Source organism: Muntiacus reevesi, chromosome 2 (genome assembly GCF_963930625.1).
Source record: "Muntiacus reevesi chromosome 2, mMunRee1.1, whole genome shotgun sequence".
NCBI lineage: Eukaryota > Metazoa > Chordata > Mammalia > Artiodactyla > Cervidae > Muntiacus > Muntiacus reevesi.
Genome location: NC_089250.1, coordinates 262,843,181 through 262,914,439, shown reverse-complemented (window position 1 = coordinate 262,914,439; position 71,259 = coordinate 262,843,181). Strand labels below are relative to the sequence as shown.

The following is a 71,259-nucleotide window of genomic DNA, read 5'->3' as shown; positions in this document are numbered from 1 at the left end:
CAAAAACCACTACAATATTGTAAAGTAATTAGCCTCCAACTAATAAAATAAATGGAAAAACAAAAACAAAATAAAGAGATAAAAAAAGCAGAAAAAAAAGACAGCTCACAGGGTATGGCTCAGAATATTATCTATAGCTCTTGAAAAGGAGCTATATTATTTAGACCTTTATTCTAAATGTCCTTGACTCTGCTTGATGAGTACATTGTTATTATTTGGTCTCCTTTGACTGTGTTTCTTTTTCTCTGCACTTTCTCATTTCTCTGATTAAACTTATTTATTGGCTAAAGTTTTTCCACAGACAAAAGGCAGGAAGAGGACATGGTGGGGGCAAGAATTGTAGAGTTTTGCTCTGTTTCAGTTCCACTCTTGCAAACTTACTTAAATTCCTTGTTTCTTAACCCTATCTTTGCTCTGTAGCCACCCCTGTTCCTTCCTGTTCCCTAAATATACAGTGTTCAGTCCTCTCTCAGTGGTAGTGGTATTGCTATGAGCTTGGAGTTAGATCTGCATGCGTGTGTGCTAAGCTGCTTCAGTCATGTCCGACTCTGTGCGACCCCATGGACTGCAGCCTGCCAAGCTCCTCTGTCCATGGGATTTCCCAGGCAAGAATACTGGAGTGGGTTGCTGTCCCCTCTCACAGGGGATCTTCCCGACCCAGGGATCAAACCCACATCTCTTATGTCTCCTGCATTGGCAGGCAGGCTCTTTACCGCTGGTACCACCTGAGAAGCCCTGGAGTTAGATGTACCTGCTTTCTAATTTCAGATTCACCAATGACCTTGGCAGATTACTTCACCTTTCTGAGTGTCAGCATCCTCCCCTGAAATAACCCCATACGGTGATTGAGTAAAGAAAAATAACACATGCAAACCCGCTCTCATTTTTGAAATCCTTTTTAAAACTTGTGTCCACAGTGGTGCCTGATGCTTGGTTCTCTGTGTTTATGTTCTCTTTGTCTCTATTTTCCTAAGACTTAACCTGTCAAAGGTGTGCCTCTTTTGTGAAACTTTCCCCAGCCATTTTTTACCTAGTTGATCCTGTGCTTCTATAAGTTATTTCTATTAACATTTTATTATTTGTCAGTTCTTTCAGTGAGACACCATGGAGAGGCTTCAGGGGTAACTGGCTATGCAACTGAGGGATAATGAAATTAATTCTTGTTTTGGTATTCCCTGAGTTTTAAAATACTTCCTGCCTCTTCTATTGTCACTTATTCCTTAGCATAGGTTCCTCCTACACCAGCAGCACCAGACCTAGTCGGTTTTTTTTTTTTTTTTTACTGCATATAATTTTACTTATTTAGTTTTGGGTGTGAGGAATCTTCGTTGCTGTGCTGGCTTTTCTCCTGTTGGGGAGAGTAGGGGCTGCTCTCTAATGGCGATACGTGGTCTTTTCATTGCTGTGACTTCCCTTGTGGAGCGTGGGATCTAGGGCGCATGGGCTACAGTAGTAGTGATTCTCAGGCTCTAGAGCACAGGCTCAGCAGTTGTGGCATGTGGGCTTGGTTGCCCTGGGGCATGCGGGATCTTCTCGGATCATGGATCTAACCCGTATCTCCCGCATTGGCAGGCAGATTCTTTACCACTGAGCCACCAAGGAAGCCCAGACCTGGTAATTTTCGAACTCATTAGGGGTAATTCTTGTCAGGCACCTTCTAGCCTCTGCATTTTGGGTAAACTGGTGTTCCCCTTTATGTGTTATGAAATGGCCCCTCCAAGGAAGCAGTTGATGAAATGTCTTTCTGGAAACACTGATAACAATAAAGAAGTTGAGCACAGAATCATTGCTTCAACAACCCAGTGGCAAGAGATGTGTACACTTTCCTATTTCATGAAATTTATAGCAAGGTCCTTACTCTCTTGTTTCAGAAGAAACTAAGGACAAAAGACCAGGTGGGGAGGGCCAAGGTCATTTAAGGGAGATCATGTACCTCTGACCTAGATTCTCTGAATTGTTCATTTGACTGTACGCAAAAGTGTTCATCTTTGCATGTATGGTCATGTATTGATATCCCATGATCCTTAATTCCCTCTCTCAGTGGCAGTTAGGAGCTTGCATCAGGCTCACAACTGTATAATTATATGGTGTGTTCTTTCACCATAGCAAAGGTTTCTTTGAAATCTGGAGAGAAAATAGACCGGGAAGACCAGACACTTTCCCTAGCATCCTGCCTTCTCTTTTATTGGACAGCAGTCTACTCACCCATCGCTTTCTCAATCAGGGGAATTTTTTTTGGCCTTTCTTTTCCCTTACCATGGGTTCGTGCCAAAGTTCAGATATGTTTATCTGTGCCTGGAACCAGCTGTTCTTTTAAAAAGAGGAGCCCAGGAAATCATTTCCTCGCTGATTTCCAGAATTCTAATTTTCTCATCTCAGCTGGTGATTTCTGACCCTGGATGCTAGTTCGAGTCACCCGCAGGACACCTAAAGCTAGCAGTGCCTGTATCTTATTCCCAGAGAGGCTTTTTTTGACTGATCTGTGGTGTGGCCCCAGCCTTGGTAGTTTAAAAAAGCTTCCAAGCAAAATAGTGGTCATTTCAGAGTGGAGGAACCTTAGCCAAGCGTTCAAAGTTAACATCACCAGTAATGAGACATTGATATCGTGGACCCAGCATGACAAGCTGAGAAGGCCTAGTGTTGCTTCTGTGGTATTCTTGCCAAAACTGAATAACCTAAGTAATCATGAAGAAATGTTAGATGATCTCAAACTGAGGGTCATTCTGCATAATAACTGGCTAATACTCTTAAAAATGTGCAAGCCAAACCTATTTGCAGGGCAGTAATAGAGACGCAGACAAAGAGAACAGACTTGTGGGCACACTGGGGGAAAGAGAGGGTGGGATGAATTGAGAGAGTAGCACTGAAACACGTACATATGTTAAACAGCTAGTGGGAAGTTACTGTATAATACTGGAAGCTCAGCCTGGTGCTCTGTGACAGCTTTGAGCGGGGGATGGAGTGGGATGTGGGAGGGAGGTTTAAGAGGGAGGAGACACAAGTATACTTATGGCTGATTCACTTTGTTGTGTGACAAAAATCAATACAACATTGTAAAACAATTATCCTGCAATTAAAAAAAAAAGGTGATGGTCAGGAAGGAATTCTCAGGAACTGGTCCAGATTAAAGGGGACAAAGGAGATAAGACAACTAAATATCATGTGGGATCCTAGATTGTATCCTAATTCAGAAAAAGGGCATTAGTGGCAAAGTCAGTGAAATTTGGATAAACTCTGTAGATTTGTTTATGGATTGTATCAACAATAATTTATTGATTTTGATCGTCTCTGTGGTTTTTGCCTATCACAGTGATATTTGGGGAAGTTGAGTGAAGGGTCTATGGGCATTCTGACTATTTTGAAATGTTTTTGAATGCCTAAAATTATGTTAAAATGGAAAGTTAAGAAAATAGAAGCACAATAAGAAAGCTTCCAGATAATTAATGAGTTACCAGAGTTGAGTATCACTTTCCTAAGTCATCTTGCCCAATACTGTCAGAGTAATCTTGCTGAAAATTCTTTTTGTCGTGTTTATGACTTTCACAAGTTTTCAGTGACTCCTATCGTCTGTAGCAGGAAGTTCAAATTTTTTTTAAACTTTTTACTTTATATTGGAGTGTAGCCAATTATCAGTGTGATAGTTTCAGGTGAACATCAAAGGGGCTCAGCCATCCATCTGCATGTATCCATTCTCCCCCAAACCCCACTCCCATCCAGGCTGCCATACAACATTGAGCAGAGGTTCCTTGCGCTATTACAGTAGGTAAGCTGTCATTCAAAATTCCCAAAGCATGACACTAGTCTGCTCCCTTGGTCTATGTAGTAAGATCTGAACCCATATTTTACATTCCTATGTCTGCATTTATTAAAATTCTTTTCCTTCTTCCTATAATACCCTTCCTTTCATGCTCAGGCTCCTGAATTATTTTTTCTATCCCTACCCATTCCAGATCCTGTCCTTTCACTGAAGTTTTTTATGAGTATTTCTATTAGAAGCAGTCATCTTTCCCGTCCTTGAATTCTGGTAAGTAGGATGGCATGGAGTGAAAATATGATCTTTAGATTCAGAAATATGTGATTCTGAATCCCGGTTTTACCTTTCACCAGTGCTTGAATAAGGGACAAATTAATTGATCTTGTTGGAGAGCTGGTTTCTCATCTGCCAAATAGGGATGGTAGTACCTACATCAAAGGGTCACTGTAGGCATTAGATGAGATGCAGACCTAAAGATCCCAGCACACAGGAGGTACCTTCCTCCTCTTGTCTGTAGCTCAGTTGTCCCCACAGGGATGGTGGGTGGTACAAAGGCTCTTGTCAAAATTTCCTTCAGAGTCTGTAAAAGATGTCTGTGTCTAGTCATTAAGATGACAGGCACACTTGAACTGAACTGAGTGCATGGGTCTTCAAGGATTTCAACAGATTTTTCCCCCCCCTGGAAGTTAACTCAGTGAATAAGTGACCTGTAGATAGAGGAATGTAACCCAGTTGGGTAGAGGTGGGTAGAGAATGGATTAGAGACATTGGGAGGAATCTATGATACCTTCCATGCCCATCTTTGCTCTCATCAGGACAGCACTAAGGACGTTGACTCTTTAGTAAGACTTCTTGAACCATGAGTCAAGCAAAGCAAACTTCAGTAATCCATTCCTTGCCCGAGTAATGGGTACACAGGTGTCAGGTTCTCTGTGAGTTGAGTGCTTTCTCCCTTTCTGCTCCCTCCACCCACACAGCTGTGTTGGGTACATTGGTTTGGCCCCAGGTGCCAAGCCCCTTGAGTTTGAGCAAATTCCAAGAGATGGTGAAGGACAGAGAAGCCTGATGCACTGCACCCCATGGAGTTGCAAAGAGTTGGACACAACTTAGCGACTAAACAACAGCAAGAACCCAAGCCCCTAGTATTGGTCTAAGATGTCAAAGCCAGGAGTACGGGAGACTGAGGAGGAAGTCAGAGGCCAACAGTCATGGAAAGAGTTGGGTGGGGCTGCCATTGCGGAAAGGCCACAAGCTGGGTGTGTTTTATGACCATTTCTGCATTTGGAATCTCCTCCAGATCCCCTGGAGAAGGAAATGGCAACCCACCCCAGTATTCTTACCTGGAGAATCCCCATGGACAGAGGAGCCTGGCGGGCTACAGTCCGTGGGGTCGCAGAGAGTCGGACACGACTGAGCAGCAACAACCGCCCTGTCGTGATCTTCCTGGGGACTCTCTATCTTCTTTTTCCTTCTCATTGCACTTTCTTTCCCTTGTGCACCCCTTCTATGGCTAGAGAATGGCTCTGCCAGTGTTGCAGGAAGGGGGGCCCCTTTCAGGGCTCGAGAGTGGGCTCTTGTCTAACACGCAGAAATGAACTGTCCGAGGAGACACTCATGCTGACACAGCAAGAGACTTTATTGGGAGGGGTGCCCAGGTGGAGAGCAGCAGGGTCAGGAAACTCAGGAGGACTTCTTTGCCCTGTGGCTCGAGTTTCATGGCAGTGGGTTTAGTTTCCAGGTTGTCTCTGGCTAATCATCTTGCTTGACCCATTGTCTGACTCGGGCCATCCTGGAAAGTTTACTGTGGGCTCATCACGGATCAGAATCTGTGGGTAACGCCTCAGATATCTCACCTGCTCTTTTCTGTCATTTCCTAATGCAGACAGAGTGTCCCTTGTGTTACACGTGAGGAGGACGAGGCTGAGGGAGGTGAAGGGATGGGTCCAGGGTCATCTAGCCCTAATGGCACGGCCTGTGTATTTCACCCGAAAGTTCATGCTCCTGCCTCTGCACCAGAAGCAAAGTGGAGGAGGAAGGCCAAACAAGGGGTGGGTGTGGGTAGCGTTCAGGCAGATCGTGGTCCTCCCCCACATCTACCTTCTAACCCCTGGAGCCTGTGGATGTCCCGTTACTTGGGATGAAGGACTTTGCAGGTGTGATGATGAAGTTCAGGGTCTTGAGATGGTAAGAGTCTTTGGGATCATCCAGGTGGGTCCGATGTCATCACTGGTGTCCTCATAAGTGACAGAGGGAGGCAGGAGAGTCAAGGTCAGTGTGAGAGACTCCACCATCCATCGCTGGGTTGGTGGATGCAGGGGGCTGAGCACCAAGGAGTGTGAACGTCTCTGGAGCCTGAATCAGGAGAGGGAGCGGATTCACTCCTTGGATCTCCAGAAAGAACACCATCTGCCAACACCTTGATGTGAGCCCAGTGACATTGTGTTGGACTTCTAACCTCCAGAACTCTACAAACAGGGGCAAAGTATATTGTCATTGGGAATTCCCTGGCGATCTGGTGGTTAAGGCTCTGTGTTCCCGTGCAGGGGACACGGGTTCAATCCCTGGCCTAGAAAGTAAGACCCCACGTGTCACGTGGTGTTGCTCACCACCCCTCCAAAAAACATGCCATCTTTGCATTCCAGGAGGTTACAGTTTGCCACCCAGAAAAGGAGCCTGAAAGAAATATACCAAATTGTTAAACAACAATTAAGTCTAGATTCCCAGGTGGCAGTAGTGGTAAAGAACCTGCCTGCCAATGCAGGAGACCTAAACGATGTGGGTTTGATCCCTGGGTCAGGAAGATCCTCTGGAGAAGGAAATGGCAGCCCAATCCAGTTTTCTTGACTGGAGAATCCCCTGGACAGAGGAGCCTGGTGGGCTACAGTTCATAGGGTCGCACAGAGTTGGACATGACTGAAGCAACTTAACACGCATGCATGCCTGGGCGGAAAACGGAATATGGGTGATACTTCATCTTTTCATACTGTATCTCAGCTTTCAAAAATAAGAATTTAAATATCATTACTTCATGATGTTATAAATAGGGGTATAATCAACAACCCGTGGGAGCATGTTTGGGGACCACTACTCGTCTGCATGTGGGCCCCTGAGAGAGCTCGCCACTCGAGTGTGCTGAGGGCAAGGGCCGGAGGAGGAAGGACTTCATGGTGGAGGAGCAGCTTGTGCCAGGGCAGGAAGCAGGGATGGTAGCCTTTGTCTGGGCTAAGCATGAGACTCTGTTCTTCAGTCTAAATGTTTAATCAGGGACTTCCCTAGTGGTCCAGTGGTTTGGACTCTGCATTTCCACTTCAGGGGGTATAGGTTCAACCCCTGGTCTGGGAACTAAGATCCTGTATGATGCACAGTGCGGTAGAAAAAAAAAGTCCAGTCACTTGAAGGATCAAACCCAGAGGAATGGGTCTGTAGGCATCAAGGAATATGATCAGAGATATTTTATGGGGGTGAGACAAGGCATTCCAACAACTTGAAATCATATCAAGTAGCTTCAGACTTGGTGACTGGGAGGATGTGCTTATTAAGTAGTTGTTTAAAACTTGGGCTTTTCTGCTTTTCCCTCCTGTTTCTTGCAGTACTGAGCGGGCAGAGCCCTGGCCCCCAATAGGGTCCTTTTATTTTGCAGGAGGATTTGTTTCCTTTGCTAGGGGTGGAGTGTTTTTTGTTTTGTTTTTTCTCTCACCAGCACTTGAGGAAATTACTGATAGAGTGACTTCTTTTTCTACTAACAGTACAGTCATAAAACAGAGCCATCGAATCTCATCCTGTGTCCTCCACCCTCCAGGGAGCCACTCCTTTTCCTGGTCCTCCTGGATCCTGGAGGACTTAGGCCTATGTGAGGAAAGAAAAACAAAACAAAAAAACCCCAATAAAAAACAAAAGCCAGGGGTGAGTAAGAACTGTTGTCATGCCTTTATTTCCTTCAAGTATGTGTTTCTTTCTCTTTTTCTCCCTTCTCCACTCTGATACTTTCTGGTCAAGTCCTGATCTCTGGGCATAGAACTGTTTTCCTTGATTCTGCTGTGGTTGGGTTCCACCCATAAGAACAATGGGTCTATTTTTCTTTTTTATTTTTTCTTCTCTAGTCAAAGGCCCTCGTGTTTGTCCTCAGGAGTTTCCACCTGAAACTGGTACCACGGTTTGAGCTTCCCTGTTCTGTTTCTTCCAGATCATATTAGAATCTGTAGGCTTGTGGGGTGGTATAGGGGGGTCCTGAGTTGTGTACAGGAGAAGGGGAGGGTTGTGGAAATCCCAGTCAGTTGCACTTGGGAGAGTTTTCTAGGCCTGTTGGCAGAAGCAGAATTGTGGGCCAGGAAACCTGGGCCCTGGGGCTGGTGACTAAGCTCTTATCTTGAATTAGTGGCTCAACTTTTCTAGGCTTTACCTTTGCCTGGGGCTTCCCAGGTGCATCAGTGGTAAAGAATCTGCCTGCCATTGAAGGAGACACAGGAGGCGGATTCAGTCTCTGGGTCGGGAAGATCCCCTGGAGGAGGAAATGGCAACCCACTCCAGTATTCTTGCCTGGAGAATCCCTCCAGGCTATAGTCCATGGGGTCTCAAAAGAGTTGACTAGGACTGAAGTGACTAGCATGCATGCATGCTGCAAAATGGAGAGACTGACTAGGTGAACTCAAAGCCTATAGCCTGAACACATTGCCAGGCCCTTTCTTTCCTGTTTCTTACTAATTATCTCTGGGTCCAAGGATCTACTATGAGACCAAATAAATCTGACTTAATAATATCTGTATGGGAGGGGCCCACTCCCAGCTATTATGCTGGATGCTGGATTTTTAGAGTAGAGTGAAGGGGGTGGATCACCTGGTCCTGGTCTTATCTGGCGCCTTCTTTGACGGCAGGAGGGGTGGGGTCCTTTGAACCTGTGGACGTCTTGACTAGCAGCCTAAGGAGTTTAGACTCTTGTGAGAGGGGAACTACCAGGGGCTTTAAGTGAGAAGTGACCTGGTCAGATCTGTGTTTCAGGATGTGCTCTCTGGCAGCTGTTAAGCTGGGAGAACTGTGGCCGTGGAGGGTCCCTGTGAGAGTCGGAACTGGGGGAGCAGAGGGCACAGAGTGCAGGGGCCAGGAGAGTGGCCGGCTGTGGCGAGGGGGAGGCCTGAAGGCAAGTGGGAGCCACGTCCCGTCCTGTGAGGGCTCTGGGGTGATCAGCTGTCCTGAGCCACGAGAGAAGGATGAGGGCTGGTTGCCTAGGGACCGAGCCGGTAACCGAGTTGGGTGTGTTTATTTTTTATTTTTAAACGCACCTTACTTATTTTTAGCTGTGCTGGGTCTTCGTTGCTGCTTAGGCTTTTCTCTAGTGAGCAGGGGTACTGTCTAGCTGTGGTGCGTGGGCCTCGAATTGCGGTGGCTTCTCTTGTTGTGGAGCACGGCTGTAGAGCACATGGCCTTCCGGAGTTGGTGCACACAGGCTCTAGGGCAGAGGCTCAATAGTTGTGGGGCGCGGGCTTAGTTGTTCTTCGGCGAGTGGGATCTTCCCAGACCAGGGATAAAACCGGTGTCCCCTGCACTGGCAGGTGGATTCTTTACCACTGAGCCCCAGGAGAGCCCAACTCAGGTATGTTTAGATGAGATGCCTGTGGATCGTGCAGGTGGAGAGACCCTATGGGCAGCGGGAAGAAGCTCCCCAGGGAGGCGGGGGCTGCAGAGGGTGGGCGAGTGGGCGAGGCCAGGTTGGAGAAGTGGTAGCCAGCCCAGAGGCTGGCCTGTGCAGTACAGCTCTCCTGGTCTCCTCATCACAAGTTCCAGGGCTGCGTTCTACTCTTCATCACCCTTTTTTCTCTGGTCAGGGTGACTTTTCAGAGTTTGGCTTAGATAGGTATTCTTTTTTTTCCCTAGGCCGACTCATACGGATGTATGGCAATTAGATAGGTATTCTTAACCTGGGGGTCACATACTAACCGCCTGAAAGTCTTTTGGATAATTCAAGCTGTTAATTGATGGTGGGGGAGGCGGGGAGGAGGGGGGAAAGGAAGGCCTTCTGGAGAAGATGGAGGAGAGGGCAGCACTCAGAACACACTATGAAGCACTTTAACGTTGGTGATGAAGCACAGAGCACACTGTGGACGCCAGGTTTTGTTAGAGCGCCACGTCCAGGGACAGAAGAGAGAGGGGTGAGACTAGGTGGGGTGGGCGGGGTGGGGGAAGAGGTGCCTCAGAAGGATGAAGCTGGTAACTGGGCCACAAGGTCTATAAACCTCCTCGGGAAGCTCCTTTTTGCTTAAAGATTCCTTGGCCTGTCAGTTCCTTGAGAGTAATGAGTTTTATATGCACGAATTGCATCATGAACTCCTATCAGTCCATAAACTCTGCGAGCTTGCTAATAATTACAGTACAATTGACAACTAGTACTGCTGGTCGTGTTTGAAGAGAACAGCTAATAGTCAACAAACACTGTGTGCTTAACGCAGGCCAGGCACGTGCTAAATACTTTAATAATCAGAGGATCTCCCTTGATCCTCACAAGGTGCATGCAGTGGGGACTTTATTAGCCCTTTTTTTAAAACAATGATTAAGCTGTGGTCTGTTGCGCAGGGTACTATAGGTACCTGTAGGGTACCTGATTTGAGCCAGAACTTGAAGACATGTCACCGGGCAGGGGCGGGGGGTGTGGGGAACTTTCTGTTGTAGTTCAATCACTAAGTTGTATCTGGCTCTTTGCAACCCCATGAACTGCAGCACACCAGGCTTCCCTGTCCTTCATTATCTCCCAGAGTTTGCTCAAACTCATGTCCATTGAGTCGGTGATGCCATCCAACCATCTCGTCCTCTGTCGCCCCCTTCTCCTCCTGCCCTCAGTCTTTCCCAGCATCAGGGTCTTTTCCAGTGAGTCGGTTCTTCACATCAGGTGGGGTTTTCTACTTGTGCTCTTCACCTCTCAGCCATCCTGTGGGGGAAGTGACGAGGTGGGACTTCTCCTAGGGTGGTCCTCAGACCGTCTGCGTCAGAGTTACCTGGGGTGTTTGTCAAAAACTGAGATGTTTAAGTCTCATCTTGGAGCAAACGGAAACAGAATCTCAAATGTGGATATTTGCAACTGAGCTGCGGTTGGATGTCTGACTCTGGAAAGTATGGGCTCCTGCCTTCCCTGGCTGCCTGCACCTGGGGTCTTGCCCCTCTTTGAGGTGGACAGGGCAGGCTCTGCTCTCTGTCCTTCTCTGGGCTGCAGGAGGGTGTGTTTCGTTTTGAGAGTGGAGGAAATTGTGCTAACATCTATGCTGGAGGAGGCGCTTCCAGACAGTGGCTTTTATTCTCGTTTCCTTTCACCTTTCATTCGCTTCTGTCCTCTCTGACAGCCCCTCCCCACCCACTCCCTCTCCGGGGTGGGTTTCGTTTCTCTGCCTGTCCCTGGGTGGCTCACCACCTGAGTGGGACAGGACAGGGGGCGGGTGCGGCAGTGTCCGTGTGGTTTGGGGCTCAGGGGGATGAGCACTGGGACAGGAGCAGTGGTCCTATCAGGCCTAGCCCCACTGGAGGTGGAGGTGGAGGTGGCATTTTCCATGAAGTGCAGCTGTTTCACTCCACGAAGAGCGGGGACATCTAAGAGCAGTGGCAGGCATGGTGGAGCTGCAGCCTGCATGTGAAGTGGAAATCCTGTCACCCACACACAAGGCTGCGTGCTCCCCATCTCTTCTGAAATGGAGGGTTAATCTCTCTTTGGGGTCCCAGCCAGCCAGTGCAGATGGACAGAAGGAGGTATGAACCTTCCACTACACGTTTAGAGGGCTGATCCAGTTCCACTCCCTCTCTTGAGTGAGGACTCTAGAGTTCGGTTGAGAGGATGCTCACACACTGGGTCCCTGGGGACATCCAGAGGTGGGGCAGGGCCCTGGGCTGGGAGAAAGGAGAGCTGGTTCTTTTGTTTTTGTAATTTTAAAATTTTAATTGGAGGATAATTGCTTTACTGGACTTCCCTGGTGGCTCAGCAGTAAAGAATCTGCCTGCAATGCAGGAGACGTGGGTTCATTCCCTGGGTCGGGAAGATCCCCTGGGAAAGGAAATGGCAACCCACTCCAGTATTCTTGCCTGGGAAATCCCATGGTCAGAGAAGCCTGGCGGGCTACAGTCCAAGGGGTCGCAGAGTCGGCCACAACTTAGCGACTGAACAACAACTACTCTACAAGGTTGTGCTGGTTTCTCCCATATGACAATGCAAATCAGTCATAATTATATATATCCCCTCCCCTCCCCCTCCCGTCTCACAGAGCGCCAAGCTGGGCTTCCTGTGCTACTCAGCAGCTTCCCACTCGTTCTTTTATACAGGGCAGTGTGCGCTGAAGTGCCTGTGGGTGCAAAGACTGGGACATGACTTAGCGACTGAACGACAAGTGTACATTTGTCAGTGCTGCTTTCTCGATTCATCCTACGGGAGAGCTAGTTCTGAGTCAGCTAAGGGGCCTGCTCCATTTGTTACCGTGAGAAAGTCACATGCTCACTCTGGACGTGAGTTTCTTGTGTGGAAATTGCTGGGTTTGAGTGAGATGATCTTTGATCTCAGGTCAGCGGCAGGGGAGTCAGGGCAGGGGCGGAAGGGACCTGCATTCTCCTTTCTTTGGGTCTCACATGCCTGCCTCCCCCCTTCGCCCCCCAAGTGAGCAGGTTGTGAGTTCTGTTTGTGCCTCTCCCTCCCCAGCCCTGTGTCTCGGTGGCCTGAAGGCGTCACCCACTGTGGGTGTGGTGAGGAGGGTCTGTGGCGCCTGGAGCCCCCGAGGCACCTGTGGAAGCAGGGTAGGTTCCCTGCCCTCTCGGAGAGTTATCCTGTTGAGGGGGGTGATACGACTTACTTTTCTGTTCTCCCACCTCCTCCCCAACCTACCCCCCTCCACTCTGCCTCCCCAGAGTCTCACATTCAGTTTCCAGAGTGGGCTATGATTGTTTGATAACCTTCCTGGCTGTTTCCTGCCTGCAGTTTCCTGTAACAAATAGCAGGAAGTTCGTTTCATGGTCCCCAGGTTCTCTGTTTCATGTTTTCCTCTTCCCTCATAGAGTGGGAAGGAACACTCAGGGGGTGCACAGGCACGTGGCCTGCTCCAGCTCTCTGTATTCCTGTATGTTGGAGGGTGGGGTTATGTTCTTAATGTTGTCTGGGGGCCTGTATAACACACATGTGCAGCCGTGTGGAGTCCTAATGTCTTCTATGTTGCTCCCACTTAAGAGCGGAGTGCGGATGCTGTATTTGAGCAGGAGTGTAGTCAAGGCCGTGGTTTTTCCAGTGGTCACGTATGGATGTGAGAGTTGGACTATGAAGAAAGCTGAGCACCGAAAAATTGATGCTTTTGAACTGTGGTATTGGAGAAGACTCTTGAGAGTCCCTTGGACTGCAAGGAGATCCAACCAGTCCATCCTAAAGGAGATCAGTCCTGGGTGTTCATTGGAAAGACTGATGCTGAAGCTGAAACTCCAATACTTTGGCCACCTCATGTGAAGAGTTAACTCATTGGAAAAGGCCCTGATGCTGGGAGGGATTGGGGGCAGGAGGAGAAGGGGATGACAGAGGATGAGATGGCTGGATGGCATCACTGTTTCGGTGGACATGAGTTTGAGTAAGCTCCGGGAGTTGGTGATGGACAGGGAGGCCTGGCGTGCTGTGATTCATGGGGTCGCAAAGAGTCAGACACAACTGAGCGACTGAACTGAACTGAACTGTATTACATTACCTATGCCTGGGGCTGCGCATGTGGGTCAGAGTCAGGGGATGGGGGGCGATGGCAGTTGACAGGGAGAGGAAGTGATTCAGGAGCTGGGTTTGCTCTGTTTATGTTTCTGCTTTTTATGCAAAGTACTGGTAACTCGTGTGTCAGAGGACCAATTAAAAAGGTGTACGAAATTTCCTTAATATGGTCTGAAATTCACTTTGTTTTATTTATTTATTTTTGGCCATGCCACATGGCATGTAAAATCTTAGTTCCCCAACCAGGGGTCAAACCCGCACCCCTCTGCATTGGTAGGTGAAATCTTAACTGCTGGACCACCCCACTTTGTTTTATTCTTGGATGTGTAAGATGTGAGGGTGTGGAGAGCAGAGGATGAAATGCCGGGCCATCTTGAACAGCCTGAGGTCAGCTCTCAGAAATTATATGTTGAGTATTTAGCCATCACCACCCATGTATTTGTGGGCTTCCCAGGTTGTGCTGGTGGTAAAGAACACTTGTCAGTGCTAGAGACATAAGAGACTTGAGTTCAATCCCTGGATCAGGAAGATCCCCTGGAGAAGGGCACAGAAGCCCACTTCAGTATTCTTGCCTGGAAAATCCCCCATGGACAGAGGAGCCTGGTGGGCCACAGTCCATAGGGCCTCAAAGAGTAGAACAGGACTGAAGTGACTTAGTATGCATGCATGCTGCATGATGTGGCCGAAATTTTTTTAAAAAAAGAAAAGACCACCATAATATTGTATAGTAATTAGCCTCTAATTAAAAGAAATTAATTAAAAAAAAAAAGAAATTGTAGTTCCCTAGAGACAATTCCAGGTGTATTAATACAAATTGGGTTTCGAAGAGGCTGAGGAACCAGAAATCAAATTGCCAACATTCATTGGATCATAGAGAAAGCAAGGGAGTTCCAGAAAAACATCTATTTCTGCTTCATTGACTATGCTAAAGCCTTGACTATGTGGATCACAACAAGCTGTGAAAAATACTTAAAGAGATGGGAATACCAGACGACCTTACCTGTCTTCTGAGAAACCTTCTGAGCAACAGTTAGAGCCAAACTTGGAACAACTGACTGGTTCAAAATTGGGAAGGGAGTGTGCCAAGGCTCTATACTGTCACCCTACTTATGTATCTTATATGCATAGTTGTTGTTGTTTTTTAGTGGCTAAGTCGTATATGATTCTTTGTAACTCCATGGACTGCAGCACTCCAGGCTCCACTGTCCTCCACTATCTCTCAGAGTTTGCTTAAATTCATGTCCATTGAGTCGGGGATGCTATCTAACCATCTCATCCTCTCCTGATCCCTTCTCCAAAACCACTAGACCACCACGAAAGTCCCATGAACTACAGTTTCTTTACCTGTTCTGAACAGGAGTTGGGTAGTAGTTAAGGGTAGAGTAGAGAGAAAGATGCACAAAAATGCTCAAAGCAACTGTGCCAGTTTTTTTCCCTGAGGCTCCCATACTAAGCTTGGATCCCCTTGACCATACCAAAATACTAAGTCACCTCAGTGGGACTCCATTCTGCTAAGGCTTCGTGGTGTCCCATGTGACTTCTCTTCCCCTTCAACACTGCCTTTGATGTTAGCCTGAAGCATTTGTGTAAGATCACTGGGGTTAGGGTGTGTGAAAATTTTCAAGACCCCACATTCCTAGGGTTGGCTCTGGGCCTTGCACATTTCTACTTCTCTAGGATGACTCTAGGAACTTAACCAAAACCTGGGTTCTACTGTATCTCTTTTACCACCCAGCTGCTCCCTTAGGACAGTTTACTAAGAGACAGAGACAGAGGCTTCAGGCACTAAGATGTGTCAGGTGTCCATGTGCTTCTGGAATCAGGTAGATCGGATCTGGATTTAAATCCATGCTTTGTCTTCCCAGGTGGCTCAGATGGTAAAGAATCTCCCTGCAATGCAGGAGACCCAGGTTTGATCCCTGGCTCAGGAAGATCCCATGGAGAAGGGAATGGCTACCCACTCCAGTATCCTTGCCTGGAGAATTCCATGGACAGAGAAACCTGGTGGGCTATAGTCCATGGGGTTGCAAAGAGTCAGGCACGACTATCAGATACAACTGTCGGACACAACTAAGCAGCTAACACACACTGTCCTTCATTAACTGTGTGACCTTGGCAAGTGACTTAAACACTCTGCAAGACTCAGTTGCTACATCCGTCAAACACAGATGATGCCCACTTAATAGTTATTATTGTAGGCAACATGTATTGAGCACTTTATACTTATTGAGTTAATCTTTATATGTTTCTAGGATCTAATTAGTAGGGTAGCCGTCGTTTGTCAGATGAGAAACTGAGGTACAAAAAATTTAAGTAGCAGGTCCAAGGTAATGTAACACATAAGTAATGGAGCTGGGGTTCTGAGTTTGGACTGTCTGACCCCAGGGCCTGTGTTTAACTATTGCAGTGGACTGTGTAGTTCACAAAATGTTAATAAGAATTAATTGAGAAGAACATTTAAAGCCCCAGGTAGGGACTTCCCTGGTTGGTCAAGTGGTTAAGAATCTGCTTTCCAATGCAGGGGACTCAGTTTTGATTCCTGGTCAGGGAACAAAGATCCCACATGCCACACGGCAACTAAACCCGTGGGCTGCAACTAGAGAGAAGCCGGCATTCTGCAACTAAGACCTGACACAGCCAAAAATAATAAATAAATACTTTTTAAAAGTTTAATTACCTCTAATTAAAAAAAAATAAAGCCCTGGGTATAGTGCTTGGCAGGGCTCCACTGGTTGCTCAAAGAATCCACCTGCCAATGCAGGAGACACAAGGGACTCTGGTTCAGTCCCTGGGTCAGGAAGATCCCCTGGAGGAGGAAATGGCAACCCACGCCAGGATTCTTGCCTGGAAAATCCCATGGACAGAGGAGCCTGGCAGGCCACAGTCCATGGGGGCCACGGAAGAGTCAGACAAGGACAACAGCCCAGCGGTTGGCACACAGCAGATACCGGGTGGATGGTAGTTGTTACCAGCAGAGCGGGGAAGTCTGCCTGCGCCTGGGCAGGCACGGCCCTGGGTCAGGCAGAGACACAGGTCCTCCTGCCAACTGGAGGTTTGCATAGTGCCAGGGCCTCTTCCAGCCTGCTCTCTTACGGCTTTTGGGCACAGTTTGTCCCTGTGCAAAGAAATCCCAAAGTTTTCTGACGGGCCCCGAAAGGAAAACACAGGAGCTGAAACTGGGTGGCCATAGGGAGGGGCTCCTGGTGTGGCTCCCTCCCAGGGAACCAGCTGCTGGAGAATCACCTTTCTGACTCTGCTTCAGAGGAACGTGGCTTTTCATTTCCGGCCATCTCACCCATTTGGTCAGAGCTCCTAGGTGAGCCACCTGTGAAACTGCTGCCTGGCTTGGCCCCAGGTGAGCAGTTAGTGCCAGGAAGCTCAGGGGACCCTGCAAGGACCCTGGGAAACCTGATTGTGGGCTCAGCGGAGGGGTGTGTCACACTCGCTGTTTCTTTTCATGTGTGTGTATCTTGGCTTCCTGCCTGACCCAGGACCGGCTCTGTTGGCAGCAAGCAGTTCCGGCCCACCCATCCTCTTAAGGCGCCAGCTGGGTTGGGGTCAATGTGGTTTATGACTGTGCATGCACATGTTTGGGGCTTCCTGGATAGCTCAGTGGTAAATAATCCACCTGCAATGCAGGAGACACAGGAGATGCAGGTTCAGTCCCTGGGTTGGGAAGATCCCCTGGAGGAGGAAATGGTAACCCACAAGTATTCTTGTCTGAAGAATCCCATGGACAGAGGAGCCTGTCAGACTGCAATCCATGGGGTTGCAAAGAGTCAGACAAGATTGAGCACACACACACACACACACACACACACACACACACACACCATGTTTATTACAGAAACATTGTAAAGTTTAAGATTTTCCTTTGGGGGAATGAATGTAAATTGATACAGCCACTATGGAGAACTGTATGACAATTCCTTAAAAAACTAGGAATAAAATTACCATGCTTGCATGCTCAGTCGCTCGGTCGTATCTAACTCTTTGTGACCCCATGGACTATAGCCTGCTAGGGTCCTCTGTTTATGGAATTTTCCAGGCAAGACTACTGAAGTGGATTGCCATTGCCTTCTGTAGGCGATCTTCCCCACCTGTGGATCAAACCCATGTCTCCTGCATTGGCAGGTGGATTCTTTACCATTTTGACACCTGGGAAGCCCAAAACTATCATATGACCCAGCAATCCCACTACTGGGCATATACCCTGAGAAAACCATAGTTCAAAAAGACACATGTACCCTCATGTTCTTTGTAGCACTATTTACAACATCCAAGACATGAAACCAACCTAGATGTCCATCAACAGATGAATGGATAAAGAAGTTGCAGTACATGTATACAATGGAATATTACTCAGCCATAAAAAAGATTGAATGTGAGTTAGTTGAACTGAGGTGGGTACACCTAGAGCCTGTTATACAGAGTGAAGTGAGTCAGAAAGAGAAAAACAAATATCATATATTAACGCGTATATGTGGAATCTAGAAAAATGGTACTGGTGAACCTATTTGCAGGGTGGGAATAGAGATGCAGACATAGAGAACGGACTTCTGGACACGGTGGGGGAAGGAGAGGGTGGGAGGAATTGAGAGAGTAGAATTGACATATATATACTACCGTGTGTAAAGTAGATAGCTAGTAGGAAGCTACTGTATGGCATAGGAAGCCCAGCCAGGCACACTGTGATGACCTAGAGGAGTGTGATGGTTGGGTGGGAGGGAGGTTCAAAAGGGAGGGTATATATGTTTACTACTTACGGCTGATTCACCTTGTTGTATGGCAGAAGCCAGCATGACGTTGTAAAGGAATTATCCTCCAATAAAAAAATAAAAAAATTTTCCTCATCATACCACCTGTAGAGACATGGCTGTGTTTAGACTTTCCTTTGCCCATTTTTCTACTTACTGAGATCACACTATGTATACAGCTTGGAATACTGACTTTTTTCCGTCAATATGAATGTTTTCATGTTATTTAAATGTTAACAATCAGTTAAAAGAGTGTATATTATATTAATGAATGATTCACAACATACTTAACAATCTCCCTATGGTTGGACATTTGGGTTATTTCCAATTTTTTTCTGTTTTAAATATTTCTACCACAAATGTGATTTCATTGTTTGTTTTACATTCTAGTTATTTCCCTGGGCTTTGTTTTTGAATGTGAACAGATAATTTGGTCAAAAGAGTTACTTGGGTTCTTGACAGACATTGCCACATCATTTCCCAAAACTTGTGAGAATTATCTGTCATCGCATGGGCATTGTATGAGTGCAGCTTAGGAGTTCTGAAATAGGAAAAGAAGCTGTTTTCTATTGTTTTGGCAAGGGTGGCCATGATGAAGACCTCTGAAAGCTGAGCCTATCATTGGAGCCTGGCCCTGATCTTAGTGAAAATAGTAAAACACCCTAAAGGGGTGTCCTTGACAAAGATCAGGCTAAGGCATATATTCCACAGAGGTTTTAAAATTTATTTATTTAATTGGAGGATAATTACTTTACAGTACTATGATGGCCTCTGCCATACATCAACATGAATCAGTCATGGGTACACATGGGACCCCTCCCTCCTGAACCCCTCTCCCATCTCCCTCCCTACCCTGTCCCTCCAGGTTGTCACAGAGCACCTGCTTTGGGTTCCGTGAGTCACACACCAAACTCTCACTGGCTATCTATTTTACATACGGTAACGTGTATGTTTCAATCCTATTCTCTCCAATCATCCCACCCTCCCCTTCTCCTACTGTGTGCAAAAATCTCTTTACGTCCCACTGAGTTTTGTTTTTTTTATTATTAAAAAAGAGGAAAGGTGTGTTTCAGGCAGCAGAAGACATTCCAGGGCCTCAAAATTAGAGCGATTTAGGGGTAGAGCAAAGGAAGCTGCTGCCAACTCTTGGTAACCCCGTGGACTGCAGCATGTCAGGCTCCTCAGTCCTCCAGTATCTCCAGAAGTTTGCTCAAATTCATGTCGATTGCCAAGTGGGTTCAGGTGAGGCTAAAGTTTAGGAGAGGAGTGCAGAGTCAGAGAGGGTGGCTCTCCTCCCAGAGCTATCAGGGCCTGCAAGTTTACGTTCAGCATCGCCCAGGGTTAATGAAAGGGAGGGCAAAGTAAGTTGGGCTAATCCCTCGGAACTGGTCAGGAGCCAGATCTGTTTTCCAAGGAAGTTCAGACAAGGCCGGAGGCATTCAGTGAGAAATCTCTGGCTAGGCTTCAGTTATACTTGGCTGACTGCTTCTATCTTAAAAAAAAAACAAAACTCTTGTACTTTTCTTGTTCCTGTTGTTAATTCCTACTGAAAGGTTAGTCCACACTTGGCTGAACTAAGTAGAAATGGTTCATTCTTGCCCAGACACAATAATTGTGCATGCGTGCTTAGTTGCCTCAGTTGTGTCTGAATCTTTGCAACCCCAAGGACTGTAGCCCATTAGGCTCCTCCATCCATGGAATTCTCCAGGCAAGAATACTGCCACGCCCTCCTCCAGGGGATCTTTCCAACCCAGGGGTCGAACCTGTGTCTTCCTCATTGGTAGGTGGGTTTTTTACCACAGAGTCACCCAACACCATAACTAGAGTGGTTGAAACAGCAACTCTAGAAAACAGGTGGTGGTCCTGTGGTCATCCCATAGCCTTGTTTTTTTTAAATTTTAATGGCACCTGTTGCATTGTCATTATGCCTTGTTCTTTATCTGAGTACATATTTACCCACTCTCTTCTAAAAGCAGCTTAAGGATAAAAACTACGTCTTTGTTTCTGATTTTTTTTTTTTTTTTTGAGATTTATTTACTTTTGTGCTCGGTCTTTTTTGCTGCATGGGCTTTTTCTAGTTGCAGCGAGCGGGAGCCAGTCTCTAGTTGCAGTGAGTGGGCTTCTCATTGCGGTGGCTTCTCTTGTTGGGCGGTACAGACTCTAGAGCGCAGGCTCAATAGTTATGGCACACAGGCTTGCTTGCTCCTCAGCATGTGGAATCTTCTCAGACCAGGGATTGAACCCATGTCCCCTGCATTGGCAGGCAGATTCCTAACCACTGGACCAATAGGGAATTCTTTAGCCATTGAAGAACTGATGTAAGCAAATTTCTTTACTAAGGTAAACTGTCCCCCCAAATGCAAAAGTCGAACATCTCAGTGTAGGGTGATGAAGCCCTTCTTAGGCTTTAAATGGAAGTGGGAGCCTTTTGTGTCTGTTTCTGCCCATTTCCACTCCCATTTGACTTCACTGTGATCCACGATGACAAAGCTGGGGGACAATATTACCCAGAAAAGCTCCAACTGGGAAAGGGGGCTATTCACTGATTTTAGTTGCAATTAGCACAGTGCTTCCATCTCTGAAATTTACTGTTCCCTTTGTATTCCTCTTTCCTTTGGGGCTTCTTTTTCCTTATCCACACATCTCTGCCACCATCTATACTTCTTCCCTCCCCCCTCCACCCCAGTCTTTCTTTTCTCCTCAAACTCCTGGTTGCATCACTGTTTTTTTCAGTCCTATGCATAATAAGTTAAAGACAAAGTTATGAGACTCAAATGAGTTTTAGGATTCTTTTACAAGTATATAAAATCCAAATAAGTATGGGCACCTTAAAAGTAGTTGTCCTAATATCGTATATTAAGTCATATGTATGGAATCTAGAAAAAGGTACTGATAAACCTATTTGCAGGGCAGGAATAGAGACACAGATGTTGAGAATGGACTTGTGGGCACGGTGGGAGAAGGAGAGGATGGGATGAATTGAGAGAGTAGTATTGATATATACACACCACCATGTGTATGGTCTTCCCTGTAGCTCAAGTGGTTAAGGGTTCTCCTGCAATGCAGGAGACCACGGTTCGATTCCTGGGTCAGGAAGATCCTCTGGAGAAGGGAATGGCAATCCACTTCAGTATTCTTGCCTGGAAAATCCCATGGACAGAGGAGACTGGCAGGCTACAGTCCATGGGGTCGCAAAGAGTTGGACACGACTTAGCGACTAACACTAGGTATAAAATAGATAGCTGGTGGGAAGCTGCTGTAGAGCATGGGAACTTAGCTCTGTGATGACCTAGAGAAGTGGGATGATGCGGCGTGGGCGGCAGGGAGGCTCAAAAAAGGAGGGAATTTATGTGTACTTGTGACTGATTCACGTTGTTATGGCAGAAACCAACACAACATTGTTAAGCAATTATCCTCCAATTAGAAACAAAGAAAACAAAAGCAGAAAAAAAAAAAGTAGTTTTCCTAGCTGACTACCTATTTATTCCAGAAGTTCTGTCATTACTCAAATATTTCAGTCACTTATTATGTTGAGCTGCTCTCAAAACTAGTCTGAGCCCTACGAAAAGACCAGTTTCACTTCCTTATAACCACACTGAGTATTTCAGGAGTCTTGCCACTCTGCTTTTCTCATTTATCTTCCTGTTTCCAGTTCTCTTTTTAATGTGTTGCTCTAGTCCCCAAGCAAGAGGAGTTCTGGGTTCAATGGGGCTCAAAGTACAGGGCAAGGCTTATGGGCATAGAGAGCCCAGCAGGGAAGGGAAGTTGGCCTGGGTCAAAAAACCTTGACCTTTAAACAAAGCATGCTTAAACAGCTCTTTTTAGCCTGTCCTTTCCTGTGTCCCATTTCTGCTCTGTGATTTCTCACCCACCTTTATAACAGAAAAGAATCATCAAATCCTCGAGTTGGGTCATAACCTTGAATTGCCTAACTCTCAGGGGTAACGGGGAGAACCATAGAGAGAGGCCCTTCTGAGGCTTCCTTTCCTTCTGCCCCTGGGTGTTTAGTTAATGTTCTACCAGCACTTCCCACTTGTCGGGGGCCAGGACTATACTCCAGCCCCACATCACTGCTCAGGGCAGAGGGCACTTTGTCCAGACAGCTTTGATTCCAGAGAGACCTGCATCTGAGCTTCACACTTCACCTTCGAGTCTGTGTCCTCTGTGGTCTTGTATCTTCTCAGGCCTCAGGCTCTGGCTCTTCACATTCTCTTCTTCTCTTCCTCACTGTTCTTTGGGGGTGAAAATGAAGATGTCTGCTAATGGAGGAAAAAGAAACTAGTTTGCACAGCAAATAACAACCTACAGCTGGGCTCCCTGCCCATTGTGACTCTCCGTCCTCCCCAGCAGTTTCTGAGCGCCCCAAACCCCAGTGAGATGTGAGCTGATTGTACCAATATGTCTCCAGGATCTCCTTGGTGTTGGGACTATGTTTGAAGAGTTTATGTTCTGGGTATCCTCAGAACTGGACTAGCACTATTTGTATATATTGTTAAATTACTTAGCAATATATTTGTTGGAATATCGCCTCTTGTGTTATAATCTTCTGGAGAGCAAGGGCTTTTTTGTCCTAAAAATGTCAAATAGTTGCAAAAGTAAAGCTAATAATACAGTGAGTCTACATGTACTCATCACGTAACTTCAGCAATTGTCATTTCATGGCCAATCTTGTTACTTCTATACTCCCCTCTCCAACCTGGATTGCTTTATTTTTTAAATTTATTTTTAATTGGAGGGTAATTGCTTTACATGGTTATGTTGGCTTCTGCCATATGACAGCGTGAATCAGCTATGCGTGTGTGCATGTGTGCTCTTAGTCACTTGGTCGTGTCTGACTCTTTTGGGACCCCATCTGCTGTAGCCAGCCTACCAGGCTCCTTTGTCCATGGGATTATCCCAGTAAGAATCCTGGAGCAGGTTTCTATTTCCTTCTCCAGGGAATCTTCCCAACCCAGGGATTGAACTTGAACCTGCATCTCTTGTGGCTCCTGAATTGACAGTCGGATTCTTTACCACTGAGCCACCTAAGTATACATATATCCCCTCCCTACTGAGCCTCTCTCCCAACTCTCCCCCATCCCACCCACCCCTCTTGGTCATCAAAGAGCACCAGACTAAGCTCCCTGTGTTATACAGAAGCTTCCCACTAGCCTCCCGGTCTGGATTGTTTTGAAGCAGATCCTAGATATCAAATCATTGCATCTGTAAATATTTCAGTCATATTACTAAAATGTAAGGGCTCTTCAAAAGACACAATCACAATACCAGTGTTACAGTAAGAAGTAATGCTTCTTCAGTGCCATAAAGTTTTCAATATTCAAATTTCTGCAGTTACCTCCTCATTTCCTCCTTTCCTTCCTTGCCCATTTTTGTCACTCCTGCATTTGTTTTTGTGTCTCCCCTGATTTTCCTTTTTTTTTTTAAGTAGAATTTTTTGAATAACAATCCAAATGAGGGCTTTATTTCGTAATCATCACATTGTTCTCAGCAAGTGACTTAGTGTTTGTCATATAGTAAATCCTTAGTAAATGATGATGAATGAATGAATCATCAGAAGTCTATAACATCTCATGGTTGAGTTAGTGCAGCCTTACTGTTGCTTTTGGTTGGTTGGTCAGGATGGCTTTTGGTTTCTGATGACTTTAGCTGGGAGTTAACTTCGGGGCTATGGCTTTTGGTTTCTGATGACTTTAGCTGGGAGTTAACTTCGGGGCTAGCTACTATCAGTGCCTGTGAACGTTACTAAAGGTCTGAGGGCAATGTATGCACCTGTGACTCAGATTTACTGGTGAGCAGGGAAGGGACCCTTGCTTTATCTCTGTTTTTTTGTCTTTAGTGCCTTATAATGTCAACTTGACTTTGGACCAAACACATTTGGCTTTTTTTGTTGTTTCTATAGAAGAGAGCCTGAAGGAGCTCCCTGAGAACAAGAACAGCTTCTGTATGGTGCTGTTGTAGGCAGGATTCTAGGATGGAACCTCAAGACTTCCTCCCAATCCCTGGACTGTGAATATGTGAAGAGTAATCATGTGGGTGATTGTGTTATGTTACGTGGCCAAAGGGATTTTGCAGATGTACAGTAAATATGGTTACTGATCAGTTAACTTTGAGTTTAACAAAAAGAGATGTGATCTAAGTGGGCTTAATGTAATCACAGGAGTACTTTGAAAAGCAACTGTTTTTTTCTAGTTGGCCTCAGAATCGGAAATACAAGAAGGATTAGAAGGTCTTCCCTAGTGACTCAGTGATAAAGAATCTGCCTGCCAATGCAGGAGACACGTGTTTGACCCCTGGTCTGGGAAAATCCCACATGCCCACATGTGGGGCAGCTAAACCCGTGTGCCACAAGTGTTGAACCTGGGCTCTAGAGCTGGGAAACTGCAACTACTGAACTTGTGCACCTCAACTGCTGAGGCCCAAATGCTCTAGAGCCTGTGCTCTGCAAAAAGAGAAGCTGCACTGCAACTAGAGAGTAGTCCCCCTTGTCACAATTAGAGAGAAGTCTCCACAGCAATGAAGACCCAGTGCAGCCAAATAAATAAAAATTTTTTAAAAAGAGGAATTGGATTTAAGGGTTATTCTCCATTGCTGAGATAGAGGGAGCCTCATGCCTAGGACCTGAGAAGGTCCTCTAGGAGCTGTGAGTGTTTGTACTAGAACGATGGGGACCTCAGCCTTATAACTTCAAGGACCTGAATTTTGTGAGCTAAAGAATGAGCGTTGTTTTGTCGTAGTTTGGCAAAAGTAGAAAATGAATACAGATGCTTTGTGCCTGATAGGTTGAATAAACCGCTCCTTTGTTTATTTTATAAAATTCAAATGAAATTAAAATCCACGAGAAACCACACAGATCTTAAGTATATAATTTGATTTTTGCTAACTGTACATACCCATGTGATCATCACCTGAATTGAGATTTAGAATGTTTCCATTACCCCCAAGAGCCCTCATGTGCACCTTTGTAGTTGATTCTACCCTCTAGGGTGAATTCTCACACAATTGATTGCATGTGTGTATGTGTGCTAAGTTGCTTCAGTAGTGTCCAACTCTTTGGGACCCTATGAACTGTAGCCCACCAGGCTCCTCTGTCCATGGGATTCTCCAGGCAAGAACACTGGAGTGGGTTGCCATGCCCTCCTCCAGGGGATCTTCCCGACCCAGGGATCGAACCCTTGTCTCTTACATGTCCTGCATTGGTGGTTGGGTTCTTTATACCACTAGCACCACCTGGGAAGTCCAAGGCCATCAATTCTACTGCCAATTAAAAAAATAAAGTATTTATTTATTTTATGTTTGGCTGATCTTCATTGCTTCATAGGCTTTTCTGTAGTTGTGGAGAGTGAGGGCTCTCTCTCTACTTGTGGTGGGTGGGCTTCTCACTGCGGTGGCTTCTCTTGTTGCAGAGCACAGGTTCAGTAGTTGTGGCGGATGGACTTAGTTGCTCCATGGCATGTGGGATCTTCTTGGACCAGGGAATCAACCAGTGGCCCCTGCAGTGGAAGATGGATTCTTTACTGCCAGGGAAGTCCCCTGTGTGCTGATTTTATTGCTGCTTCCAGTGGTCTTGGCACGGAGGCACCCCAGCAGAGGGCCAGGGGAAATCAGGGACTGAGGAGGGGAAAGACAGCACATGTTCCAATTGCTTGGAAGTGAAGGAAATGAGATGACAGGCTAATTCTTGGTGGAATTAATAAAAGAAGGTTATCCTGGTTGGAAGAGCTCTGATTCTCTGAGGGGCAAAAGAAGGGACAGGGAACAAGGAAGCAAGATGTGCAGGAGAGATTTCTACACACCTGAGCCCATGGAGACTGTGGGAGTGAACACTGGATCAGGCATGGGATGCACTGGAGCCATCTGCTTGGGCAGTGTGGTGTGTATCTAGTGAAGAGCCCAGCAGACCTTTTACTCATGAAATCATCTTCTCTCCTTCTCTCCCAGAGGAAGAAAGGCAGGTCCTTCCAGGCAGGTTGGAGCAGTGACCTATGGCTCTAGGTGGACGGACTTTGTCAGCAGGTGTGCACATGAATGATTGAGCTCTCGGATCCCAGGATCAAATACCCCTGGACTTAGAAAAAGGCTCACTCTGACTCTCTGTTGAGCAATTTCTATTTCTTCTGCCTGTAAGGAAGGCAATGTAGAAAGCAGTACCAACTATGAGGCAGCATGTTGATATCTGATACACAATATTTATTATAAATATAGAGCAATTTTTACAAATCATTCAGAAGTGGCCTCAGCCAGGCAAAATTAAATTATGCAGAAGTCCTTGCATGAGGGGAGGTGGACACAGTCTCTATCAGGGTGAGAAAACCCTGAAAGAGGTACCTGAGTACAGAGCGCTTCCAGCCACCCCTCTCGGGGGCCAGTTCCACACGGCAGGAGGTCCGTCAAGAAGGTGGAATAAAGCCTTTCTCTCAGCAGCCCAAGGAGGCCCCGTCTGTGCAGAAGGCTGGTGGGAAGCAGGGGCGCCTCTCCTCCTCCCGTCCTCCCTTTCTGTGCTGACACACTGGGTCCTGTGCACCCCGTGGGAGAAGAACTCCAGAGGCTCTTCAAGAAGCCCAGGGCTGAGTCATAATCTGCACCTTGTGTCCTAAGGAGCGTGCGCACCAGTGTGGCCTCCTGGGCTGTAAACAATGCTAACAGCGCGAGGGGCCGTGTTCCCTTCAGGGCGCTCCTGCTTCTCAAGAAGGCGTCCTGAGAAGGTAAGCGGGGCAGACGGACAGAACAGGCACAGGCGGGAACACGCAAGAGAAGGGGGTTGATGACTGGCCTGAGATGCCTAGAAACAGAGTGAGACCCATTTCTGGCCGTGAAGGTAGACAACTGCTACTTCTTATTTTCTGTGCGGAGCCCCTGACACAAAAGGCTTAGGGAGCTCATGGCCAGAGGGACATGAGGGGCTTAGGTAGGTTCTTCCCCCTGAAGTGGTCAGATTGGCTTATGCAGCAAATTAAACAGAACCCCTTTCACATAAACAAGCAGTTACAAAAATTAAAATGGCAGAATGTCTCAGAAGGAAGGGAAAAAACAACCAATACCCCCAAATTGTACATTCTTTGACCATTATTTAAATAATCTCTGCAGGGTAACTTTCTGAGTCCTTTCCCCAATCCCAGCAGATTGTATCTGGTACGAGCTGACTGCCCCATAAACTGATGACCCCTCAATCTCCGGGCATTGCCTTGAATAAAGCCCACAGTATTATTAAAACAGTATGTTTGGTTTTTTTGTTTGTTTGTTTTTGCAGTTTCCATCAAGATACACTTATGAACGCTGAGAAGTTGTTTTCTAGTTGCTTCTAGTGGGTTCTCTGAAGGCATGCTTTCAAAGTTTTAGATGGTATTCTAGCTAAGTAGTAAGTTGTTTAGTCCCTGATCCTGCAGGTAAACAACCCTGAAAGCGGACAAAGGTGTAGAACTTCCCAGCTCAGAGCTGGTCATGTATGTGTCTTCCTGTGAATGGCGGGTTCACATCGGGCTTCAGAGTGCAGAAGCTCTTCATTTTCCTTCTCCTTGCTCTTTTTTTCTGGCACAGGCATTTCAGTGGATAAGAAATAATTCTCCAGGTTATGGCAAATTCATGTTAGACTCCAATAGGACTGAGGTGGGAAGGAATGAATGTGTTCTGAATATACAAGTTTACAACTGGTCTAGGGGCAGAGGTTCTGGCAACTTTCTCCCAAGGTCCGCTTTGCTAGATTTCAATGACGAGGAAGTTTTGGTTTCCTACAGACCTCCTCGTGGATGTGCCTTTTCATCCACTGACACTGAAGGAGGGGGCTGTGACCAGGCAGCCTGGAGGAGCCTCATTAGGGATGGGGGGGGGGGGGGAAGACTCTCTCCTCATTTTCCCTGAGGGCAGAGGAATCTCCTGGGGATGGAGGTGGGAAGCTTAGAATAAGTCAACAGTGCAACAAGCAGGACAGGTTCCATTACGGTTTTTTGACTTCTGAATAAATTGTTTCTGTGTGTGTTGGAGATGGGGAGGCTGAAGTTGCTTTCCTTTTTAATTCCTGGGCATTGAAGTTCAGGGAGGAATATTCAACTTCATTAACCTGAAAGGCATGAGCAGCAGTCAGTTAAATCAGCATCATAGGCCAGACCCTCACCTTGTCCAGGGTCACTCAGCATCCCATGCTCTTACCACTTTGAAACTTTTAGCTTCAGAGAAGGGCTTTTATTACCTATTTTCTCTGATTAGTAACATCCTATTGAATAATCATTAAACATTATGGATGGTTATGGAATTCTACAATGGAATACGATGGCATAGCAATAAAAATAAGTAGACAATAAAGGCACACAACCATTTGAATGAATCCTGCAAAACAATTTTGAATGAAAGAAGCCAGACCCATGTACACAGTGTGTTTTTCAGTTCTATAAGCCCATAATCAGGTAAAAGTAATCTAATGCATTGGAAGTGAAGATAGTCCTTACTCTTCAGAGGGAAGTAACTGGAGCATTGTGTGTGTGTGTGTGTGTGTGTGTGTGTTGACGGGGGTTGATTTTTAAAAAATGATTGGTACTGTTTACATAGATATGAACAACTTGTGGAAACTTACACACTGTTAAAATTATTAGGTTGGTCAGAAAGCTCATTCAGGTTTTTCCATAAGATTTCACGGAAAAACTCGAACAAACTTGGGTCAACCCAATACTTATGATTGAAACATTTTTCAGTTTACATGTGTATTCTGTTGAAGATTAAGATGAGGAAAATTCAGTAAAAGTATTAGAAGGTAAAGGAATCAAGACCTCAGGTCTATAACATTGGAAATTATCATTTATCAGTAACAGCAGAGTCAGCCTGGAGGCAGAAGAGGGAGAATGATCTAGTGCCTTTCTTGCTCTGGCCACTGTGCTGAGTGCTTTACCTTTGTTATGTCATTTAATTCCTTGACCTCCTCTGTGAAGTAGGCAGCACACCCATTTTTCAGAGGACTCAGCTGAGGCTCTATGAGGTTAAGTTACTTGTCCATGGTCCCAGCTGTGATCAAGTCCAGTGAGGTGAGCTCGTGGGAGTAATGCTTCTTTGTTGCTGCAGTGAAGAACTCTGACCCAAACTGATTTCCCATTTGTGTCTACAAGACTAACCCATTCTACACAGAGATATTTCCATGAGAAAAGGAGCCAGTGAAGCTGGCTGTGCTTACCTTTTCAGGTGAACTGTCAGAGTGTCCTTGACCTGGGAAACAAAGGAGAGTCATCAACCCATGAAAATGCAGAGTTGCCTTATGGCCTCAGAAAGGACTGTTCCTAAAGCTGATGTGACTTCTAGCTGAAGGAGGTGGCAGGTGGTGGGAGGGTTGGGGCCCATGATTAAGACTTAAGGATTTCTCTTCCCTCAGTCTGTGGTCCAGACCCCAGTGCATTAGACTAAGGTGGTGGTGGGGCAGGGTGGGGGTGTTGAGGGGAGGCCTCAGTGCACTTCTGAAGATTTCTGGCAGTTCACAAGGCCTGAGTTTTGCCCACGTGTGTCTCACAGGTGTGTGTCTAGGCGGCAGGCTCCAGAGGCAGGACGGGCTGAGGCCCACAGCACCCAGAGCACCAGAGGCAGGGAAAGTCTCACCATAGGAGAAGTCCGCATCCATAACAGAGGCAGGAGGGGGAAGGAGGTAGGATGAGGAAAGGGCTCCTGGAAGCTCGGCCATCTCACGGCTGCCTGGTTTGTGTGGCCTCAGAGGGGCCATGTCTCCGGGGGCTCTTCCATGACTAGGAAGAGTGTGAGGACCTGTACCAAACTGAGGCTGGGGACTGAGATCACCTCTCATATTTCAGAAGGTAGGGATTCCCTGGTCAGTCAGGGCACGTGGTGGAACAAACCAGCTCTCACTGAGTGAGTAGATCTACTTACTGTGGTTGTGATCTGAGGATTTGTGCTCTGTGAAATCGCGCTGGTCAGTTGCCCTAAATAAATATCAGACACAGTGACTACTATTCCCAGGCACAGGGTCTCTGCTCCTTGAATTAGGAAGCACAGTGTTGGCATGATTCCATGGGGCTCCTCCATGTTCATTTTTACCTTGGTTGGTCCTCTTTCTTCCTAGGACCTCTGTCTTCAATCTACCCATTACCCCCTCTCATGTTTACTCCTCTCTGGTTTACTGACTCTTCAGAACATTTACGGCCATTCATCTCAGCTGCTTCTATTTCTACCCGGACATCTTTCCACTTTTGTAGGTAGATGCTGGTTATTTCTCACTTTATTTATTGCCCAGGAGGCCTTGGGTTGTTCCTGCTTTTCTTAGGTTCTCTTCCAGTCGTGTCCCTCCCTCCTCCTGCTCTTGTGGTCAACAGAGCACAGGTCTCCCTTCCTCCTGCTCCTCCTTTCATGTCCTCATTGGTTTTCTTTCTTGGACCTTGGTTTCCCTGCCTGGGACAGAGGAACACAATTGGCTCTGCCCTCTCTAAACCAGATGGAGGTGGGAATAGCCATGTCCAAGAGACAGGGGGTTACAGGAAACATGAAGACCAGGGAAGAGGAGACCCATAAGAATCAGTGCCAAGAAGCAGGAAGACTGAGGAGCAGATCTAGGCCAGAGACAGAGACAAAGTCTCCTTCCCTCTCCCAAGCAGGGCAGTCAGCCTCAAAGAAAGCGGAACAAGAGGAAAGGTGGCATACCGTCTAGTTTCTCTGATGTACAGAAAATACACCAGGGCTGCTATCAGAACCACCCCAGCCACAGCTCCAATCACGATGCCGACAATGTCACCAGCTGAGAGGTCAGAGGAACTTTCTGGTGTCGGTTTATCTGTTGTGGAAAGAAAAGAGAAGAATGAATGAGAGGGGCTCTGGGAAATAACTCAATATGAAATAGTCTCTGCTTGTTCCTCCAAGGTATAAACTTTCTGTGGAAGGTTGCTGTGAGGTGAGTAACCGCCTATATCCTTGCGATTTTTTCCTCTGTGATTGTATTTCTAGGTTGGTGACCACATTCCTCAATTCCAACCTGGCTTTTCTGCACTCATATGTTTGAAGTCTTTGGAAATGTAAGAAGGATTGATGATGGGTATTTTTGTATGTTATCATTTCCCATCTTTTCATGGTTACATCTTTACCTGGGTACCAGGTATGGCTGCCATGAATATGGACCTGTTAGGTGTCTTACGAAAGTGTGAGTTCCTGAGTCATGTCTGACTCTTTGTGACCCCATGGACTGTAGCCCACCAGGCTCCTCTGTCCATGGGATTTCCCAGGCAAGAATACTGGAGTGGGTTGCCATTTCTTTCTCCTGGCGATCTTCCTGACCCCGGGATCTTCCTGACCTGGGGATCTTCCTGACCCAGGGATTGAACCCATGTCTCTTGCATTGCAGGCAGATTCTTTACTGTCTGAGCCATAGGAGGTGTATTATGGTGGGGACTTAATTGATGGAAGGCCCTCTGAATTCACTACCCCTTTGCACAGAGACCATCCTTCACACAGATGTCCAGCAAGAATATGAAATCAATCCCAATTCTGTGAGAAATAAATTTTTTGTGTGATGGGTGACTTTTAATTCAAGGACTCCTTGCCAGCTTTGCAGATATCTCTTAGAACTGCATTGCAGCCTGAAACTTCCTCCTTCCTAGGGATCCAATGTGCATCCTGCTCTGAGGACCCTCCCAGGCTCTTCCCACTCCTGCCTCACTTTCCTTCACAGGCATTTTCTGCAAGGAATGTCTTAGATGTCTAATCCCATCTTGGCTGCATCTCATGGAATGAAAACTATCATACTAGACATGAAACTTTGTACTCAACCCCCCTGTTTCCTCTCTTCCATATTTATAAGTAACATGTTCCTGTGGATCTTTGTGCTTTCCTTCCCCAAATATATAACACCTTTTGTCTGTTTCTTCTTTTTTACTTCAGTGGTCCTTACCGTTCAGCTCAAGACTGAAAATCAGTGCTAATGTTAGCTATTGTTATGACATACATAATCTGTGCCAGGCTCTGTGCTATATATTTGCCAAATATCTCATTTAATTCATATAATAACCCAGTCAGATAGACATTATTTCTATTTTATAGATGGAAAATCTGAGGTTTACAATGGTGGAAAACCTAAAGCCATATGGCTAATGAGATGTGGATCGAGAGTCAAGTAGTCCTAGGAATACCTGACTTTATATAGCCTAATGAAGTCGAGAAAATACCCTGGAAAAGGAAATGGCAACCCACTCCAGTATTCTTGCTTGGGAAATCCCATGGACAGTAGAGCCTGGCGAGCTATAGTCCATGGGGCCTCAAAGAGTTGGATAGGACTTAGTAACTAAACAGCAGCAATAGTAATAATTATAGCAGCTAAATTGTTTGGAAAATGTTCCCCGTGTGGATATTTTGCTAAGGGTTTAGTTGAATATTACATTAAAGCTGTGAAAAAATGCCATAAAGAAGGTTCTTTTATTGCAGTTCTCCCTTGAGGACTCTGAGGCTCAGAGAAGTTAAGACTCTTGTGCAAGAATTTATAATTATAAATGCTTATATTAAAAAAAAGATCTCAAATCAACAACGTAAATTTACAACTTGAGGGACAAGAATAAAAGCTAAACCCAAAGCTAGCAGAAGGAAGGAAATAATAATAATTAGAATGGAGATAAATAAACTAGAGAATGAAGAAACAGTAGATAGAATCAATAAAACCAGTATTTTGTTCTTCGAAAAGATTAACAAAATTGACAAATCTTTAAGTAGATTGACTAAGAAAAAAAAAAGGGAAGATTCAAATCATAAAAATCAGAAATGAATGTGGAATCATTACTACTAATTCTACAAAAATAATACAAAGTATAAGAGTACTAGGAATAATCCTATGCCAACAAATTGGATAACTGCTGTGAAATGGACAAATTCCTAGAAACATGAGAGCTCCCAAGATGTAATCATAAAGAAATAGAATATATGAACAGACTATAAAGTAAGGAGGTTAAATAAATAAAATCCTTTGACAAAAACCCACTAACCTTTTATGATAAAACACTCAAAACTGGGAAAAAAAGGAAACCACCTCAACATAATAAAGGCCATATATAAAAACCCCATAGCTAACATCATCCTAAATGGTGAAAGAGTGAACATTTATTTTCTGAGACAGAGCATGATAACAATGCCTGCTTTTTCCAATTCTATTCAAAATAGTATTGGACATACTAGCCAGAGGGATTAGGCAAGAAAAAGAAATAAAAGATATCCAAATTGCAGAAGAAGAATAAAATTATTTCTGTTTGCAGATGACATGAACTTATATGTAGAAAATGATAAAGATTTCCCAGAAAACTGTTAGAACTAATAAACAATTCATCAAAGTTGAAGGATACTAAAACAACATGTAATGATCAGTTGCAAACAAACAAACAAACCAAAAAAGATCAGTTGCTTTTATATAAAATATATTCAAAAAGGAAGTTAAGAAAATTTTATTCTATTTTGATAATAAAAATAATATCAAAAGAACAAAATACTTAGAAATTAACTAGGAGGGTGAAAGATTTATACATTTAGGAATTATAAATAAACACTACTGAAAGAAATTAAAGAAGATGTAAACAAGAGGAATGGATAAAGAAGATGTGGTACATACATGTACCATGGAATATTACTCAGATATTAGGAGAATGAAATAATCCCATTTGCAAAAACATGGATGGACCTAGAGTCTCATACTAAGTGAACCAAGTTGGACAGAGAAAGACAAATATCATATGCTATCACTCATAAGTGGAATCTAATTTTAAAAAGTGATACAAATGAACTTATTTACAAAACTCAAACAGACTCAACATATTTAGAAGACAAACCTATGGTTACCAAAGGGGAAATGTGTGTGTGTGGGAATAAATGAGGAGCATGGGGTCAACATATACATACTACTATATATAAAATAGATAACCAACAAGGACCTACTGTATAGCATGGGGAGCCCTACTCAATATTCTGTAATAATCTATATGGCTAAAGAGTCTGAAAAAGAATGTATATATGTATACATATAACTGAATCACTTTACTATACACCTGAAACTGACACAACATTGTAAAATATATTCCTTTAAATTAAAAAAAAAAAAACAGACAAATGGCCAATAGACACATGAAAAGATGCTCAACATCACCAGTAATTAGGGGAATGCAAATCAAAACCACAGTGAGAGATCACTTCTTACCCTTTAGAATGGTTATGAAAAAAAAAAAAGGAAACAGAAAACAAGAAGTATTTGCAAGGATGTGTAAAAATTGAAACTTTTGTGCATTGCGGGTGAGAATGCAAAATGGTACAACCACCATGGAAAACTACATGGCCGTCCATCAAACAGTTGGACAAACAATTGCCATTTGATCCAGTGATTCCACTGCTGGTTGTGTGCCCAAAAGACTGAAAGCAGGAATTTCCCTAGTGGTCCAGTGGTTAAGAATCCACCTTCTAATGCAGAGGACATGGGTTCAATCCTTGGTCAGGGAACTAAGGTCCCAGATGCCTTGGAGCAACTAAGCCCGAGAACAGGAGAATCCATGTGCCACAGCCAGAAAAACCATCACACTGCAACTAAAGAAAGCCCGCACACCAGAATGAAGAGCCCGCACGCTGCAGTTAAGACCCAGCGCAGCCACAATAAAAAAGATTGAAAGCACTGATTGAACAGATACTTATACACCCGTGTTCATGGTAGCATATTCACAACAGCCAAAAGATGGAAGTAATTTAAAAGACAATCAACTTATGAATGATCAAATATTGTGTATACATACAAGGATTCAGATATATGCTATAATATGGATGGGGCCTTGAAGACATAATGCTAGTAAGTGAAATAAATCAGACCCAAAGGGATAATTATAATGTTATATGATTCCACTACTTTGGCCATCTGATGCAAAGAGCCAACTCATTGGAAAAGACCCTGATGCTGGGAGGAGAGCAGGAGGAGAAGGGGATGACAGAGGATGAAATGGTTGGATTGCATCATCGAACTCAATGGACATGAGTTTAAGCAATCTCTGGGAGATGATGAAGGACAGGGAAGCCCGGTGTGCTACAGTCCACGGGGGTGCTAAGAGCTGGACATGACTGAGCGACTGAACTATAACATGATTCCACTTATACAAAATGACTATCATAATCAAATTCATAGAGACAAAGAAAGTAGAATGGTGTTTGCCAGGGTTTGAGGTGGGGGACTTCTAGAAGTTATTGTTTAAGGGGTACAGAGTTTCTAGTAAGATGAAAAAGTTCTAAATGGATAGTGGCAATGTCAATGTACTTAATGCTACTGACCTGCAGTCTTAAAAATGGCTAAAATTATATATTTTATGTATTCTTCACATTAAAAAAAAGGTAACAGAAAAAAAAACCCCAAATCTTGTGAAAGTTACACTAAAATGCTAAACCCAGGAGAAGAAACTGTATTTGATTCAGAGATTGAGCTGTTACTCATTCTGCCACCTGTTTACTATGTGTGTGTATTCAGTTGCTCAGTTGTGTCTGAGCCTTTGCAACCCTATGGAATGTAGTCCGCCAGGCTCCTCTGTCCATGGGATTTCCCAAGCAAGAATACTGGAGTGGCTTGCCATTTCCTCCTCCAGGGGAGCTTCCCAACCCAGGGATCAAACCTTCGTCTCCTGCATTGCAGGATTCTTTACCATTGAGCCACTTCGGAAGCCCTGTAGTGGTCTCATTGAATATTCTGCCCACCGTCAACTCTCTCCATTTTCCACACGATTGTTAGAATAATCCACAGAGAAAGATATAGCATAAGGCAAATGGTCACTTACATTTCACATGCAGCCTGAGGGGGTCACTTTTGCTGGAGTTGCCCCTGTTGGAGACCTCACACTGATAATCCCCAGCGTCCTTTCTGCTGACGGGGTCTATGGTGAGGGTGCTATTGTCCAGGGACAGTGTCATCCCCCTTGTGAGGAGGAGACTCTGGCCTTGGAAGAACCAGCGTATGGAGACCCCAGTCTCATTTGTGAGGCAGGTCAGGACCACGGGACCTTCATGTTCTGTGACTGTGGTGTTGCTGGCTTGGAGGGAGGGCCGTGCCACTGGGTCTGTGGAGAGACAGAGGGGTGACTGCTGAGAGTGGGTCAGGGGCCTGAGCCATGCTGTCTCTAGAGATCTCAGCCAGCCCCGGGCCCCGGTGACCTCTGCAAAGGTGACCCAGAGGATGGCCCCGAGTCTGCGATCAAGGTATGGAGTCTCTCTTCATTGATGGTCTGTAAGGAGAGGACTGTACCTCCTCTCTGACCCCCAGGTACCCTGGCATGACCCCTGACCAGTCTCCCTGGACATCTCCGTAGTATCAGCACCGGGACCCTCTTCTCAGCCCATATGTCTAACATCTTCATCATCAAGTGGAGTTTGTTTGTTTGTTTTTTTAAATTAACTTTCCTGGACCTTTTCCCACAATTTTCTTTGGCTATAAAAAAATATAAAAAGTCCCCACCAGGGACTTCCCTGGTGGTCCAGTGGCTAAGACATCACATTCCCAACGCAAGGGGCTCGGGTTTGATCCTTGGTCCGGGAACTAGATCCCACATCCTGAAACTAAGAGTTTTCGTGCCACAACCAGATCTCCCATGCCACAACTAAGACCCAGTGCAGCCAAATAAGTAAATAAAAATACATAAATTGAAAAAAATTTTGTTCCCAATATGTAAAATAGCTAGCTAGTGGGAAGTTGTGTATAACACAGGGAGCTCAGCCTGGTGCTCTGTGACAACCTGGGTGGGGGATGGGGGTTGGTAGGGAGACTGAAGAAAAAGGGGACCTTATGTATAATAATGGCCAATTCACGCTGTTGTACAGCGGAAACCAACACAACATTATAAAGCAATTATCCTCCAGTTTAAAAAAAATTCAAGTCCCATTCCTTATTTACACTTCCGTGAAGGCAGGCCTGGCAGCTCTGTGTATCTCTGGGGCCAAGGGGACTTCCATAAAGTGGGGGAGGCATTCACTTTCTGTTACATAATTTCTTATGGCCCGACTCAGTCTTCCTGGACTGTGTAGAAGAGTTAAATATCTCTCTGAGTCAGGGACAGTCTTGTTTTACAGTTTCCCAACAATAACTACCCCTTCATGTTCACTCATCCTGCTTCTGAGACATTAACCTGTTTCTCCCATCACAGGCCGATGACCCTGAGCCTCTCAAGACAGAGCAGTCCATCCACTCCCAGTCTTGGCTCAAGGCTAGGTCTGCCTGGGCTTGCGTGGGACAGGAAGTCATGGCCAGCCTGGGTGTCCAAAGGTGAGGCTCCATGCATTGGGACCTGAGAGGGATGGGTATGGCCTGGCCTCCGGCACTGTAGATTCAGCCAGGTGGCCTGGACCACGTAGGAACAGAGGTTACTCACAGAGAACATTCAGGGTGAATGGGTCACTGCGGCGGACACTCACTGGGTTCCGGGCTTCACACACATAGGGTCCTGTGTCATTCCTTGTCACATTGAACACAGTGAGAGTCCTCTTGTCCTCAGACAGCTCCAGCCTCGTGCTGTTGGGGAGGCTCTGACTGTTGATCCACCACATGTAGGAGGTGTTCTGGGTCTCAGGTCCACATGTTAACACCACAGTGTCCTTGTGCTCCCAGGGGCTGGAGTTGTTGCTGGTGATGACGGGTGTGGGTAGCACCGCTGTGCAGATAACAGAGAGAACATTGCCCCTTTTATATCTTGGGTTCCTCTAAAAGCATTTTTAATCAGGGTTGCCATCTTTCTCCTCTCAGCCAGACTGAGCCCTTAAAGAATAAGGCAGGTCTGTGTATCACGAGACAAATGCATGAATATCTGAGCTCAGAGAGTGTGAGGCCATCTGCTCTTATGTCTGGAAGAAGCACAGACTTCCTCAAGTGTCAGTCAGGTGTCAGAGTTTGATAACATAATCCCAGGCCTGTGAGTCAGAGACCACTTGCTTCCTCTGGCCCTGGCCCTGGGGTGCTCACCTGGACTGGGCAGGTCCTGAGTCCCTTCAAGCTGCACAGACCTACATTGCCTGATGGAGACATGTCTTCACCGTCTCCTCAATTCCCAAGGTTTCCCAGAGATGGGTAACGATGGGCGTTCCCCTAGTCCTTAAACCCCAAGAAGACTGGGCAGCACAGCCTAGAACTGGGTGTTTGAGCAGAAATAACACACGGGGACGTCCCTGGCGGCTCAGTGGTAAAGAATCCGCCTGCCAATGCAGGGGACGTGGGTTTGATCCCTGATACGGGAAGATCCCACATGCCATGGGGCAGCTAAGCCCCTGCTCCACAACTACTGAGCCTGGACTCCAGTACCTGAGTGCTGCAACTACTGAAGCCCGTGACCTGAAACAAGAGAAGACACCACAGTGAGGAGCCTGTGCACCGCAACGATGCATAGCCCCCACTCCCTGCAGCTAGAGAGAGCGCATGTGCAGCAGTGAGGACCCAGCAGAGCCACAAATAAATAAATAAATGGACATTAAAGTTTAAAGAAAAAGAGGACAGAATGAATCAGAGGGCAAGTCAGAGTCTCTGTTTTAAAAAAGGGAGGAATGATCTCAAAGAGCAGAAATGATATGTGCTCAGTCGTTCAGTCGTGTCTGACTCTTTGCGACCCCATGGACTGCAGCCCTCCAGTCTCCTCTGTCCCTGGGATTCTCTAGGCAAAAACACTGGAGTGGGTTGCCATGCCCTCCTCCAGGGGACCTTCCCAACCAAGGGAATGAACCCAGGTCTCCCTTACTGTAGGCAGATTCTTTACTGTCTGAGCCAGCAAGGAAGCCCAGAAATGATATGTATTCTATTAATAAAGTTAGAGGAAGAGGCCCCTCTCACCAGTTTCCATGGCAAATCAGGCAAATGGGAAGGGGGCCCATCACAGGCGTGTGGCATGCTTTTTTGTTTTCTTTCTGCCTCAGAAAACACAACTAAGTGTTTGATTAAATTTGTCTGAGTCGGGCCAAGGCTAAGTGAAAAGACAGTGGCTCGGGCCCCTCATCGTCGGAGAGTATCCCACCCTGTGGTAAAGGTGACATCCTGAGGACACACGGGTGATAAAGTAGGCAATAAAGCAATCAGATGGCACAGGTCTGTCAGTCCCATCCTGGGAAGGTTTCGGGAATCCCTGAGAGGAATGGGAGGGTCACACCAGGACAAGGCTGTGGGTCACAAGTCAAAGAGGTGAAGTGAGCCCATGAGCCCCTGGGGACTGCAGACCTGTCTTGCTGCCTTTGGCTTCCTGCTTGAGTCACATTCGGGAATAGGTCAATGGGGGGGGGCTACATATCCTTGTCACATGGCATGATTCCACTGGCTGGCACCATGGAGGGAAAGACCTCTGGACCAAGGCAAAGCTGAAGTTCATTCTCCTGGTGACCTGGGGAAAGTGGCTTGTGCTGGAGCCCCACAGAGGCTGCTGCTCCCAGATTTCTGAGTCCTTTACTATAGCCTGGGAGGGTGTACCTGGCCAGAAGCCAGGCTGGGAACAGGGCAGTCAGTTATTTGGGGAAGTATCTGTGGAAGGCTTAAGGATTTTCGGGTGGGGTGGGGAGGCGGTGCTTCCCCACTGGCTCAGCTGGTAAAGAACCCGTCTGCCAATGCAGGAAACATGAGAAACATGAGTTTGGGAAGATTCCCTGGAGAAGGAAATGGCAACCTGCTCCAGTATTCTTGCCTGGAGAGTTCCATGGACAGAAGAGCCTGGCAGGCTACAGTCCACTGGGTCACAAAGAGTCGGATATGACTGAGCAACTAACACTTTCACTTTCACTTGCCAGTATTCTTGCCTGAAAAATTTCTATGGACAGAAGAGCCTAGCGAGCTCCTACAGTCCATAAGATTGCAAAGAATCAGACATGACTAAGTGAATTAACAAGGGTAGGGTTCGGGGGCTTCCTTAGTGGCTCAGCTGGGAAAGAACCTGTCTGCCAATGCAGGAGATGCAAGAGATGTGAGTTTGATCCCTGAGTTGGGAAGATTCCCTGGAGAAGGAAATGGCAACTGGCTCCAGTATACTTGTCTGGAAAATTCCATGGACAGAGGAGCAAACAGTCAGACATGACTGAGAGTTGCACCCACGAATCTCAGGGCGGGTTGCTGTGTAGAGCAAGGCCAGTCCCGGCTGATATGAAGGAGGAAGGTGAGAGACATGGAAAGAGCAGAGAGCGAGAAATGTCCATTTACAAGCGACCTCAAAGTGGGGGTTTCAAGTGACTTCAAACATCCAGAGATCTAAGAGCCCCACTGCGGCCCAGAAGCAGGCCCCCAGCCCCCACCCCTGGAAACCCTCCCACGGCGGAGCAGCCCCACAGCCGAGGTGAGACTCGGCTCCCAGTGCGCTTTAGGGGCAGGTGGTCAGAGGATAAAACACTGGTCCCCTCCCCGGAGAGACAGGCGGCAGGCATGGCCAGAGCCTCCTAGGACTCTGCATCCAGATTCCAGGGTCTGAAGAGATCACAGATCATTCATCTGTCCTTTTCCCTTCCATTCTTCCTTCCCCAAAGAAACACTGAGAGCCTGTCAGGCCCTGTGCTGGGTGCAGGTGTAGATGGGGAGAGAGGAAGTAGACTGAGTCCTTTCCATTTTACTCCAGTGGGAGTGACACCCAACACCTCCAGTAACCAGCAAATAAATGATCTCTGGTTCACTCAGTGCGAGGAGCTTGTACATTGGCTACCTAAGGAGGGGAGGCCTGGACATTCCTATCACTGATTTGATTGTTGATGCAGGTAATTTGCAAGAATTCTGAACTGGGTTGCCATGCCCTCCTCCAGGGCATTTTCCTGCCCCAGTGATCGAACCCGTGTCTCTTACATCTCCTGCATTGGCAGGTGGGTTCTTTACCACTAGAGGTCACCTGGGAAGATCTAGCTCCAGAGTAAACGGGATTAATTGTCCATTTCCCTTGACTTTTCACACTAGAATCTCCCTCTGGTTGAGGAGGCCCAAGAAGAAAGGATCTGAACCAACACTTGGTTTCTGGGTTCCTAGATAAGGCCCCTGGGAGGGAGGAGAGGGTGGGGCTATGATGTTGGCCTGACCCTTCCACACATATTTCCCCTGACTGGCCACTCATGGTCTGTGTGACTCTGATTCACTGACTGTATCTCCCTGTATTTTACTGAGCTTGTCTTCAGTAAAACAGAATAAATGGTAAATGGCATCAGGAGTGCCATGTTGTCTGTGTATTAACCTTAAATCATGAATAATTAGCTGGTCTAAAGCTGGACATGGACACTGTGTCTAGGGACTTCCTGGTAGTCCAGTGGTTAAGAATCTGCCCTGCTATGCTAGAGATGCAGGTTCCGCTGGTTTTGGAACTAAGATCCCACAGGGCTTGGAGTAACTAAGTGGACCAACAAAGCCCACGAACCACAATGAAAGATCCTGTGTGACGTAATGAAGACCCGATGCAGCCTAATAAATACATAAATAAATATTTTTGAAAAGAAAACCCTGCCTCTACTATTATTTGTGTCCACAGGAGAGGGCTCCCTGGGCTGCCCACTGCGGGGTGAGGAGCTGCCGGGAGCATCTTCTCTTCCTCTAGTCCTTCTTGGGGACGCTGACCTTCCTCTGGAGCCTCCACTGGAGCCCAGAGGGTCGGCTAATGGCGTGGGGACCCAGCCTAGCCTGCTCTCCATGCTGAGTCTCAGGGGAAGGACTGGACTCCACCCCTGCTCAGACGCGGCTCTTGGGGCTGAGCCCTGGCCAGTGACCTGCTGAGAAACCCTGGCCTCAGGGAGCTGGGATCACCCGCCCGTCAGCCCCGCCTGGGAGGCCAACACCCACCAGCGGCCCAGGTTCTCCGTGGTCACTGGAGCCGGGACCCTGGGACAGGGTCTGGGGAGGGGCTTCCCCGTGGGCCTGAGCTTCTCTGTGAGGACCCCTCAGGCCAGGCCCCTGCTGAGTCCTGCAGGGTCTTCCTCAGGGTCATGGTCGCAGGGACGGACCCAGGGGCCTGGACTGAGAGTTCTCTCCCTCTGCTGAGTCCCTCCCATCAGACTGTCCTTCTTTCTGCAGTGTCTGCAGGGTCCAGAGCCCCTGTGTGGAATTTTGACCCTTTGGAATTCGTCTCCACTGTGTGTGTCCTGCACTAAATGTTCAAACCCCAACACGGCACATAATGTAGAGGGAGATGGAGGCACCATCCGGGTCTGTCAGAGAAGAATTCAACCGCTCTCTACCCCAAAACCCTGAGGTCAGAGAGGAAGCACTCACGGTGTACGTGGAGGTGTCCAGTCTGTCTTTCTGTCTGTAAATCATCCCTTGTGATGAGCAGGGTGTAGGATCCTGTGTCTTTCTGGGTGACGTGCTGGATCAGCAGGGTTCCATTGGGGTAAATTGTCTCCCGACCGCTGTGTGCAGGCCCTTTGGTAGTTACATTAGTGGCTATTCTATACGATGCAATTAGCCGGCTGTTTTCTACCCTTTCTCCTGTGTGCCAGGCATAGCCTAGAAGATTCTCTGTCACGGTGTGGGCAAGTAGAAGAACATCCGATCCTTCTGCAGCGAGGGGGGGCACCGTTTCAATAGTGAGCCGGGCAGTGGTGGGCGGGGTCCAGAAAGTGAAGAGTGAGGCTAGGAGGGAAGAGAGAGAAATCAGGTAATATTCTGACCTGTGTGGGGAATGGAAAAATGGTGCCCTGGGTCCTGAGCAGCTCTCTTCATCCCTCAGCCTTAGTGTGTGTTTGTGTGTGTATGTGTGTGTATATGTGTGTGTCTCTCCGTGTGTGTGGGTGTGTGTGTACATGTGTGTGTGTGCATGTGTGCGTGTGTGTGTGTGTGTGTGTGTGTGTGTACTCCTGGTTCAAGGTCAGCAGCATGACCCCCATCACTTCAGCCCCTCTGGGCTCTGTATTTCCTCTGTTTCCCCAGCTGTCCCCCGGCTCACTCCCTCGCTGCCCTCACACACATGCTCACACTCAGGGGCCTCTTGGGAGCTGTCCCCCGACAATGACCAGCTGCTGTAAAGACCCTCCGTGTTCACTTGCTGACCCTTCCCTGTCTGGGTCCTGCATGACGCCTGTCAGCGCCTGACAGCACAGTCTAGATCTCTCTGCTTGTCTGTCTTCCTCCCCACAGAGTGAGGGCTCTGTGAGGGCAGGGGCTTGTCTGATCCTGGTTACACCCCAGGGCCTGGACCAGGCTCCAGGTATTAATACCTGGGGATGAAGGAATGAGGGGTCCCAGGAATTCCACAGCCTGGTTTTGTCAGTTTCTAAGGGTGCGGGGTAAGGACAATGTTTAGCGTCACGGTTAAGTGTTTTTCTGTAGTGACACCCAGACATAAGTTATTATTATCGTCATCAGTTTTCAACAGTTACTGCTCAGTGAAGAATAACTTGTAAAAGCTACACTAGTTGAAGTTTTCCTGCCCCTCACCAGTTCTAGTTCATGGAGAGTCTCCTGTGGCTGAGCCCCCAGACCTACCCTCTCTGCTCCCCTGTCCTCTGCCCTCAGGTCTGAACAGAAGCACTCTGTCCCCTCTCAGAGCCCCGTCTCCCCCAGTTCCCACCCAGTCTCCTGTTCTCCCTGAAAACTGTCTCTGCCCACTCCCTGAAAATTGTCCCCTCTCACCTGCAAGCAGGAGCCTCTTCCAGGGGACGCACCGTCTGCGGGAAGGGCCTGAAGGGGGCTCCATGGTGCCTGCTGTCTGCTGCGTCCCTCTCTGTGAGGAGAACTTCTGCTCCAGAAACGCTCACAAGCCCTGCAGTGGCTGTGTGAGCTCTGCTTCCCCCTCTGTGCGGGGCCTCCTCCCGGGGCAGGAGCACTGGCTAGTTCAAGAGGCCCGGGGGCGGGGTCTCTGCCCAGGCCCCACCCTCTCCCTCCCCTCTCATTCCCGCCTGCCTTCTCTCCTCTTCCCTTTCTGTTACATTTCATTTGCCTGGGAAGCCTGCTGTTTCTGCCTTTGGCAGCTTGACTTCTCACCCTAGACACACAAACAGACACACGTATGCAGTTCCCCCCCTGTTGGGGAGAGCACCTCCCTGGGGCTCCTGTCCTGGGCGTCCCCCGTAGGTCTCAGTTGGGGGTGCAGTCAGCCTCCCCGCTTCCACAGTCTCCAGCCTCATGTTCTCCTTCTGGCTTTCCCCTGCAGAGCAGGAACCTGGGGGGTGGGGAGGAGGTGCATCGGGAACAGTGTTCCCACGGTGCATGGGAACCTCCTGTGGCGCTTCATGAAGACTTTGAACCCCCCAGAGGGACCTTAGGAAAGCTGCTTCAGCAGCCACACAGGCCACGTGCTTGCCCAGCCTGGCTGAGACTCCAGAATGTGGGGTGGGAGCAGCCTCTCCCCAACGTCGATGCACAGGGAGGGTCTGCAGATCCTGTTAAAATGCAGGGCCTGACTCAGCAGGGGTGGGGTGGACCTGAGAGTCTGCATCTAACAAGCTCTCAGGTGATGCTGACCATACTGGACTGTGGAGCACACTTTCTATAGCAAGGCTGATGGTGACAAGTCAACTGAGAGACCGCCGCCCTCCCCCCAGTTCGGCCTCTGCCGTGTTCTGGTCTGGGGTCTGCCAGCATGACACAGAGACCCCAGGATCTCCGAAGCAGGATATTATTTCCCTTTCTAACACTGGGGGCTTCCCTGGTGGCTCAGCTGGTAAAGAATCCGCCTGTAATGCAGGAGACCAGGGTTCAATCCCTGGGTGGGGGAGATCCTCTGGAGGAGGGCATGGCAACCCACTCCAGTATTCTGGCCTGGAGAATCAGATGGACAGAGGAGCCTGGCGAGCTACAGCCATGGGGGCGCAAAGAGTCAGAGGCGACTGTCACGTTGAGGGTCTTCCCAGGGTTCTTAGAGGCTGTGAGAAGCTTGTGTTCTGTTCCCATCGGAAGCCTCCAGAAAAGGACTGAGGGGCTGGAAAGGGGGCGTGAGTAACGCCGGGTGAGAGGGATCCTCCTTCTTCCTCCTCGGGGGTCCAGTGGGGCCACAGCTTCCAGAGGACACACACCGAAGACCTGAAGGAATAGTAGTTCCTAATGGCGTGAACTGGGCCCACGCCTGGCTGTATGGAAGAGGTGCCGGAGTCCAGTGTGGGGGGCGTGGAGAGCGAGGAGGACTGTGGACTGAGGTGACACCGGTGAGGGTCTGACGCTGGGCTGAGGAAGGTCTGAGACCCTTGGGGAGGCTCGAGGCCGTGGAGGAGCTCTGCTGCCCTTTGGTGGACCGGTGAGGAAATGCAGCAGTCCCCACACCACGCGGTTCTGCCTAACATGGATTTTCGAGGGTCTTTGTTGCTGTGTCGGAGAAGGCAATGGCACCCCACTCCAGTATTCTTGCCTGGAGAATCCCAGGGATGCGGGAGCCTGGTGGGCTGCAGTCCATGGGGTCGCTAGAGTCGGACACGACTGAAGTGACTTAGCAGCAACAGGAGCAGCAGTATTTGTTGCTGTGTACGGCCTTTCTCTAGTTGAGGAGCGTCGGCTTCTCATTGTGGTAGTTTCTCTTGTTGCTGAGTTCCCTGCCTGAATTTCCTTATTATTATTAAAAATGATAATGTTTTTTCTAATTTTGGTCTCGCTGGGTCTTTGTGGCTGCACTCAGGTCTTCTCTCGTTGCGGTGAGCAGGGGCTACCCTTCGGTGCGGGGCACATTGCGGTGGCTTCTCTGGCTGCGGAGCAGAGGCTCTAGGGCACGCGGGCTTCCGTAGCTGTGGCTCTCGGGCTCAGTAGCTGTAACACTGAGCTTAGTTGCTCTGAGGCGGGTGGGATCCTCCCAGCCCAGGGATCAAACCCGTGTCTTCTGCACTGGTGGGTGGATTCCCAACCTCTGGACCACCAAGGCAGCCATGGATGGGAGTTTGGGCAGAGACATTTGCTTGCAGAGAAGGCAGATCAGTATCCAGAGTACCTGCGGGTCCCAGTAAGAACAGAAGGCTGCCCTTTTATCGCGGAGAAGGTTCACTGGAATCAGCCTGCGACCAGGTAAGTGGCTGATCACCCTGGGGAGCAGTGCCCTGACTGAGGCCCGGCGGGCTGACAGACTGGGCCCCCAGCGGTGGCCGTAGCCAGGTCAGCCTTGGTGAGTGGAAGTCTGTGTTGCTGAGTCCACGTATGACTTGCATCCTCATCGCCGTGGCCACTACATTCGTGAGCCCACCAGTCGAAGGCAGGGGTAGCTGAGGAAAGAGGCTGACTGGGGCTTCCCTGGTGGTCCTGCCATTGAAAATCTGCCTGGCAGCGCAGGGGATGTGGGTTCGACCCCTGGTCTGGGGCAACTAAGCCCATGTGCCACAACTACTGACCCTGGGCCCAGAGCCCACGGGCTGCAACTACTGAGGACTGAGCACCCTAGACCTTGTGCTCTGCAACAACGAAGCCACTGCAGTGAAGAGGAGCCCCCACTCACTGCAAGTTGAAAAAGCCCGCGCACAGCAATGAAGACCCAGCGCAGCCAAAAATAAGGAAATAAATGTTAAAAAAAAGAAAAAGAGGTTGACAGGTGTCCACAGAACAGGTCATTCTGTCCACTTGATTATTGAAATCTCCTGCTGAGGTGAACGGTGAGCATTCAGAGTGGGTTATCCATATATTTCTGTCCTAGATCTCCTTGACACCAATTTTCCAATCATGTTCTTAACCAAATCCCTGACGGCCCAGCCAAGCCATTGGCCACAGCCCGTGAATCAGTGTATAATCACACCTCTGGCCATTCCTCCTTCCAAGTGAAATGGACAGTCAGGTGCCCTGCCTGAAGTTCCTTCCCCTACCCCCCCCCACCCCCCCAGAGGATTTCTCTTCACTCTGGCTTTCAGGGAAGTTTCAGAAAGGGTCTGTCGTGCTGCAGTTTTTCCCTTTCACGTGGTGTCTGCACATCAAGCAGAACTCTCTGTAAACTAGCCTCAGGTTTTCTCTTTTGCCATTCATTGATCAGCGGGACTTCTCCAGGGGGCCACAGGTGTGGCTCAGAGAGAGAGGCCATGTAACAGGAGAGGGATCCATGGTAGTTGGGCTACTACTTCTTTGTTAATTAAGTTTTGGCTGCGCTGGGTCTCTGTGGCTGTGCACGGCCTTCCTCTAGCTGTGGTGCGCGGGCTTCTTGTTGTGGTGGCTTCTCTTGTTGCAGAGTACAGGCTCCAGGCCCTCCACCTTTGGTCCTTGAGGCACACAGGTCTAATTGCTCTGAGGCATGCGGGATCTTCTCATACCAGGGACTGAACTCATGTCCCCTGCCTTGGCAGGTGGATTCTTAACCACTGGACCACCAGGGAAGTCCTGGGATTATTATTCAAAGATACAAGTCAGGAACAGGCTTTCCAGGTGGCACTAGTGGTAAAGAACCCACCTGCCAATGCAGCAGACATTCAGAGACACAGGTTTGATCCCTGGGTCAGGAAGATCCCCTGGAGGAGGGCATGGCAACCCATCCCAGTATTCTTGCCTGGAGAATCCCAAGGACAGAGGAGCCCGGCGGGCCACAGTCCATAGGGTCACAGAGTCAGACCCGACTGAAGGGAATTTTCCTGCACGCACGCATAACTCGGGAACAACCAGATGGAAAGAGGTATGGGGACAAGAAGACAAGGTATGAGGGAAAGAGTCAGACATGACTTAGTGACTAAACAAGAATATTCCATCGTATATATGTACTACATATTCTTTATCCGTTCTGCTGTTGATGCCCACTGAGGTGGCTTCCATGTCCTGGCTATTGTAAGCAGTGCTGAAAAAGATACATCCACCCCAAGGATTCTGGGTCTTTAAGCTAGGAATTGACTGAGGGATATAACTCTTTGTTTTCTTGATTTTATTCGCCTTTTGTTCACTCGATTTAGAGCTCTTTCATGTATACGGGTCAAGTAAGAATTGGTTAGACTTCCTGTTTCTTTCATTTCAGTTGGCCAGTGCCTTTGTTCTCTGTTGAGTCAGACTCCTCTGATTGCAGCATTGACTCTACTGTCCTTTATGGTGAGCATGGCCCACCTTGCCTTTGGTGATTAAGTACTGGCTCAGTAGACATGAATTTGAGCAAACTCTGGGAAATAGTGGAGGACAGAGGAGCCAGGTGTGCTGCACTCCACGGGGTCACAAAGACTTGGACACGACTTAGCAACTGAACAACAAACGCCTCTTAGACCTGCTGCCTCTCGAGCCAGTTTCCTCCATTGCATTGAGGTTTCCCACTTCTGTGGCAGCGGTTCCCACTGTAATTTCTGAGCTCCAGAGAAGAACCTTCGCAGAGCTAGCTCTTCAAGGCTTCTGGGGCTTCCTTAGAAAGCCGTATCTCACTGTTGTGGTGAACGCTGGGTGCTCTGAACTCTCCCAGGGTATTGGTGAGAAGGTCTGAAATGATAAATCCATACAGCATTCCTGTCTAAGTCTTTGGATCCCTGTCTCTGAGTAAATGGTCTCTTCTCTGGTGCAGAGACCTCCTTGTGTTTCCATCAAGATAAACATAGATAGGTGGGAAACTTAGCTGTAACCTAGTGAGCTGAGTGGGAAAAACTCAGAGGCATTTGTCTCTGAGAAGGCCTTCAGGGGCTCAACCCAGAAGTCCCAGAGGAGCCCTAGAGGGGGCAGAGAATACCTCACACAGAATCCCAGGTGCTCCTGGAGTAACTGAAGGGACTAAGCCAGGTCAGGAGATGCTCTGGGACCTCTGGTCGGGCCTGACACAGTCAGTCTGGAGGGTTCCCCTCTGAGGTGTCTGTTTTCCTCAGGAATAGCCTAGCCATGAGTTCTTGTGTGTGTGTGTGTGTTTTAAACCAAGAATGTTTTATTTGCCTGTTCAGTTTTGGCTGTGCTGGGTCTGTGTTGCTCAGGTCTTTCCCCAGTTGCGGTCCTCGGGTTTCTCACTGCAGTGGCTCCTCTTGTTGCAGACCATGGGCTCTGGGGCACGTGGGCTCAGTAGTTGTGACGTCCGGGCTCCAGAGCAGAGGCTCGATAGCTGTGGAGCGCATGCCTGGTTGCCCCGCGCCATGTGGGGTCTTTCCTGATCAGGGATCAAACCCATGTCTCCTGCGATGGCAGGTGGATTCTTCACTACTGAGCCACCACGGAAGCCCAGGATCATTTTAAAGCAAAGGCACGTCCACCGTTTTGTCTAAGGATGGTGGTTACTCTCTTCCCCAAATCATTCTGTGTCCACGCCTGGGAAATTCCATGGTGGGCTCCAGCCACGGGGTCACAGAGAACCGGACATGACGGAGCGCACCAGGCTCATGGTTCTGCTGCTTCCTCGTCGCTTCAGTCCGGTCTGACTCTGTGACCCAATGTGCTATGGCCCCCAGGCGCCTCTGTCCATGGGCTTTCCCAGGCAAGAAGGCTGGAGTGGGTTGCCATTTCATTCTCCAGAGGATCTTCCTGACCCACGGATCGAACCCTTGTCTCTTACATGTCCTGCACTGGTGGGTGGGTTCTTTATACCACTAGCACCACTTGGGAAGTTCAAGGCCATCAATTACTACTGCCAATTAAAAAAATAAAGTATTTGTTTATTTTATGTTTGGCTGATCTTTATTGCATCACAGGCTTTTCTCTAGTTGCGGAGAGTGTGGGCTCTCTCTGGTTGTGGTGGGTGGGCTTCTCACTGCGGTGGTTTCTCTTGTTGCAGAGCACAGGCTCAGTAGTTGTGGCGGATGGCCTTAGTTGCTTCACGGCATGTGGGATATTCTTGGACCAGGGAATCAACCAGTGGCCCCTGCAGTGGAAGATGGATTCTTTACCGCCAGGGAAGTACCCTGTGTGCTGACTTTATTGCTGCTTCCAGTGGTCTTGGATGGAGGCACCACAGCAGAGGGCCAGGGGAAATCAGGGGCTGAGGAGGGGAAAGACAGCACATGTTCCAATTGCTTGGAAGTGAAGGAAATGAGATGACAGGCTAATTCTTGGTGGAATTAATAAAGGAAGGTTATCCGTGTTGGAAGTGCTCTGACTCTCTGAGGGGCAGAAAAAGGGACAGGGAACAAGGAAGCAGGATGTGCAGGAGAGATTTCTACACACCTGAGCCCATGGAGACTGTGGGAGTGAACACTGGATCAGGCATGGGATGCACTGGATCTATCTGCGTGGGCAGTGTGGTGTGTCCCTAGTGAAGAGCCCAGCAGACCTTTCACTCATGAAATAATCTTCTCTCCTTCTCTCCCAGAGGAAGAAAGGCAGGTCCTTCCAGGCAGGTTGGAGCAGTGACCTATGGCTCTAGGTGGACGCACTTTGTCAGCAGGTGTGCACATGAATTGATTGAGCTCTCAGATCCCAGGATCAATTACCTCTGGACTTAGAAACAGGCTGTTGAGCAATTTCTTTTATTTTTTTATTTTTATTTTTTACAGAGCAAGCCATTGATCTTTATTTGATTTGACAAAATCATTATTATTAAAAGACGGGTAATAAAATCTGAGCTTATATTGAATCTGACAAATTAATTTCTATAGTATCTAGAATATCAGAAATTCAGCCAAGGGGGACAGAGGATAAAAGCATCGCATGCAGATGCTCCTGGTAGGGGGGGATCTCTATCTGCAGGTCAGGTCCACTATGTGCAGCGCACACAAAATCCTAGAGAAAATGCAATCGACTCACTTGGGTGAAGTGTTTTTCCTTTTGGGGAGAGGAAAGGTGGCAGAGAGGTGCAGGAATTCAAAGGCATGTGCAGAATGGCTTCTCCATTTCAAAGTGGTAATAAAAACATTTAGATCATGGCACTAGGGCACCTTTGAGGAAAAGAACACCTTAACCAGGGTAGGCTCATTGCATAATTCTTTAGTAATATGTACAGTTTTCAAGTAATGGAGCAGACTGAGAGGAATTTTACTTCAAAAGTGGCTATCTATTTTTCTTCTCGCCCTCTGGGGCTTGACCTGTTTCGGCGTCACAGGGGCACTTTTCTACACAGTTTCTAGGGAACCATCCTCTTATTCTTGAAACACCTTCTAAAACGGAATCATCAAGAATTTTGTCTCCATACAACCAGTATCGTAACCCTCTTGTGGCTAAGATGAATTCCCCTTTCTGTAGCCTTATCCGAGGCTCTTCAGTGCAGGGGCTCGTGAAGAATGTTTTAACTCCTCTATTCAAAGGACAGCAGGTACCACTATAATCTTCTATCACTTTATACCGGACACTTCTGACTCTTTTATCTGCTTTTTGTTTCAACTGTTCTATTGTTAAGCTGTACTGGTGACAGCCTTCTCTTATTGGCCAATCCAGTCCATCTCCTTCAGGGACCCCTGACCATGTGAACACTTGTTTGAAGTTCTTCCATCTACTTCCCATATCATAAGGAAAAACAAAGACTTCATCTAGTTGATAATACTGAATTCGATCTTTAGCCTTCTCTTCAATCCATGATTCAATAGAAGTTTTGTTTCTGAGAATTATTTTCATCTGGATAAAAAACAACATCCCAACAGCTCTGGTTGTTCCTAAAGCTAATCCCAAGGCAAACAAGGTGGCAGCAAATGCAGCTAATCCAAAAGGAATAATTGGAAGAGGGTCTCTCCGGGCTGCACTCATATCAATCTTGACGGTGTTCCACCCAAAGGAGAGCCAATTATAAAGTTGCGTATACATCGTCATAACAAAAATAAAGGCAGCGTGAATATAACCCAGTGGTGCTAAAAGGAGGAACAGTGTGAAGGAAGCATGATTCTGGTGGCCGCAGCAGTTGTTGATCCAAGGACAGTGATGGTCCATCTTCATTACACATCTGTTACACTTTCTGCAGTGATGTAACCGTGGTGCCTTGTATGCTTGGCAGACTTTACAGTACTGGAGGTACACGCTATCCTGAGAATTCTCTGGTTTCCACCCCAGAGGGACGAAGCCAGGACCAACAAACATGGCACTGAAGAAATTATAAAGAATCATGACAGTCCAGTTCATCAACAGGATGAAACTCACACTTCCTCCAGTGGTATGTAAGGGCCAGTACCACAACACAGAGCCCATCATGGCCATGGTGGAACATGTTGCTCTAACACCAAGGGCTATAATGGGACCCCAGTGACAAAGTCTCTTTAATTCTTGGAGATTTTCAAACTTGACAACTGAGCAGAATGTACCCATTTTGGTGAGGAAAAACGTCTTTCAGTGTTTAAAGGATTACAGATTTCCTTCTTCTGTGCACACATTTCCTTGTGCCACAAGTCCGTGTGTGTTCCTTAACTGTCATGTCTTCACGTTGTGGGATGTTAATGCAGATTACGCCATTTTCACTGTTAGACACTTTTTATCTAGGAGAATCCAGTACCTTGGTTTGAAACTTAATCTCGGTCCGGTCCTCAGGGCCCGCTCCTCGGCCATCGCATTTCTGGGGCGGCTCGGGCTCACCCGGAGCAGACTCTCTTCCGCTCGGATAACTCCGTCATAGGTACCCCCGCCCAACGCAAGGAGAAAGTAAATTCTGTGCGCTAGAACTGGGGTGCGCGACCAGCCACGACCCGCGCGTCTCTCCCCCAGCACCCTCTCAGCTTCTCTCCCCAGCAATTTCTATTTCTGCCTGTAAGGAAGGCAATGTAGAAAGCAGTACCAACTGTGAGGCAGCATGTTGATATCTGATACACAATATTTATTATAAATATAGAGCAAATTTTACAAATCATTCAGAAGTGACCTCAGCCAGGCAAAATTAAATTATGCAGAAGTCCTTGCATGAGGGGAGGTGGACACAGTCTGTATCAGGGTGAGAAAACCCTGAAAGAGGTACCTGAGTACAGAGCGCTCCCAGCCACCCCTCTCGGGGGCCAGTCCACACGGCAGGAGGTCCGTCAAGAAGGTGGAATAAAGCCTTTCTCTCAGCAGCCCAAGGAGGCCCCGTCTGTGCAGAAGGCTGGTGGCAAGCAGGGGCGCCTCTCCTCCTCCCGTCCTCCCTTTCTGTGCCGACACATTGGGTCCCGTGCACCCCGTGGGAGAAGAACTCCAGAGGCTCTTCAAGAAACCCAGGGCTGAGTCATAATCCTTGTGTCCTAAGGAGCGTGCGCACCAGTGCGGCCTCCTGGGCTGTAAGCAATGCTAACAGCGCGAGGGGCCGTGTTCCCTGCAGGGCGCTCCTGCTTCTCAAGAAGGCGTCCTGAGAAGGTAAGCGGGGCAGACGGACAGAACAGGCACAGGCGGGAACACGCAAGAGAAGGGGGTTGATGACTGGCCTGAGATGCCTAGAAACAGAGTGAGACCCATTTCTGGCCGTGAAGGTAGACAACTGCTACTTCTTATTTTCTGTGTGGAGCCCCTGACACAAAAGGCTTAGGGAGCTCATGGCCAGAGGGACATGAGGGGCTTTGGTAGGTTCTTCCCCCTGAAGTGGTCAGATTGGCTTATGCAGCAAATTAAACAGAACCCCTTTCACATAAACAAGCAGTTACAAAAATTAAAATGGCAGAATGTCTCAGAAGGAAGGGAAAAAACAACCAATACCCCCAAATTGTACATTCTTTGACCATTATTTAAATAATCTCTGCAGGGTGACTTTCTGAGTCCTTTCCCCAATCCCAGCAGATTGCATCTGGTACGAGCTGACTGCCCCATAAACTGATGACCCCTGAATCTCCGGGCATTGCCTTGAATAAAGCCCGTAGCATTACTAAAACAGTGTGTATTGTTTTTGTTTGTTTGTTTGTTTTTACAGTTTCCATCAAGATACACTTAACGATTGCTGAGAAGTTGTTTTCTAGTTGCTTCTATCGGGTTCTCTGAATGCACTCTTTCAAAGGTTTAGATGTTATTCCAGCTAAGTAGTAAGTTGCTTAGTCCCTGATCCTGCAGGTAGACAACACTGAAAGTGGACAAAGGTATAGAACTTCCCAGCTCAGAGCTGGTCATGTATGTGTCTTCCTGTGAATGGTGGGTTCACATCGGGCTTCAGAGTGCAGAAGCTCTTCATTTTCCTTCTCCTTGCTCTTTTTTTCTGGCACAGGCATTTCAGTGGATAAGAAATAATTCTCCAGGTTATGGCAAATTCATGTTAGACTCCAATAGGACTGAGGTGGGAAGGAATACACAAGTTTACACCTGGTCTAGGGGCAGAGGTTCTGGCAACTTTCTCCCAAGGTCCGCTTTGCTAGATTTCAATGACGAGGAAGTTTTGGTTTCCTACAGACCTCCTCGTGGATGTGCCTTTTCATCCACTGACACTGAAGGAGGGGGCTGTGACCAGGCAGCCTGGAGGAGCCTCATTAGGGATGGGGGGGGCGGGGGGGGAAGACTCTGTCCTCATTTTCCCTGAGGGCAGAGGAATCTCCTGGGGATGGAGGTGGGAAGCTTAGAATAAGTCAACAGTGCAACAAGCAGGACAGGTTCCATTACTGTTTTTTGACTTCTGAATAAATTGTTTCTGTGTGTGTTGGAGATGGGGAGGCTGAAGTTGCTTTCTTTTTTAATTCCTGGGCATTGAAGTTCAGGGAGGAATATTCAATTTCATTAACCTGAAAGGCATGAGCAGCAGTCAGTTAAATCAGCATCATAGGCCAGAACCTCACCTTGTCCAGGGTCACTCAGCATCCTATGCTCTTACCACTTTGAAACTTTTAACTTCAGAGAAGGGCTTTTATTACCTATTTTCTCTGATTAGTAGCATCCTATTGAATAATCATTAAACATTATGGATGGTTATGGAATTCTACAATGGAATACGATGGCATAGCAATAAAAATAAGTAGACAATAAAGGCACACAACCATATGAATGAATCTTGCAAAACAATTTTGAATGAAAGAAGCCAGACTCATGTACACAGTGTGTTTTTCAGTTCTATAAGCCCACAATCAGGTAAAAGTAATCTAATGCATTGGAAGTGAAGATAGTCCTTACTCTTCAGAGGGAAGTAACTGGAGCATTGTGTGTGTGTGTGTGTGTGTGTGTGTGTGTGTGTGTGTGTGTGTGTGTGTGTTGAGGGGGGGTGATTTTTTAAAAATGATTGGTACTGTTTACATAGATATGAACAACTTGTGGAAACTTACACACTGTTAAAATTATTAGGTTGGTCAGAAAGCTCATTCAGGTTTTTCCATAAGATTTCATGGAAAAACTTGAAGAAACTTGGGTCAACCCAATACTTATGATTGAAACATTTTTCAGTTTATATGTGTATTCTGTTGAAGATTAAGATGAGAAAAATTCAGTAAAAGTATTAGAAGGTAAAGGAATCAAGACCTCAGGTCTATAACATTGGAAATTATCATTTATCAGTAACAGCAGAGTCAGCCTGGAGGCAGAAGAGGGAGAATGATCTAGTGCCTTTCTTGCTCTGGCCACTGTGCTGAGTGCTTTACCTTTGTTATGTCATTTAATTCCTTGACCTCCTCTGTGAAGTAGGCAGCACACCCATTTTTCAGAGGACTCAGCTGAGGCTCTATGAGGTTAAGTTACTTGTCCATGGTCCCAGCTGTGATCAAGTCCAGTGAGGTGAGCTCGTGGGAGTAATGCTTCTTTGTTGCTGCAGTGAAGAACTCTGACCCAAACTGATTTCCCATTTGTGTCTACAAGACTAACCCATTCTACACAGAGATATTTCCATGAGAAAAGGAGCCAGTGAAGCTGGCTGTGCTTACCTTTTCAGGTGAACTGTCAGAGTGTCCTTGACCTGGGAAACAAAGGAGAGTCATCAACCCATGAAAATGCAGAGTTGCCTTATGGCCTCAGAAAGGACTGTTCCTAAAGCTGATGTGACTTCTAGCTGAAGGAGGTGGCAGGTGGTGGGAGGGTTGGGGCCCATGATTAAGACTTAAGGATTTCTCTTCCCTCAGTCTGTGGTCCAGACCCCAGTGCATTAGACTAAGGTGGTGGTGGGGCAGGGTGGGGGTGTTGAGGGGAGGCCTCAGTGCACTTCTGAAGATTTCTGGCAGTTCACAAGGCCTGAGTTTTGCCCACGTGTGTCTCACAGGTGTGTGTCTAGGCGGCAGGCTCCAGAGGCAGGACGGGCTGAGGCCCACAGCACCCAGAGCACCAGAGGCAGGGAAAGTCTCACCATAGGAGAAGTCCGTATCCATAACAGAGGCAGGAGGGGGAAGGAGGTAGGATGAGGAAAGGGCTCCTGGAAGCTCGGCCATCTCACGGCTGCCTGGTTTGTGTGGCCTCAGAGGGGCCATGTCTCCGGGGGCTCTTCCATGACTAGGAAGAGTGTGAGGACCTGTACCAAACTGAGGCTGGGGACTGAGATCACCTCTCATATTTCAGAAGGTAGGGGTTCCCTGGTCAGTCAGGGCACGTGGTGGAACAAACCAGCTCTCACTGAGTGAGTAGATCTACTTACTGTGGTTGTGATCTGAGGATTTGTGCTCTGTGAGATCGCGCTGGTCAGTTGCCCTAAATAAATATCAGACACAGTGACTACTATTCCCAGGCACAGGGTCTCTGCTCCTTGAATTAGGAAGCACAGTGTTGGCATGATTCCATGGGGTTCCTCCATGTTCATTTTTACCTTGGTTGGTCCTCTTTCTTCCTAGGACCTCTGTCTTCAATCTACCCATTACCCCCTCTCATGTTTACTCCTCTCTGGTTTACTGACTCTTCAGAACATTTACGGCCATTCATCTCAACTGCTTCTATTTCTACCCGGACATCTTTCCACTTTTGTAGGTAGATGCTGGTTATTTCTCACTTTATTTATTGCCCAGGAGGCCTTGGGTTGTTCCTGCTTTTCTTAGGTTCTCTTCCAGTCATGTCCCTCCCTCCTCCTGCTCTTGTGGTCAACAGAGCACAGGTCTCCCTTCCTCCTGCTCCTCCTTTCATGTCCTCATTGGTTTTCTTTCTTGGACCTTGGTTTCCCTGCCTGGGACAGAGGAACACAATTGGCTCTGCCCTCTCTAAACCAGATGGAGGTGGGAATAGCCATGTCCAAGAGACAGGGGGTTACAGGAAACATGAAGACCAGGGAAGAGGAGACCCATAAGAATCAGTGCCAAGAAGCAGGAAGACTGAGGAGCAGATCTAGGCCAGAGACAGAGACAAAGTCTCCTTCCCTCTCCCAAGCAGGGCAGTCAGCCTCAAAGAAAGCGGAACAAGAGGAAAGGTGGCATACCGTCTAGTTTCTCTGATGTACAGAAAATACACCAGGGCTGCTATCAGACCCACCCCAGCCACAGCTCCAATCACGATGCCGACAATGGCACCAGCTGAGAGGTCAGAGGAACTTTCTGGTGTCGGTTTATCTGTTGTGGAAAGAAAAGAGAAGAATGAATGAGAGGGGCTCTGGGAAATAACTCAATATGAAATAGTCTCTGCTTGTTCCTCCAAGGTATAAACTTTCTGTGGAAGGTTGCTGTGAGGTGAGTAACCGCCTATATCCTTGCGATTTTTTCCTCTGTGATTGTATTTCTAGGTTGGTGACCACATTCCTCAATTCCAACCTGGCTTTTCTGCACTCATATGTTTGAAGTCTTTAGAAATGTAAGAAGGACTGATGATGGTTATTTTTGTATGTTATCATTTCCCATCTTTTCATGGTTACATCTTTACCTGGGTACCAGGTATGGCTGCCATGAATATGCACCTGTTAGGTGTCTTACGAAAGTGTGAGTTCCTGAGTCATGTCTGACTCTTTGTGACCCCATGGACTGTAGCCCACCAGGCTCCTCTGTCCATGGGATTTCCCAGGCAAGAATACTGGAGTGGGTTGCCATTTCTTTCTCCTGGCGATCTTCCTGACCCGGGGATCTTCCCGACCTGGGGATCTTCCCGACCCAGGGATTGAACCCATGTCTTCTGCATTGCAGGCAGATTCTTTACTGTCTGGGCCAAAGGAGGTGTATTATGGTGGGGACTTAATTGATGGAAGGCCCTCTGAATTCACTACCCCTTTGCACAGAGACCATCCTTCACACAGATGTCCAGCAGGAATATGAAATCAATCCCAATTCTGTGAGAAATAAATTTTTTGTGTGATGGGTGACTTTTAATTCAAGGACTCCTTGCCAGCTTTGCAGATATCTCTTAGAACTGCATTGCAGCCTGAAACTTCCTCCTTCCTAGGGATCCAATGTGCATCCTGCTCTGAGGACCCTCCCAGGCTCGTCCCACTCCTGCCTCACTTTCCTTCACAGGCATTTTCTGCAAGGAATGTCTTAGATGTCTAATCCCATCTTGGCTGCATCTCATGGAATGAAAACTATCATACTAGACATGAAACTTTGTACTCAACCCCCCTGTTTCCTCTCTTCCATATTTATAAGTAACATGTTCCTGTGGATCTTTGTGCTTTCCTTCCCCAAATATATAACACCTTTTGTCTGTTTCTTCTTTTTTACTTCAGTGGTCCTTACCGTTCAGCTCAAGACTGAAAATCAGTGCTAATGTTAGCTATTGTTATGACATACATAATCTGTGCCAGGCTCTGTGCTATATATTTGCCAAATATCTCATTTAATTCATATAATAACCCAGTCAGATAGACATTATTTCTATTTTATAGATGGAAAATCTGAGGTTTACAATGGTGGAAAACCTAAAGCCATATGGCTAATGAGATGTGGATCGAGAGTCAAGTAGTCCTAGGAATACCTGACTTTATATAGCCTAATGAAGTCGAGAAAATACCCTGGAAAAGGAAATGGCAACCCACTCCAGTATTCTTGCTTGGGAAATCCCATGGACAGTAGAGCCTGGCGAGCTATAGTCCATGGGGCCTCAAAGAGTTGGATAGGACTTAGTAACTAAACAGCAGCAATAGTAATAATTATAGCAGCTAAATTGTTTGGAAAATGTTCCCCGTGTGGGTATTTTGCTAAGGGTTTAGTTGAATATTACATTAAAGCTGTGAAAAAATGCCATAAAGAAGGTTCTTTTATTGCAGTTCTCCCTTGAGGACTCTGAGGCTCAGAGAAGTTAAGACTCTTGTGCAAGAATTTATAATTATAAATGCTTATATTAAAAAAAAGATCTCAAATCAACAGCGTAAATTTACAACTTGAGGGACAAGAATAAAAGCTAAACCCAAAGCTAGCAGAAGGAAGGAAATAATAATAATTAGAATGGAGATAAATAAACTAGAGAATGAAGAAACAGTAGATAGAATCAATAAAACCAGTATTTTGTTCTTCGAAAAGATTAACAAAATTGACAAATCTTTAAGTAGATTGACTAAGAAAAATAAAAGGGAAGATTCAAATCATAAAAATCAGAAATGAATGTGGAATCATTACTACTAATTCTACAAAAATAATACAAAGTATAAGAGTACTAGGAATAATCCTATGCCAACAAATTGGATAACTGCTGTGAAATGGACAAATTCCTAGAAACATGAGAGCTCCCAAGATGTAATCATAAAGAAATAGAATATATGAACAGACTATAAAGTAAGGAGGTTAAATAAATAAAATCCTTTGACAAAAACCCACTAACCTTTTATGATAAAACACTCAAAACTGGGAAAAAAAGGAAACCACCTCAACATAATAAAGGCCATATATAAAAACCCCATAGCTAACATCATCCTAAATGGTGAAAGAGTGAACATTTATTTTCTGAGACGGAGCATGATAACAATGCCTGCTTTTTCCAATTCTATTCAAAATAGTATTGGACATACTAGCCAGAGGGATTAGGCAAGAAAAAGAAATAAAAGATATCCAAATTGCAGAAGAAGAATAAAATTATTTCTGTTTGCAGATGACATGAACTTATATGTAGAAAATGATAAAGATTTCCCAGAAAACTGTTAGAACTAATAAACAATTCATCAAAGTTGAAGGATACTAAAACAACATGTAATGATCAGTTGCAAACAAACAAACAAACCAAAAAAGATCAGTTGCTTTTATATAAAATATATTCAAAAAGGAAGTTAAGAAAATTTTATTCTATTTTGATAATAAAAATAATATCAAAAGAACAAAATACTTAGAAATTAACTAGGAGGGGGAAAGATTTATACATTTAGGAATTATAAATAAACACTACTGAAAGAAATTAAAGAAGATGTAAACAAGAGGAATGGATAAAGAAGATGTGGTACATACATGTACCATGGAATATTACTCAGATATTAGGAGAATGAAATAATCCCATTTGCAAAAACATGGATGGACCTAGAGTCTCATACTAAGTGAACCAAGTTGGACAGAGAAAGACAAATATCATATGCTATCACTCATAAGTGGAATCTAATTTTAAAAAGTGATACAAATGAACTTATTTACAAAACTCAAACAGACTCAACATATTTAGAAGACAAACCTATGGTTACCAAAGGGGAAATGTGTGTGTGTGGGAATAAATGAGGAGCATGGGGTCAACATATACATACTACTATATATAAAATAGATAACCAACAAGGACCTACTGTATAGCATGGGGAGCCCTACTCAATATTCTGTAATAATCTATATGGCTAAAGAGTCTGAAAAAGAATGTATATATGTATACATATAACTGAATCACTTTACTATACACCTGAAACTGACACAACATTGTAAAATATATTCCTTTAAATTAAAAAAAAAACAACAGACAAATGGCCAATAGACACATGAAAAGATGCTCAACATCACCAGTAATTAGGGGAATGCAAATCAAAACCACAGTGAGAGATCACTTCTTACCCTTTAGAATGGTTATGAAAAAAAAAAAAGGAAACAGAAAACAAGAAGTATTTGCAAGGATGTGTAAAAATTGAAACTTTTGTGCATTGCGGGTGAGAATGCAAAATGGTACAACCACCATGGAAAACTACATGGCCGTCCATCAAACAGTTGGACAAACAATTGCCATTTGATCCAGTGATTCCACTGCTGGTTGTGTGCCCAAAAGACTGAAAGCAGGAATTTCCCTAGTGGTCCAGTGGTTAAGAATCCACCTTCTAATGCAGAGGACATGGGTTCAATCCTTGGTCAGGGAACTAAGGTCCCAGATGCCTTGGAGCAACTAAGCCCGAGAACAGGAGAATCCATGTGCCACAGCCAGAAAAGCCATCACACTGCAACTAAAGAAAGCCCGCACACCAGAATGAAGAGCCCGCACGCTGCAGTTAAGACCCAGCGCAGCCACAATAAAAAAGATTGAAAGCACTGATTGAACAGATACTTATACACCCGTGTTCATGGTAGCATATTCACAACAGCCAAAAGATGGAAGCAATTTAAAAGACAATCAACTTATGAATGATGAAATATTGTGTATACATACAAGGATTCAGATATATGCTATAATATGGATGGGGCCTTGAAGACATAATGCTAGTAAGTGAAATAAATCAGACCCAAAGGGATAATTATAATGTTATATGATTCCACTACTTTGGCCATCTGATGCAAAGAGCCAACTCATTGGAAAAGACCCTGATGCTGGGAGGAGAGCAGGAGAAGAAGGGGATGACAGAGGATGAAATGGTTGGATTGCATCATCGAACTCAATGGACATGAGTTTAAGCAATCTCTGGGAGATGATGAAGGACAGGGAGGCCTGGTGTGCTACAGTCCACGGGGTTGCTAAGAGCTGGACATGACTGAGCGACTGAACTATAACACGATTCCACTTATACAAAATGACTATCATAATCAAATTCATAGAGACAAAGAAAGTAGAATGGTGTTTGCCAGGGTTTGAGGTGGGGGACTTCTAGAAGTTATTGTTTAAGGGGTACAGAGTTTCTAATAAGATGAAAAAGTTCTAAATGGATAGTGGCAATGTCAATGTACTTAATGCTACTGACCTGCAGTCTTAAAAATGGCTAAAATTATATATTTTATGTATTCTTCACGTTAAAAAAAAGGTAACAGAAAAAAAACCCCCAAATCTTGTGAAAGTTACACTAAAATGCTAAACCCAGGAGAAGAAACTGTATTTGATTCAGAGATTGAGCTGTTACTCATTCTGCCACCTGTTTACTATGTGCGTGTATTCAGTTGCTCAGTTGTGTCTGACCCTTTGCAACCCTATGGAATGTAGTCCGCCAGGCTCCTCTGTCCATGGGATTTCCCAAGCAAGAATACTGGAGTGGCTTGCCATTTCCTCCTCCAGGGGAGCTTCCCAACCCAGGGATCAAACCTTCGTCTCCTGCATTGCAGGATTCTTTACCATTGAGCCACTTCGGAAGCCCTGTAGTGGTCTCATTGAATATTCTGCCCACCGTCAACTCTCTCCATTTTCCACACGATTGTTAGAATAATCCGCAGAGAAAGATATAGCATAAGGCAAATGGTCACTTACATTTCACATGCAGCCTGAGGGGGTCACTTTTGCTGGAGTTGCCCCTGTTGGAGACCTCACACTGATAATCCCCAGCGTCCTTTCTGCTGACGGGGTCTATGGTGAGGGTGCTATTGTCCAGGGACAGTGTCATCCCCCTTGTGAGGAGGAGACTCTGGCCTTCGAAGAACCAGCGTATGGAGACCCCAGTCTCATTTGTGAGGCAGGTCAGGACCACGGGACCTTCATGTTCTGTGACTGTGGTGTTGCTGGCTTGGAGGGAGGGCCGTGCCACTGGGTCTGTGGAGAGACAGAGGGGTGACTGCTGAGAGTGGGTCAGGGGCCTGAGCCATGCTGTCTCTAGAGATCTCAGCCAGCCCCGGGCCCCGGTGACCTCTGCAAAGGTGACCCAGAGGATGGGCCCGAGTCTGTGATCAAGGTATGGAGTCTCTCTTCATTGATGATCTGTAAGGAGAGGACTGTACCTCCTCTCTGACCCCCAGGTACCCTGGCATGACCCCTGACCAGTCTCCCTGGACATCTCCGTAGTATCAGCACCGGGACCCTCTTCTTAGCCCATATGTCTAACATCTTCATCATCAAGTGCAGTTTTTTTTTTTTTTTTAATTAACTTTCCTGGACTTTTCCCACAATTTTCTTTGACTATAAAAAAATATAAAAAGTCCCCACCAGGGACTTCCCTGATGGTCCAGTGGCTAAGACATCACATTCCCAACGCAAGGGGCTCGGGTTTGATCCTTGGTCCAGGAACTAGATCCCACATCCTGAAACTAAGAGTTTTCGTGCCACAACCAGATCTCCCATGCCACAACTAAGACCCAGTGCAGCCAAATAAGTAAATAAAAATACATAAATTGAAAAAAATTTCGTTCCCAATATGTAAAATAGCTAGCTAGTGGGAAGTTGTGTATAACACAGGGAGCTCAGCCTGGTGCTCTGTGACAACCTGGGCGGGGGATGGGGGTTGGTAGGGAGACTGAAGGAAAAGGGGACCTTATGTATACTAATGGCCAATTCACGCTGTTGTACCGCGGAAACCAACACAACATTGTAAAGCAATTATCCTCCAGTTTAAAAAAAATTCAAGTCCCATTCCTGATTTACACTTCCGTGAAGGCAGGCCTGGCAGCTCTGTGTATCTCTGGGGCCAAGGGGACTTCCATAACGTGGGGGAGGCATTCACTTTCTGTTACATAATTTCTTATGGCCCGACTCAGTCTTCCTGGACTGTGTAGAAGAGTTAAATATCTCTCTGAGTCAGGGACAGTCTTGTTTTACAGTTTCCCAACAATAACTACCCCTTCATGTTCACTCATCCTGCGTCTGAGACATTAACCTGTTTCTCCCATCACAGGCTGATGACCCTGAGCCTCTCAAGACAGAGCAGTCCATCCCCTCCGAGTCTTGGCTCAAGGCTAGGTCTGCCTGGGCTTGCGTGGGACAGGAAGTCATGGCCAACCTGGGTGTCCAAAGGTGAGGCTCCATGCATTGGGACCTGAGAGGGATGGGTATGGCCTGGCCTCCGGCACTGTAGATTCAGCCAGGTGGCCTGGACCACATAGGAACAGAGGTTACTCACAGAGAACATTCAGGGTGAATGGGTCACTGCGGCGGACACTCACTGGGTTCCGGGCTTCACACACATAGGGTCCTGTGTCATTCCTTGTCACATTGAACACAGTGAGAGTCCTCTTGTCCTCAGACAGTTCCAGCCTCGTGCTGTTGGGGAGGCTCTGATTGTTGATCCACCAGATGTAGGAGGTGTTCTGGGTCTCAGGTCCACATGTTAACACCACAGTGTCCTCGTGCTCCCAGGGGCTGGAGTTGTTGCTGGTGATGACGGGTGTGGGTAGCACCGCTGTGCAGATAACAGAGAGAACATTGCCCCTTTTATATCTTGGGTTCCTCTAAAAGCATTTTTAATCAGGGTTGCCATCTTTCTCCTCTCAGCCAGACTGAGCCCTTAAAGAATAAGGCAGGTCTGTGTATCACGAGACAAATGCATGAATATCTGAGCTCAGAGAGTGTGAGGCCATCTGCTCTTATGTCTGGAAGAAGCACAGACTTCCTCAAGTGTCAGTCAGGTGTCAGAGTTTGATAGCATAATCCCAGGCCTGTGAGTCAGAGACCACTTGCTTCCTCTGGCCCTGGCCCTGGGGTGCTCACCTGGACTGGGCAGGTCCTGAGTCCCTTCAAGCTGCACAGACCTACATTGCCTGATGGAGACATGTCTTCACCGTCTCCTCAATTCCCAAGGTTTCCCAGAGATGGGTAACGATGGGCGTTCCCCTAGTCCTTAAACCCCAAGAAGACTGGGCAGCACAGCCTAGAACTGGGTGTTTGAGCAGAAATAACACACGGGGACGTCCCTGGCGGCTCAGTGGTAAAGAATCCGCCTGCCAATGCAGGGGACGTGGGTTTGATCCCTGATACGGGAAGATCCCACATGCCATGGGGCAGCTAAGCCCCTGCTCCACAACTACTGAGCCTGGACTCCAGTACCTGAGTGCTGCAACTACTGAAGCCCGTGACCTGAAACAAGAGAAGACACCACAGTGAGGAGCCTGTGCACCGCAACGATGCATAGCCCCCACTCCCTGCAGCTAGAGAGAGCGCGTGTGCAGCAGTGAGGACCCAGCAGAGCCACAAATAAATAAATAAATGGACATTAAAGTTTAAAGAAAAAGAGGACAGAATGAATCAGAGGGCAAGTCAGAGTCTCTGTTTTAAAAAAGGGAGGAATGATCTCAAAGAGCAGAAATGATATGTGCTCAGTCGTTCAGTCGTGTCTGACTCTTTGCGACCCCATGGACTGCAGCCCTCCAGTCTCCTCTGTCCCTGGGATTCTCTAGGCAAAAACACTGGAGTGGGTTGCCATGCCCTCCTCCAGGGGACCTTCCCAACCAAGGGAATGAACCCAGGTCTCCCTTACTGTAGGCAGATTCTTTACTGTCTGAGCCAGCAAGGAAGCCCAGAAATGATATGTATTCTATTAATAAAGTTAGAGGAAGAGGCCCCTCTCACCAGTTTCCATGGCAAATCAGGCAAATGGGAAGGGGGCCCACCACAGGTGTGTGGCATGCTTTTTTTTTTTCTTTCTGCCTCAGAAAACACAACTAAGTGTTTGATCAACTTTGTCTGCGTCGAACCAAGGCTAAGTGAAAAGACAGTGGCTCGGGCCCCTCATCGTCGGGGAGCATCCCACCTTGTGATAAAGGTGACATCCTGAGGACACACGGGTGATAAAGTAGGCAATAAAGCAATCAGATGGCACAGGTCTGTCAGTCCCATCCTGGGAAGGTCTCGGGAATCCCTGAAAGGAACAGGAGGGTCACACCAGGACAAGGCTGTGGGTCACAAATCAAAGAGGTGAAGTGAGCCCATGAGCCCCTGGGGACTGCAGACCTGTCTTGCTGCCTTTGACTTCCTGCTTGAGTCACATTCAGGAATAGGTCAGTGAGGGGGGGGCTACATATCCTTGTCACATGGCATGATTCCACTGGCTGGCACCATGGAGGGAAAGACCTCTGGACCAAGGCAAAGCTGAAGTTCATTCTCCTGGTGACCTGGGGAAAGTGGCTTGTGCTGGAGCCCCACAGAGGCTGCTGCTCCCAGATTTCTGAGTCCTTTACTATAGCCTGGGAGGGTGTACCTGGCCAGAAGCCAGGCTGGGAACAGGGCAGTCAGTTATTTGGGGAAGTATCTGTGGAAGGCTTAAGGATTTGCGGGTCTGGTGGGGAGGCGGTGCTTCCTCACTGGCTCAGCTGGTAAAGAACCCGTCTGCCAATGCAGGAAACATGAGAAACATGAGTTTGGGAAGATTCCCTGGAGAAGGAAATGGCAACCTGCTCCAGTATTCTTGCCTGGAGAGTTCCATGGACAGAAGAGCCTGGCAGGCTACAGTCCACTGGGTCACAAAGAGTCGGATATGACTGAGCAACTAACACTTTCACTTTCACTTGCCAGTATTCTTGCCTGAAAAAATTCTATGGACAGAAGAACCTGGCGAGCTCCTACAGTCCATAAGATTGCAAAGAGTCAGACATGACTAAGTGAATTAACAAGGGTAGGGTTCGAGGGCTTCCTTAGTGGCTCAGCTGGGAAAGAACCTGCCTGCCAATGCAGGAGATGCAAGAGACGTGAGTTTGATCCCTGAGTTGGGAAGATTCCCTGGAGAAGGAAATGGCAACTGGCTCCAGTATACTTGTCTGGAAAATTCCATGGACAGAGGAGCAAACAGTCAAACATAACTGAAAGTGCACCCAAGAATCTCAAGGCGGGTTGCTGTGCAGAGCAGGGCCAGTCCCGGCTGAAATGAAGGAGGAAGGTGAGAGACATGGAAAGAGCAGAGAGTGAGAAATGTCCATTTACAAGCGACTTCAAAGTGGGAGTTTCAAGTGACTTCAAACATTCAGAGGTCCAAGAGCCTCACCGCGGCCCAGAAGCAGGCCCCCTGCCCCTCACCCCTGGAAACCCTCCCACGGCGGAGCAGCCCCACAGCCGAGGTGAGACTCGGCTCCCAGTGCGCTTTAGGGACAGGTGGTCAGAGGATAAAACACTGGTCCCCTCCCCGGAGAGACAGGCGGCAGGCGTGGCCAGAGCCTCCTAGGACTCTGCATCCAGATTCCAGGGTCTGAAGAGATCACAGATCATTCATCTGTCCTTTTCCCTTCCATTCTTCCTTCCCCAAAGAAACACTGAGAGCCTGTCAGGCCCTGTGCTGGGTGCAGGTGTAGATGGGGAGTGAGGAAGTAGACTGAGTCCTTTCCATTTTACTCCAGTGGGAGTGACACCCAACACCTCCAGTAACCTGCAAATAAATGATCTCTGGTTCACTCAGTGCGAGGAGCTTGTATATTGGCTACCTAAGGAGGGGAGGCCTGGACATTCCTGTCACTGATTTGATTGTTGATGCAGGTAATTTGTAAGAATCCTGGACTAGGTTGCCATGCCCTCCTCCAGGGCATTTTCCTGCCCCAGTGATCGAACCCGTGTCTCTTACATCTCCTGCATTGGCAGGTGGGTTCTTTACCACTAGAGGTCAACTGGGAAGCTCTAGCTCCAGAGTAAACGGGATTAATTGTCCATTTCCCTTGACTTTTCACACTAGAATCTCCCTCTGGTTGAGGAGGCCTAAGAAGAAAGGATCTGAACCAACACTTGGTTTCCGGGATCCTAGATAAGGCCCCTGGGAGGGAGGAGAGGGTGGGGCTGTGATGTTGGCCTGACCCTTCCACACATATTTCCCCTGACTGGCCACTCATGGTCTGTGTGACTCTGATTCACTGACTGTATCTCCCTGTATTTTACTGAGCTTGTCTTCAGTAAAACAGAATAAATGGTAAATGGCATCAGGAGTGCCATGTTGTCTGTGTATTAACCTTAAATCATGAATAATTAGCTGGTCTAAAGCTGGACATGGACACTGTGTCTAGGGACTTCCTGGTAGTCCAGTGGTTAAGAATCTGCCCTGCTATGCTAGAGATGCAGGTTCCGCTGGTTTTGGAACTAAGATCCCACAGGCCTCGGAGTAACTAAGTGGACCAACAAAGCCCACGAACCCCCACGAAAGATCCTGTGTGACGTAATGAAGACCCGATGCAGCCTAATAAATACATAAATAAATATTTTTGAAAAGAAAACCCTGCCTCTACTATTATTTGTGTCCACAGGAGAGGGCTCCCTGGGCTGCCCACTGCGGGGTGAGGAGCTGCCGGGAGCATCTTCTCTTCCTCTGGTCCTTCTTGGGGACGCTGACCTTCCTCTGGAGCCTCCACTGGGGCCCAGAGGGTCGGCTAATGGCGTGGGGACCCAGCCTAGCCTGCTCTCCATGCTGAGTCTCAGGGGACGGACTGGACTCCACCCCTGCCCAGACACGGCTCTTGGGGCTGAGCCCTGGCCAGTGACCTGCTGAGAAACCCTGGCCTCAGGGAGCTGGGATCACCCGCCCGTCAGCCCCGCCTGGGAGGCCAACACCCACCAGCGGCCCAGGTTCTCCGTGGTCACTGGAGCCGGGACCCTGGGACAGGGTCTGGGGAGGGGCTTCCCCGTGGGCCTGAGCTTCTCTGTGAGGACCCCTCAGGCCAGGCCCCTGCTGAGTCCTGCAGGGTCTTCCTCAGGGTCATGGTCGCAGGGAGGGACCCAGGGGCCTGGACTGAGAGTTCTCTCCCTCTGCTGAGTCCCTCCCATCAGACCCTCCTTCTTTCTGCAGTGTCTGCCGGGTCCAGAGCCCCTCAGTGGAATTCTGACCCTTTGGAGTTCGTCTCCACTGTGTGTGTCCTGCACTAAATGTTCAAACCCCAACACGGCACATAATGGAGAGGGAGATGGAGGCACCATCCGGGTCTGTCAGAGCAGAATTCAACTGCTTCCCACCCCAACACCCCAAGGTAAGAGGAAGCACTCACGGTGTACGTGGAGGTGTCCAGTCTGTCTTTCTGTCTGTAAATCATCCTTTGTAATGAGCAGGGTGTAGGATCCTGTGTCTTTCTGGGTGACGTGCTGGATCAGCAGGGTTCCATTGGGGTAAAGTGTCTCCCGACCGCTGTGTGCAGGCCCTGTGGTAGTTACATTAATGTCTACTCTATATGATGCAATTAGCTGGCTGTTTTCTACCCTTTCTCCTGTGTACCAGGTATAGCCTAGAAGATTCTCTGTCATGTTGTGGGCAAGTAGAAGAACATCCGATCCTTCTGCAGCAAGTGGGGGCACCACTTCAATAGTGAGCTGGGCAGTGGTGAGCAGGGGCCAGAAAGTTAAGAGTGAGACTAGGAGGGAAGAGAGAGAAATCAGTTAATATTCTGACCTGTGTGGGGGACGGGGAAATGGTGCCCTGGGTCCTAAGTAGCTCTCTTCATCCCTCAGCGTCGGTGTGTGTGTGTGTGTGTGTGTATATGTGTGTGTGTCCTCCTGGTTCAAGGTCAGCAGCATGACCCCCATCACTTCAGCCCCTCTGGGCTCTGTATTTCCTCTGTTTCCCCAGCTGTCCCCCGGCTCACTCCCTCACTGCCCTCACACAACTGCTCACACTCAGGGGCCTCTTGGGAGATGTCCTTCCCCCCCGACCACCTGCTGTAAAGACCCTCCGTGTTCATTTGCTGATCCTTCCCTGCTCCATTTCCTGCATGACGCCTGTCAGCGCCTGACAGCACATTCTAGATCTCTCTGCTTGTCTGTCTTCCTCCCCACAGAGTGTAAGCTCCGTGAGGGCAGGGGCTTTGTCTGATCCTGCTTGATATGCAGTGTCAGGACCAGGCTCCAGACATTGTACCTGGGGATGAAGGAATGAGGGGTCCCAGGAATTCCACAGTCTGGTTTTGTCAGTTTCTGAGGGTGCGGGGTAAGGACAATGTGTAGCTTCGCGGTTAAGTGTTTTTCTTTAGTGACACCCAGACATAAGTTATTATTATCGTCATCAGTTTTCAACAGTTACTGCTCAGTGAAGAATAACTTGTAAAAGCTACACTAGTTGAAGTTTTCCTGCCCCTCACCAGTTCTAGTTCATGGAGAGTCTCCTGTGGCTGAGTCCCCGGCCCTACGCTCCCTGCTCCCCTGTCCTCTGCCCTCAGGTCTGAACAGAAGCACTCTGTCCCCTCTCAGAGCCCCGTCTCCCCCAGTTCCCACCCAGTCTCTTGTTCTCCCTGAAAACTGTCTCTGCCCACTCCCTGAAAATTGTCCCCACTCACCTGCAAGCAGGAGCCTCTTCCAGGGGACGCACCGTCTGCGGGAAGGGCCTGAAGGGGGCTCCATGGTGCCTGCTGTCTGCTGTGTCCCTCTCTGTGAGGAGAGCTTCTGCTCCAGAATCGCTCACAAGCCCTGCAGTCGCTGTGTGAGCTCTGCTTCCCCCTCTGTGCGGGGCCTCCTCCCGGGGCAGGAGCAATGGCTAGTTCAAGAGGCCCGGGGGCGGGGTCTCTGCCCAGGCCCCACCCTCTCCCTCCCCTCTCATTCCGCCTGCCTTCTCTCCTCTTCCCTTTCTGTTACATTTCATTTGCCTGGGAAGCCTGCTGTTTCTGCCTTTGGCAGCTTGACTTCTCACCCTACACACACACACGTATGCAGTTCCCCCCCTGCTGGGGAGAGCACCTCCCTGGGGCTCCTGTCCTGGGCGTCCCCCGTAGGTCTCACTTGGGGGGTGCAGTCAGCCTCCCTGCTTCCACAGTCTCCAGCCTCATGTTCTCCTTCTGGCTTTCCCCTGCAGAGCAGTAGCCTGGGGGGTGGGGAGGAGGTGCATCGGGAACTCTGGTCAGAGGGACAGTGTCCCCACGGTGCATGGGAACCACCTGTGGCGCTTCATGAAGACTTTGAACCCCCCAGAGGGACCTTAGGAAAGCTGCTTCAGCAGCCACACAGGCCACGTGCTTGCCCAGCCTGGCTGAGACTCCAGACTGTGGGGCGGGGCAGCCACTCCCCAAGGTCGATCGTTGCACAGGAAGGGTCTGCAGATCCTGTTAAAATGCAGGGCCTGACTCAGCAGGGGTGGGGTAGACCTGACAATCTGCATCTAACAAGCTCTCAGGTGATGCTGACCATACTGGACTCTGGAGCACACTTTCTATAGCAAGGCTGATGGTGACAAGTCAACCGAGAGGCCGCCGCCCTCCCCCCCAGTTCGGCCTCTGCCGTGTTCTGGTCTGGGGTCTGCCAGCATGACACAGAGACCCCAGGATCTCCGAAGCAGGGTATTATTTCCCTTTCTAACACTGGGGGCTTCCCTGGTGGCTCAGCTGGTAAAGAATCCGCCTGTAATGCAGGAGACCAGGGTTCAATCCCTGGGTGGGGGAGATCCTCTGGAGGAGGGCATGGCAACCCACTCCAGTATTCTTGCCTGGAGAATCAGATGGACAGAGGAGCCTGGCGAGCTACAGCCATGGGGGCGCAAAGAGTCAGAGGCGACTGTCACGTTGAGGGTCTTCCCAGGGTTCTCAGAGACTGTGAGAAAGCTGTGTTCTATTGCCATCGGAAGCCTCCAGAAAAGGACTGAGGGGCTGGAAAGGGGGCGTGAGTAACGCCGGGGGAG

The 71,259-nt window shown here is 47.5% G+C and overlaps 1 protein-coding gene and 1 pseudogene across 1 annotated transcript; both read right to left on the bottom strand.

The window, feature by feature from the left end:
• Positions 1–27,532: 27,532 nt before the first annotated feature.
• On the bottom strand, positions 27,533–69,992 carry LOC136157506 (carcinoembryonic antigen-related cell adhesion molecule 5-like). The gene is made up of 17 exons (XM_065919368.1): positions 69,929–69,992; positions 68,651–69,010; positions 63,823–64,101; positions 62,244–62,522; positions 57,118–57,247; positions 56,350–56,402; positions 55,649–55,680; positions 54,405–54,523; positions 45,116–45,230; positions 43,734–43,839; positions 42,375–42,734; positions 37,546–37,824; positions 35,962–36,240; positions 30,836–30,965; positions 30,068–30,120; positions 29,367–29,398; positions 27,533–28,265 (listed from the first exon to the last, which is right to left on the bottom strand). Exons 1-17 carry the CDS (start codon positions 69,990–69,992, stop codon positions 28,143–28,145), a joined length of 2,793 nt encoding a protein of 930 aa, XP_065775440.1. The 3' UTR covers positions 27,533–28,142.
• LOC136161388 (palmitoyltransferase ZDHHC6 pseudogene) lies at positions 50,464–52,438 on the bottom strand (annotated as a pseudogene).
• Positions 69,993–71,259: the final 1,267 nt, after the last annotated feature.

Excerpts from the sequence above, each read along its gene's own strand:
- LOC136157506 (XM_065919368.1), bottom strand. The coding sequence starts at position 69,992 with ATGGAGCCCCCTTCAGGCCCTTCCCGCAGACGGTGCGTCCCCTGGAAG. Across the intron at positions 36,241-37,545 it reads ATTCACCCTGAATGTTCTCT|ACCCAGTGGCACGGCCCTCC; the intron begins GTGAGTAACCTC and ends GTCTCTCCACAG. Across the intron at positions 28,266-29,366 it reads CTGACAGTTCACCTGAAAAG|GTTAATGAAGTTGAATATTC; the intron begins GTAAGCACAGCC and ends CATGCCTTTCAG.